This window comes from Mustelus asterias, chromosome 4 (assembly GCF_964213995.1).
Source record: "Mustelus asterias chromosome 4, sMusAst1.hap1.1, whole genome shotgun sequence".
NCBI lineage: Eukaryota > Metazoa > Chordata > Chondrichthyes > Carcharhiniformes > Triakidae > Mustelus > Mustelus asterias.
In genome coordinates, this window is record NC_135804.1 from 85,322,223 (window position 1) to 85,394,311 (window position 72,089).

The window sequence follows — 72,089 nt, forward strand, 5'->3', positions numbered from 1 at the left end:
GTGAAGAAGGCCTATAGTGTGTTAGCGTTTATTAACAGGGGGTTGGAGTTTAAGAGCCGTGGGGTTATGCTGCAACTGTACAGGACCTTGGTGAGACCACATTTGGAATATTGTGTGCAGTTCTGGTCACCTCACTATAGGAAGGATGTGGAAGCGCTGGAAAGAGTGCAGCGGAGATTTACCAGGATGCTGCCTGGTTTGGAGGGTAGGTCTTATGAGGAAAGGTTGAGGGAGCTGGGGCTGTTCTCTCTGGAGCGGAGGAGGCTGAGGGGAGACTTAATAGAGGTTTATAAAATGATGAAGGGGATAGATAGAGTGAACGTTCAAAGACTATTTCCTCGGATGGATGGAGCTATTACAAGGGGGCATAACTATAGGGTTCGTGGTGGGAGATATAGGAAGGATATCAGAGGTAGGTTTTTTATGCAGAGAGTGGTTGGGGTGTGGAATGGACTGCCTGCAGTGATCGTGGAGTCAGACACTTTAGGAACATTTAAGCGGTTATTGGATAGGCACATGGAGCACACCAGGATGATAGGGAGTGGGATAGCTTGATCTTGGTTTCAGATAAAGCTCGGCACAACATCGTGGGCCGAAGGGCCTGTTCTGTGCTGTACTGTTCTATGTTCTATGTTCAAACAGGGCACAGAGACACAAAATCAAGTTACAGAATGCTGATTAGAATGTGAATCCCTACAGCCAACAAGATCTTAAAGATATAGACAATGTGGGTGGAGGGAGCATTAAGCACAGGTTAGAGAAATGTATATTGTCTCCAGACAGGCTAGCCCACAAGTCCAGGAGGCAAGCTGTGGGGGTTACTGACAGCTGGCATGTGTCAGCCCTGTCCCCCTCTGTGACAGGATGAATGATGCCCCTTTGATTTTTTTTGGCAGAGTGTCGTAAGACCTGGAGTGACCTGCACCAGTTTTCTCACCAGGAGCAATGCTGCCGTTTATAAGATTTCACCCAGGGAGTTGGTCATCGTGTTCATACAGATCCCAGATGTCCCAGAAAAAGGAGCTGAGATTTTCAGATATCTAGCTGACAAAAACCTGCCGTGTACAAGTCCATAGAACATGTGTGAGCGAGTGGCACACACGATATATGCTGCCGTTCAGTCATGGTTGATCTCAAAATCTGTCACAGCATGTTAAAATCTAAGTTTTCCCAAATTCAGAAGCACCCCAGGACAATCCCAAAGATAGTGATGTTCTGATTAAATCAAACTAAAAACTGCAACACAACCGTAGATAGTCTTGGTTGAAATGATTCAATTAAAGAACGGTTTGCATTTATATAGCACCTTTCATAGGATGTCCCATAGCACTTTGAAGACAATGATTTGTATTTGAAATGCAGTCACTGTTGTAATGTAGGAAATATGGGAACCAATCTTCACCAAGCAAGATTGCAGAAGCTAACAAAGAGATGAATGACTAGATAATCTGTTTTAATGATTTTGGCTGAGGGATAAGCATTGTTCCAGACACAACTCTTTTTTGAATAAGGCCGTGGGATCATTCACCTCAGCAAGCAGACTCAGTTTAATGATTCATGGAAGTGTCAGCCTAAGTTATCTGCTCCAATTCTCCAGGGTGAGGTTGAATCTACAACTTTCAAAATACAAGGACCTGAATTGTATAGCTGCCACTTTGCCTTTTCCAGGGCAGTAAGTGACCCATCGATCTTGCCAATGTTGTACCTGTTAATTGTCAGACACTTTCGACCAGTTTGCTTACAACAAGGTTTTACCCCGGTGCCCTTATTTGCAAGATGGACAAAGGACAAACACAAATAAAGGTTCAACAAGTTTATTAATAATAGCACTATTAACCCTTAAATTACCCACATAAAACAAGAGGATACCCCAGATTCAAGGATACTACCCGCAAGATGGTTTGGTTAAACTGCAGACTCGATTCTCTGAGTCCCTCTGGTCTGTCGTCACTAAGGTGAGTCTCGATGGCAGCTTCTTCCTTCCTTCCTTCTCTGGTCAGTCTTCCGGATGGTCCAGGTCGTCTCCCTCGTCGAGTCTTCGCTGCTGGTGTGTCTGAAATGTGTTCCTTTATCCCCCTGCCTGCTTGCCTTTCCAGAAACTTCTCTGGCTTCCGGCCAATGAGGTCCCAGGAGGGGGTTCCAATACCCAGTGGGTTTCTTGATGTCTGCCTGACAGGACACCAGGGTCCGCCCCCCAGTGTCCATCTCCATGCTGTTGCTTACACGTAACTGCAGGAACTTTCTGTGACAGAAAGTCTGGCCTGATCTGGGCTTCTAACAATAGGCCGGTACATTTCAATGGGGTGCAATGATCTCCTGCTAAGTATCAGTAGAGTGCAACGACCTTTGATGGGTCAGGCCCAGACATATTTGTGTATTTGTACAATTGGCCTGCCCGAGGTTTGACTGTGTTTGATTTTAATATGCCCAATTCTTTAATTTAGGATATCCAATTTTATCAGCCTTAAAACTAGGCCCTGTTTATATCACCACACCAACTTTCTTCAATGGGCTGTGGGTATGGCTGGCAAGGCCAGCATTTGTCACCTATCCCTAATTGGCCCTTGAACTAAATGACTTGCTGGGCCATTTCAGAGCACATTAAGAATCAACCACATTGCTCTGGGGCTGGAGTCACATGTAGGCCAGACCAGCCAAGAATAGCAGATTTCCTACCCTCAAAAGGACATGAGTAAACAGATAGGATTGTCATGGCGTCAGTTGATGACACTTTCATGGTTACCATTATTGGAACTAGTTTTTAAATTCCAGATTTATTAATTGAATTTAAATTCCACCAGCTGCCATGGTGGGATTTGAACCCATATCCCCAGAAGCTCCAGGTTATTAGTCCAGTGACATTACCACAACACCATCATTTACCAGCAGCTAGAAGGGACAGCAGTTTTACTACTGTTGCAAACACTAACCTCATTAATATTAATCACTGAGCTGGTTACATGTCCAGGCAGTAACTCATTCAGCTTTAAGTCTCTTCACTTCGATCTTTGTCCGGAATAAAGGATGGATCATAAAATTATCCAAGCAAATATACATGATTTAATAATCTCTGACCACTGATGGAGAACCAGAAGAAAAAGAAAATTCAGACCGGTATTCTTATTTCCCTGTTTCATTGGCCGGAATTCTTTGATCTCGTTCGTTCCACCACCACTGCCAGTGAGAATGGAGAATTTGGCACTCAGCCAAAACTCCATTCACTGCAGCGGAACCAGAGAATCCCAGCTGCGGGTGGGGTCGGTGAATTCTGTTTTTTCCCTTCTGGGAAGGAATTAGTCATTCCTCGCTGGCATCATTAGGCAACCTCTTTCATGGCGACATGGTGGCACAGTGGTTAGCACTACTGCCTCACAGTGCCAGGGACCCAGGTTTGATTCCAGCCTCGGGTCATTGTCTGTGTGAAGTTTGCACATTCTCCCCGTGTCCACATGGGTTTCCTCCAGGTGCTCCGGTTTCTTCCCACAGTCCGAAAAATGTGCTGGTTAGGTGCATTGGCCATGCTAAATTCTTCCTCAGTGTACCCAAACAGGTGCCAGAGTGTGGCGACTAGGGGATTTTTGAAGTAACTTCATTGCAGTGTTAATATAAGCATACTTGTGACAATAATAAATAAACTGTAACTATTAAACTGACAGGGCAGATGGACAATATTGATAGGGAATAATAATATCAGTTATGGAATCATACAGTGCAGAAGGAGGCCATTCGGCCGATCGAGTCTGCACCCCGGAGTGAAGAGGGAGCAATTGAGGTCCCCCAGGGTGTTGGGTGCCTGGAAGGGGTGCACCCTGGGTATTGTCACCTTGTGGAGATGCCGGCGTTGGACTGGGGCAAACACAGTAAGAAGTTCAACAACACCAGGTTAAAGTCCAACAGGTTTATTTGGTAGCAAATACCATAAGCTTTTGGAGCGCTGCCCCTTCGTCAGGTGGAGTGAAGAAATGCTCACAAACAGGTTGCCTTGGCAGTGCCAGCCTGGGCCCCCTGGCACTGCCCAAGAGGTAAAGTGTCAATACCCACGGGGCATCTTGGCACTGCCTATTGAGCATGGGGCTGTGCTAAGGGAGTGAGGCCTAATGGGGGCAGGGACTGATGGGGCAGGACCTCCAGGGGGGTGGGCATCCCGCTGCTAGTTTGCACTTTGGGTTGAATGACAGAGGGAGGGATATCGGGGCTACAGGGTGGGAGGGGTGGGGGGAGATGGGCGCGGGTCGAGGCTGGCCCGGGCATGTTTGGGTGGCCAACGATCGGGCCATGGGGTGGGGGGGGGTCGCACGGCTGGCGATGTGGGTGTTGCGGGTCTGGCCAGTGATCGGGCTGGCCAGCATTTGGGAGGCCGGCAGAAAGGGACCACTGAGCATGCACCGATCTTGATGCTGACAGATCGGCGCATGCACAGTGGTCCGCTCAGCGCTATGCTGCCAGCCTCTCCAGCAGTTATAGGCCCCACCCATAGATTTTTGAACTGATTCACGCTAGTGCACTCAGCACTGAGTCTGGAACACCCGCTGAAAAAAACAGCGGGATTAACTCCAGTTTTTATGTGAATTCAACACTTAGAATTTTTGGGGGAGAATCGGTGTTTTTGGTACATATTTCAAATCTAGTGTTAAGCTTTGTGAGACATGTTGAAAGCATCACAATAAATAAACCATCGGCCAAAAAAGTTTCAGTCCCAATTAGATTTTATTACTTGCTCGTATTATGTACAACATGGATCATTATTGCAAGCAATTTTTGCACGCACAAATTGTACCAGAAATGTTTAATTTTATTAACTGTTTGGATTATGCAGTTGTAAAGATCTACAGAGCATATTTTCAAGAATCAATAAATTCTCAATGTTAATATCAAAAGTCAGAAATCCTGTTTTTCAGCGGATTATCCCTTGTCTCTCAATTAGTCAACTTTAAGGAAACTGTCTTTCGCTGCAAGCCTAACCAAGAATTTAGTCCATCATTATGGAGCTAATTCTATCCATTACAGACTTGCGACATAAATAAAGGCTTTTGTCACACATACACCCCAACTGGTTTGCCACTTTGTAATATGTCCTTGATTGGAATTGCCACAGCCAACACTTACACTGTAGAGGAAGATAAGTAGGTGTGGCTATGAGGACAAAGGAAGAGATCAAGAGGATCGTGGGGAAAGTTGGTGTGAGGCCAGGATGATAGGAACAGCGTGAGGAAGAATGGGTCCGAGGAGTTGCATTCTTGGGAGGAAGGGTAATACATGAGAAGATGTCAATTCACAGCACTATGACATGAGTTGACTCCACATCTGGAGAGTGTTTATATGAATATCATCACTCTTTCTGAGCCAGTGAAAGCTAAATCTGCCTTGAATTTTTTGTTGGCTCCAGCCCTTTCCAAGCTGCTGGCTGAGATTAGGTTGCCATTGATCAAAGCATAGTGTTGAATTGTATAAAGGTGATTGAAGCTTTCACGGTGCATTCTTCATGCTTCATTTATTTTCTTTTTCCAAAACAGTGAATCAACAATTGTCAAAGCAATAGACGCTCATTGCAAAATCATTTCCACAAATCCAGGGTAGCTCAATGCTGTACACAGAAAGATCCTGACACTATCTGGAAAGCCAGTGATCTGTAACTACTGAGAAGGTTTCTACTGCCTCAATGCGTAGGAAATCTGCGATGCACATAATAATCTGATACTGATCATTGCCAAATCCCTTCAATTGAAAACAGTTTTCCATTCTAAATAGAGACTGTGCTTCTATTTTATTTGAGCATGATGGCCACTCTGAAGGCTTCTTACATGAACAAGAGCAAGCTTTGAAACCTTGGATTTGTTACATTACCACAAAAAGCACAAGGTGTCAAAGACACAAAATAAAAGATATTTCCTCATCGCCCCTGTAATCCGACCTCTAAAAATCCTGGCATGTTAAATCATCTCATCAATTGTTGAATGTGCACTGAGAATACTGAAAGAGACATATAGATTTAAAATAATTGATAGGATTAGTGGGGGAGAGAGGCAACATTTTCTCATCTAGAGGTGTACCTGTATCTCACTGCCTAAAAGGATGGGAGAGGTAGAAATTCTCAGCAGATTTAAAAAGTAGGAACAGAGGAAATGGAAGCAATTAAAGGCCATTTGGCCCATAGCGCCTACTCCTCTATTCAAAACATGACTGATCATCGATATCTTGCACCATTTTTCCACTATCCCCAAATCCCTTGAAGTACTTGGATGTCTCCCTGAAGAGCAGAAAGCTGAAGGTCTAACAACCTAATGCAGGAAGGTGGGATTAGCCCAGGCAACTCTATGCCGACCAGCATGAATACCATGGGCCGAATTGTCTTCTTCTGTGTCATAGATTTTCTATAATTCTATGATTTCTGTGAAGAAAAGATGGAGATGCCTATGTTCATTGTCTGAGTCTCAGTGCAAGACACAGTAAATGTGTTAAATAGTGTAGCAATTCAATAATGAATGCAATTTTTATTGGTGAAGAATGCATGTGAGTGAAGGGAGTAAGGACGTGGATCTTCGATAGTCTGTGCCAGTGATTCCTTCTGCTGTTCTTTGAAGGGCTGTAAGTGATAAGGAACTGCTTTACACAAAGAATTACTAAATCTGGTGAGCACATGTTCTCCCAGGTCAACAATTGGCCTCCTTTTTATTATTCGTTCATGGTATGTGGGTATTGCTGGCTGGACCAGCATTTATTGCCCATCACTAATTGCCCTTGAACTGAGTGTATTTCAGAGGGCCTTTCAGAGTCAATCACATTGCCATAGATCTGCAGTCACATGGAGTCACAGGCCAGGTAAGGTTGACAGGTTTCCTTCTTCCATTCGCTTCTCACTTGCCTTCACCTGGTGGGAAAGCAATGTGGCCTTCCCCATTTGGAAAGGGGTTAAAATTGCAATTGGGACCCGATGGCCTAATCAGATCTAGATCTACATATTTAAAGAAGGTCTGCTCTCGGGGGGGTTACCCATTCCAAAAAGCTGATAAAGATAGAAGGTGGCAGGATTCACACGGCACATCATTGCAATCCCTTTCTCAGTGCTCCCTTGTAGCTCAATTTCATGTGTTGTACAGCAGACACTATAACATTGAACGTTTCTTCACATCAAACCGCATTCTAGTCATTCTGAAGTTTAACAGACCAGTCAGATCAAAGAAGGATCAATGCTTTCCAATCTTTGATCCATAGACTTGTCTAAATGTTCCAGTTAATGTCCTCTTCATACACAACACGCCTACTTTGAATACTTATTAATGTCTTCATTTTCCTGCTGAGGCTCCCGCAGTCTCTGATACGTGGAAATTGCAGTTCATCTACTCAATTCACCTTTCATAACTGTAATGCTGAATCCTTTGTACCAGTTAATCAGCTGCTTCAGAAGATCCAACCAATGTTTCTGCTCGAGGATGATTGTATCTAGGCTGATGTCTGAAATTTGACATTTTTATGTTGCAAACCTTGCTGCAGGGAGACAGAATGATTGCCTCTGGTTAACGCTAAAAGGTCTATCTGCGGAAAAAGGAAAAGAATGATGTTAATAGACTTTCACAGCTTTCACAAATCTTTACACTGAGACACCACAATCAGCACGAGATAATGGCCGGAATTCTCTGATGTCATATGCCCCGCCGCCGCTGCCAGCGAAAACGGGGAACTTGGAACACAGCCGAATCTCCGTTCACAGTAGCGGGATCGGAGAATCCCAGTCGCGGGCAAAGTCGGAAAATTTAGGCCAATGTTCCATGGTGGTTGGTAAACTGAACTCCCACCCACCTGACGAAGGCACAGCCAGTTCCGAAAGCTAGTGGCGTTTGCTACAAATAAACCTGTTGGACTTTAACCTGGTGTTGTGAAACTTCTTATGGTTGGTAAACTGGCATGGTCTTTGCTGTATTGGATAAAATGAAGCTTTACCATTCGCTAAGTCATATCCAAATGTAGTGACACTTACCAGTTAATGAGGTCATTTCCACTTCAAAGCCAGCATGGACAAATCTGAATGTTTCTTCTTCCACAATGGTCAAGGCCTTTAGGACCAGTTATCCTTTCGTGATTCAATTTCTGGTCCTTTCTGGTTAGCACACATGCCGAAATGACCTGCAATAACCTTCCATACCTTTCCACAATCCATTATCCTGTGGTCCCAGAAATTGCTAAACATCTGGCTGACTCAAAACCTTCATTTCAAGTTTAAGGTTTATTTATTATTGTCACAGGTAGGCTTACATTAACACTGCAATTAAGTTACTGTGAAAATCCCTGAGTTGCCACACTCTGGCGCCTGTTTGGGTACACTGAGGGAGAATTTAACATGGCCAATGCACCTAACCAGCACATCTTTCAGACTGTGAGGAAACCCACGCAGACACGGGAGAATGTGTAGACTCCGCACGGACAATCCCCCAAGCCGAGAATCGAATTCAGGTCCCTGGCGCTGTGAGGCATCTATTGTGTGTTTTGGAGAACCTTCACGCACTATTTGAACAGGAATTGGTGGAAGGTGCCTTGTAGACTGGAAACTATGTTATTGTGAACTCTATACATGCCCCTCCCTGTTATTTTGATAGAGGTGTCACCCATGTAAAATAAAGAAGTTCACCTCTGCATGAAAGTGTGAGAAAAGGGAAGTTGAACATGGTCATGTTAAGTGTTTGAGTGATGGCACTATCCAATGTAACTCATCCAAGTTCTATAAGGGCCAAGGATGCAACTTACAGCTTAACCTTCAATTTGGTGCCATTGCATGTTTTAATGTTGGATTTGTTCTCTATTGTCTGAGTTTACACTGTGTCGTGGTGCAGTTTTCCTCTCCTGAAAGATCTGCCTTTTCCACTCAATATCAGGTATATATAGCCCTTGTGAATTTTGTTTTGTATAAATGTCTCACAAGCTACATTTAAGCATTTTCCAAGCACTGTTTATTGCAATAATATTTGCATCGCTCCCAAAAGTGGTACAAAATGTAGGTTTCTCAGCAATTCTGCATTGCATGCAAGTGAACAAGCATTAAACATCTGCGCAATGAAGATAATCTTTGATAAAACACGATTACAACATGCTGGAAAGAGCTGAAAAAGTGAAGAGTGGATTTAAACAAAACAACAATTTCATACCAGCTAGCTTTTAGAACTATAAGAATCATGTTAAATAATTATCTGCTTTTGAAACATTATCAAATTATCTTCAGAATATGCTATATTAACAGTCACAGATCTAAATACATGGGCTTATTTTAACTTTAGCAAAGAGACTGAGAATAAATATCTGGTCAAAAACACATCAAAGTCAGCTGCCATTTACTGTGAAGCTTTTATTCCACATCAACCAATCACTGAATCATAGCAACAGAAAAAGTTGAGATAGTATTTGATGCCATGAATGAAAATCAATAAGGAAAATATATTGTGTACAGATATAACAGCGGGGATATCCAAAATAGCATTTTCTTTTTGTAGAATGTCATGGAATAAAAGCACCATTGAAACCATAATTTCAGCTTTTGTCTTTTTTTAGAACATCTAATACAAAAAAAACACATCCTCAAAGGCTGAGAAATACTTTTCAAAAATACTAATGGGTGAAGAATCGATGAATTTGACTGACATTTCTCTGTCAGTTATTTTTTGGGGTTAATGCCTGAGTTAAAACAATGGAACAAGAAATGTCAGATGAATGTGGTGAAGCATTTGCTAAAATGACCAACTGTATCCCATAGACTTAAAGATCCTCTCGAGTCCAGCCAATGTCATCAAAGTGAATTCCTGTGTTTTCAAATGTGATGCACCACCAAACCAAAAGAAAATATTCTCTGAAAATAGAGCTGGGGCTCGCTTCATATCTTTCCATGAATCTCAAAAGCAAATGGACCTCACGGTGCTTTCAAATATGTTGGGGCTTTGATGGCTTTTTTTGATCTCCCACTGCACGTAACCAAACTAGCACCACACAAGAGTTGTCACTCCAGACACCAACAGCTACCTCTTATTTCTGGTGGGCTTCGATGGTATGGCCAATTAGGTAGAATAGCAATCCAGACAGGAGAGCCAATGGGACCCCAGCGGCTGCAAACATGAAGGACCATCCGTACTGCACATGGACTAGAATATCCATGCAACCCTTTCTTCTCTCCAGCAGTATGTAACTTTCCAAATCCACCACAAATTCCTTCCACATCACAAACAGAAATATCAGGATGGAAAGTAATATCCCTGCAAAGAGAGAAACTCCAGTGAGATATGGCAGCTCATATTTTGACACAACTGTTTATCGCTGCACAAATTGCAAATTGTACATTTACCAGGAGCTGAAATGAACACTGCCAGGATTTATAGGTAGGCGACTACATAGTGTCACTGGTGAAGGAAAGCTCCCAGTGGATACCCTGAGGAGTTTCAGATGGGAGAATATCTGCAGTACTAATTTTTTAAAAGCAGTTATTATACCCTAAAAACCAAAATAGAAACTGAGTAGAGTTGCCAACTCTGACCAGAGACATTCCTGAAGATTTCATCACCTGACATGTGGGCCACATTTTTTACTCATTCCCAGGATGTGACTTTTTATTATCCATCCCTAATTGCCCTTGGGAAGGTAATGGTGAGCCACCGTTTGAACTGTTATTGTCTATGTGGTGGCACATTGCTGAGTACATCCAGCAGATAGGTAGACATTGCTGCCGAGGCGCATTGGTTGTGGAGGGGGTGAATATTTAAGGTGGTGGATGGGCTGCCAATCTAGCTTGCTGCTTTGTCCTTGATGGTGTTGAGCTTCCTGTGTGTAGTTGGAGCTGCACTCATTTGGGCATGTAGAGAGCATCACATCGCTTTCCTGACTTGTGCCTTTAAATGATGGATAGGCTTTGGAGAGTCATCACAAATAAGGAAGACATAGATCAACGTCACTCCAGATACATCAAGAGTTCATCCACCAGTATCTTCGATAGCCACCTATTGCCTCCACCTATCGCTGGCCCTCTATCCAGCCCCCACAGCACCTCACCATCCCCCCCTCCCCCCCCCCCAACAACAGTATAAATCTAATCTTATTTCCAATTGTCTTCAGTTCTGACGAAGAGTCATCCAGACTCATAATTGTAGCTCTGTTCTTTTTCCACAGATGCTGTCTGATCTGTTGAGATTTTGCAGATTTTCTGTTTTTGCCCCAATAGCCATGTCTGTTTGGAAGATTTCCGGACATGCACCTGTTGATACCACTTTACCTGAAGGAAGAATAGTGCTACTCTTTATTTCTAATCGGATTGAGCGAGTGCTCTCAGTGTGTTATTGAGGCTATTATATCGTGCAATGCATACTTAGCTCACAGCAAGAAGTTTACGCGTGCTTGTCTGCAGTTTACAGCCAGCTGTCAAATCAATTCCTCTGCCCACAGAAAATGCATGTGTCAGTTTGGTAACTTGATAATAATTGCTGCTCTATGACCTGGACCAGAGTAGCGTGAACATAGAGACCACATGAGTCATTGAGCAGCTGACTCGGAGCTATAGGCACATCTCAGCATCCATGACATTTTTAGATGATGATTCTGATCAGAAGAGGGACAATTTTTTTTTTGCAGGTCGCTCAAGGGACATTTCTACGACTGATTCTGATCTGTTTGAATTGAATATAATGAGATTTTAAATGGTCCTTTCACTTTCACGGGATACCGGTGTAGAAGTTCACTACGTCAGCTGATACTATTTTTGGCACACTTGTCAGCTGATACTATTTTTATTGGTCCTTTACAATGCAAGGTGCTTCCTAGCCAAGGAAGTGGGGGATGGGGTCAGAGATGTAGAGGACTAACCAATAATCTTTACTGCTCAGGTGTAAACGCTCTGATCACAGCTCATTAATGTTCTGTGTTACCTCAACCCTAATGTTAGCTTTCAGATTAACTCCAGTTGTAGCTTTAAATTTGCCAGCAGTTAGAGCAGTTTTAATCTAATATTTGTACAATTCTGAAATTCTTAACAGTGCTTTTGATTTCTTCACAATATTCAAATTAGTGAAATTATACATTTAAAACCAGACAAAATAGCCAGTTTAAAGTGAGTTTTTTAAAATCACTTTTGCTAAGATACAGCAAAGGAGAACACTTATAAAGTGAGATATGAGACTCTACAATGACGAAAGCCCTTAATTAAAGCAAATAAAGTACTTTTGAAATGTTGTAATGTAGAAAACATGGTAATGTTTACATGGCTTACACACAGCAAATCTCCACTAACAACAATGTGAAAATGACCAGATAGTCTGTTCTTGTGATGTTGATTGAGGGATTGGCCAGGACACTGCAGTTAACTCCCCTGCTCTTCTTCAAAGTAGCACTATAAAATCTTTTACATCCACCTGAGGGTGAGACAGGACCCCAGCTAACATCTCATCCAAAAGTTGGCACCTTCCACAGCGAAGCACTCCTTCAGTATCATACCGAGTGCCAGGCTAGACTTGTGCTCAAGTTTCAGAAGTAAGATTTGAAGCCCCAAACATCTGCCTCAGAGGCAAGAGTGGAACCAGCAGCTGACATCATAATAAACAATGTCTTTAGCAGTTGCAAACTGAAAAGACTGAATACTAAGACCCCACTAAGTCAAAACATTTCCTCACCAACTCAAACAGTTATGAAGGCAAGCTTAATCCAGACCATGAGATCATTAAGGACTTTTAACATGTAATTCCATGCATTACTAATAATTTGTATAATGCAACTGAAGTGCATCAGAGTTAGGGTAACACCGTCCCAGTTATAACATTCACAACATCCAGTGCTCATGATGCACTAGTGATATGGTTGGGAAGACTTTCTGCTCGGCCTATTTTCCCTAATGCATTGTCTAACTATTTCAAGTGCTGCAGAGTGTGTTGTTGATCAACCACAGGAGCAGCACATTCAGAAGAAAAATTTGTCCAACTACCTTAAGAACTGATTACTGATTATCCTACTCTACTCAACACCATTCCACTCCCATGTCAGACTCAACCAGAGAATGTACTCTGTGATCACTAACAAACACTGAGGGTGCATTCGATTCTTCCTCATGACCCTCTTCTTCTTTTCCCCCCCAAGTGTCTGTTACAGAAAATATTGTGGACTCATTAACTGCTCTGTTAGGCAGGGTTGTAGCATTGCATAAGAATGCACACACTTAAATGTTCAAGGCAATGACCAGATGCAGCTGGCGTTAAGATTGTTGTCATAACTAATTAAGTTTCTGAGGAAACTCTTATATTGCATCTTAATAAGCCCCTAACTAGTAATAGCATGCTTGCTAATTATTCCAATTATTTCAACACACCTTTCATTACACCTGAAGAAAAGTAATATGCCATGGATTTTCTTTTTCAGTTTTCTACTCAAAGGCAGATCCTTGGTGATTAATCACCAAACAAACCATGTCAAAAGTGCTAAGTTTTTTACTAAGGGTAAGGTGAGGAAGCAAGATTCTATCACAGCTGGAACAGGGATCAAACTCAATGTAATTGGCATTTCTCTGATCCACACGCTAGCTGTCCAGCCATCTGAGCTAGTTGGTTCCCCACCACGCAGTTTAGCACTGTCATAAAACTACTAATTTTTTTGTGCATCGAACACTGGGGAAATCAAAGGCAGTGTTACTAATTCCAGAGCTGTGCAACCACTGGGTCGAAACTGAACACAATGCTGGCAATACCTGTCGCTGTCCAAGGTAAACAGTTTCAAAGTTGCACCTGTAGTTAAATTCAGCTTTGACCCGAATCCAAAACTTTGGAGAAAAAGCACAAGAGGTTAGATCAATTGGATAACTCTGTCAAAGAACTGGCACAAACACGATGGCTACATAGTCTCCTTCTGTGCAGCCAGATTCTACATTCCTAGATATGAATTTTATTAATTCATGTGCCTCTACTCTGCTGCCACTGTTTAGATCAGGATTATTTATCACACAGTAAACAGCGGGATTAGCAAGCCTTTCCATTGTCCCACCATTTAATCATCTCATTAAATGTTTTACAAGTGTTAAGTTGCTTTTGATTGCAGGTCTGGTGTGATTGGCCAGCTTCCCACCATTCCCAGGTTATCAATTTGCTACATACGAGTTCGCCCACACAAAAACATCAAGCAATTCCAAGTTGTGATTTGCCTGCTCAAAATTGCAAATGTATCATTTTTTTAAAATAGAGCAGGTCAGAGTCTGGGAGTGTCAAGTTGCCCACTCACGTGGAAAATTCACATCAGGTTTCCAAACTGGGCTGGTAATCAGGGAGCCCTGCTTCATATTTTGCCATAGTACTTTGCCCACGAGAGGCATTCACCTCAAGGGAATATACAACTCCTGTCAAACTCCTATTGTGTAGGGAGTTTCAGGTTTTTTGATCCAACAACACTGAAGTATGAATTGCGATACCTTTTTACCATAATCTGCTCCATTTTGGAATTTCAAAGCGCCAAATTACTGTCATTCATTTCAGCAGAAGGATTGAAGTTTCATGCCACAATCGAGCTTGGACAATTCACACAAAAATCATAATTAGGAGTAACAAAAAAGAAGTAAAAAGATTTTCCCTTCATTTGGAATACAGTCAGTTGGTGCCACACAATTCTACATCAGATAACAAGGGTGCAGTTTAAAACCCTCTGCCCCCAGTCAAGAACATGGGTGTCAATTACAAGGAAATATTGTTGTGTATTGAGTCCCAGCCTTGGAGAAGATGCTAAATCAAGGCCATGAAAAGGTCATGATTTTTCAGCATTCTTATTTTCCTTCTGTTACGTGAAGTAGAGTTTTGTTTGATCAGCCTGGGGAATGAGAAAGGAACCAAGGCCTGACTGTGGAAGTGTAATGATCTCGTACCTTGACAACTCTGAACAAAATGTGGAACTCCGCTAGAGAGTTCCCTTCAAACAAGATCAATCCAAACAGTACCAGCAAAGTGCTATTTGCATTTGAAATGTTCACCCCCAGTGGTCTGTTCCTCTAACTCACCATTCTGTTCATATTCTGTTCTGTCAGCAGTGTAGACCGAGTGGTCACATGAGAATGTGATGACGTGGCTACTTAAGAGGTGGCGAGGCGGGAGATATCCCTGGGAGTGTGGGCAGCACGCGAGTGTTGAAGTAGCTGCAGGGCTAGTTGAAAATCCTTGTTGTCGGTAATTCAGGGAACCCACAACATTTACAAGTATGAACATGCACCTTTGTGACTCTTGCTGAGCACTTGAGCATGGCTTATAAACTGTCTCTCATTATTTATACATTTTTAAATTCATTCTTGGGGTGTGGGCATTGCTGCCATTTATTTCCCATCCCCCAAGAAGGTGCTGGTGGAACACTTTATTTTTGTACCAACGCAGTCTAAGTCGTGCTGTTGTGTAGGAAGTTCCAGGTTTTTGGTACAACACTGAAGTCAGAATTATGATACCATTTACCATATCCTGCTCCATTTCAGGATTTCCAAACACTGAAGTTTTGTCATTCATTTCAGCAGCAGTTCTGAAACTTCCAGCCATGATGGAGCTCATACAATTTAATAGATTTGTGGCTTTATTTTTGTAAATTGGAAACACAGAGCAACCAACCTTAGATCACCAAGCAAACAAACTCTGTACCAATCATAGGCCGGAATTTTCCACCCTCGCCTGTAACTGGGATTCTCCAGTCCCACTGCAATGAATAGAGTTTTGGTGAGCAAACAAGATCAGAGAATCCCAGCCATAGTCCAGTATGATTCAACTCTTCCTCTACCCCATGAGCCAAGAGTACTATTGATGTATGAATAGGCATTGGGGAATTCCTTCATAGTCATGTTAGTCCTGATCTTTCTTGCACTATTTTCATTTTACTTCGTCCGTGAAACAGTTAAATAGTTGGTAGCCCAGGACTTACCATATTTTACACATATGATTTGAAAATGTTGGGGTATTTTTATGAAACTGAACAGAAATGTTCAGCCTGCAGAAAGAGAAATTCTATTAACTTGATTCTCAAATAAGACGATTTGCATATGCAAATTGAATTAGGAAACAGACTTTCTGCAGTAACTCAACATTCAGAAGCCCTTACTTTATAAAGCATGATAACATAATTAGGTTGTTAAGGATAAAGTGCCCATAAATTATCAGATTAATGTATTTGCATATTTATTATGTTAATTAGGATAATTTAAACACACAAATTAAGCTAATATAAAGATTGTCCCTTTCTTTAGCCATGATTACCTTTATCCTCCAATCTACCATTAAAAGCATGTGGGAACACTGATTTCAGGCGATGCTACCAGAGTTGCTAATTAAACTGTATGTTAACAGTGACTGGAGGAAGAGGAGAACTGGCACCTAGAACTCGTCCATTGCACGAGTAAACATTTCTCTCTCACGATGTCCGACAATGTGGTGGATTGGTTGATTGGTACAAGTCAGGGCATTGTGCCCTTAAACAATCTAGAAGCCCTTTATTGGGCTAAAGATAACCATGAACCATCATGCTGATTCAGGCGCAATTCCAAATGTCTTTGCACCCGACCTTGCATCAAATGCACTCAGAATAAACACGAGAGCCAATTTCATTTTGTGATTTCTTTTAAAGTGGATCATATTGCCACAGTTCTCAACTTGAACAGTAAATGATGAGATAGACACAAGTGAGTCTCTTGAGTGCTGCAGGTTTATCTCAAGGCATCAGCCTCAATGAGGAAAGTGAAGGAAGTCCAACAGCAGATAACATATTACAAGGACACCTTCTCCCTCCGCTGTGACCTCTATTATGCAGAAAACAAAGAGTGGCACTTTTAGGAGAACAACATCATCTTCTGTGTTGCCTCCAAGTCAGTCCACCCCCATCCCAACTGGGGAGGATCAAAATTCACAAAGATAAAAGCAAATTACTGCGGATGCTGGAATCTGAAACCAAAAGAGAAAATGCTGGAAAATCTCAGCAGGTCTGGCAGCATCTGTAAGGAGAGAAAAGAGCTGACGTTTTCAAAACATTAGCTCTTTTCTCTCTTACAGATACTGCGAGACCTGCTGAGATTTTCCAGCATTTTCTCTTTTGGTTTCAAAATGCACAAAGGATTGGGAGAGACAGATATCTCCAGAGTGAAAAATAGGAACATAGTAATATAGTGAATAGGAGTAGCAGTAGGCCATTAGGCCCCTTGAGCCTGCTTCACCATTCAATTAGATCATGTCTGATCTTCGACCTCACTCTCCTCCTATTCCTTGATATCTTTAAAATCTTGAAATCCATCAATCTCTTGTCTTGAACATAACGACTGAGCCACCACAGCCCTCTGAGGTAGAGAATTTCAAAGATACATCCTTCTCTGAGTGAAGACATTATTCCTCATCTCAGTCCAAAATGGCTCACCCTTTATTCTGAGACTGCATCCCCTGGTTCCGGACCCCACTAAAGAGAGGAAATATCCTTCTTGCATCTATCCTGTTGAGCTCTGTGAGAATTTTGTATGTTTCAATGTGATCACCTTTCATTCTTCTAACAACTAGAAAATACATGCCTATTCTCCTCAATTTCTCCACATAGGACAATCCTGTGATTGTAAATTATTCGGTAGTAGGTGGGTCAGATTAAGAGGTTTGTAAATGTACAAAGAAGCATGGTCAAGTAATGTTGGTGAGTTGCAGTTGCAGATAGTCAGATGGAAATATAATCTTATAGTGATATCAGAGACCTGGCTCAAAAAAAGGGCAGGAATGGCTGCGTATATACATTCCCCTGGATACATGGTGTTCAGGAAAGATAGGGAAGGAAAGAGAGGTGGGAGGGTAACTGTATTGATTATGCAGAATACACTAGAGGGTTCAAATATAAATCTATTCAGTTAGTGTAAAGAAACTATCATAACACTGCTAAATATAGAAGTAGAAAATGCTGGAAATGTTCAGCAGGTTAGGCAGCATCTGTGGAGAGAAACAGAATGAATGTTGCAGTTTGATGACCCTTCCAAACACTGTGAGCGGTGGGTCTGTGTGTTGGGGGACGGGTGGGTGTGTGGGCGTCAGGGCCCAGTGTTTTAGTTTCCGGTTGTCCATGCTGAGCAGCCATAGCTGCAGACCCAGAAGACTGGATTTATAAAGAAGTATCTATTCGGCTGAGAGTTCCGATGTTTTTAAGCTGGTCTGTCAGCGTCATGCTGTTGATTTTGACCTTTGGGTAACATTGCAATTCCATTTTTTAAAGAGTTGGCCAGGAAAATACAAAGCTGTCCGATGGTGCGAAGCAGCAGCAGCAACTGGCTAAAAAATAGTCAGTCACATCCCTCTCATTTTACAACCAATTGGATGTTGGGTTGGAATGTTGATAAGGGGTTGGGGGAAAGTTGGTGGAGTGGTGGGGTAAGGTTGGAGGGGCGGTGGGGTAAGATTGGAGGGACGGTAGGGTAAGGTTGGAGGGACGGTAGGGTAAGGTTGGAGGGACAGTAGGGTAAGGTTGGAGGGGCGGTGGGGTAAGGTTGGAGGGACGGTGGGGTAAGGTTGGAGGGACGGTGGGGTAAGGTTGGAGGGATGGTGGGGTAAGGTTGGAGGGGCGGTGGGGTAAGGTTGGAGGGACGGTAGGGTAAGGTTGGAGGGACGGTGGGGTAAGGTTGGAGGGACGGTGGGGTAAGGTTGGAGGGGCGGTGGGGTAAGGTTGGAGGGACGGTAGGGTAAGGTTGGAGGGGCGGTAGGGTAAGGTTGGAGGGACGGTAGGGTAAGGTTGGAGGGGCAGTGGGGTAAGGTTGGAGGGACAGTAGGGTAAGGTTGGAGGGACGGTAGGGTAAGGTTGGAGGGGCAGTGGGGTAAGGTTGGAGGGATGGTAGGGTAAGGTTGGAGGGACGGTAGGGTAAGGTTGGAGGGGCGGTGGGGTAAGGTTGGAGGGACGGTAGGGTAAGGTTGGAGGGACGGTGGGGTAAGGTTGGAGGGGCGGTGGGGTAAGGTTGGAGGGGCGGTGGGGTAAGGTTGGAGGGGCGGTGGGGTAAGGTTGGAGGGGCGGTGGGGTAAGGTTGGAGGGACGGTGGGGTAAGGTTGGAGGGGCGGTGGGGTAAGGTTGGAGGGGCGGTAGGGTAAGGTTGGAGGGGCGGTGGGGTAAGGTTGGAGGGGCGGTGGGGTAAGGTTGGAGGGGCGGTGGGGTAAGGTTGGAGGGAAGGTGGGGTAAGGTTGGAGGGGCGGTGGGGTAAGGTTGGAGGGGTGGTGGGGTAAGGTTGGAGGGGCGGTAGGGTAAGGTTGGAGGGACGGTGGGGTAAGGTTGGAGGGGCGGTGGGGTAAGGTTGGAGGGGCGGTAGGGTAAGGTTGGAGGGACGGTTAAAAGAGAGGTTTGGGGAAATTGAGGAAAGATTAGGTGGGGAAGTTAGGGGGGGGGCGTTAGTGGGAGATTAGCTACAGAGTTGAATAATATTGCAAACATTGTGATTTGTTTGTAGCCATTTTCCTAACATCAGTTAAATGCTTTGTGATTGATTATCCTTAGGGAATCAGCATTGATCCTCCAATTTCACCATTGTTACAATCAAGCTGCCTGACGTAATGAAATAAAGACAAAACCTACATTTACTCAGCCCCGTTCACAACATCTCGAATCACTTAACAGCCAGGTAAGCACTTTCGGGTTGTAGTCACTGCTCTGACATAAGTAATGTGATCAAATGGCAGAGCAGGCTTGAGACTCCTGCCCCTAATACATATGTTTAAATGTCATTCTGGAGAGATGAGATACGCTGGGCTGGATGGCTTTTGTCACCCATAATTATTTTGTGAACAGAGGTTGGAATCATGGCTGGAATTTTGCTTATTTTGTTGTTAATGGAAGTTTACAGTGAGTGGGCTTTGTGGGGTGAAACTGTCAGGACAGGGGGTGTAATGAGCTCACAGGAAATCTATCATCTGTTTTACACTGCACTCTTGAGAATCTTTTCCATTGACTTTATTCTTGTCCTTTTGTCCACCTACCTATTCTCCCACCCTATTTTGTGCTTTATTAAGTTATAAAGTTGTGATAAAGTTGTGTAGCACAGTGGATAATGTTGTGCAAAGCAGCAAACGGCAGTGTTTTCAGACTTGCTGTCCACAAAACAGATACAATTATGAACTATTCAATCTTTGTTACCTGTGGCTTCTTCAAAATTCTGCTGCACAGAGACACCAAAGGGCCCAGAAACAGGAGAAACACCGGGGCCCATGATTCCCTGGCCCTGCATGGATGTCCAGGATGTTTAGACCATCCCTCCACTGGAGCAAGCTGAGAGGGAGTGATTGGAGGCAGCAGTGCTGGTGAGAGATTAATTGAATTGTTTATTTATTTAATTAGTCAGCTAGTGTGTGTTTTTTTTAGCCTTTACTTTTGCAGTAGTATTTTAAGTTTAAAGTGAAAACTGGAAGTGGGCTGCTAAGGAGTCTGGGAAGGGTTTTTTAAGCGCGCGAAGTATAAAAGGTAGGCTGCAGTATACAGCGGGCAGCATCGGGAGCGGGCAGTGGAGTGAGTGGGAAGCAGAGTGTGAGCTATAAGGCTTTGGCTCACAGGGCTTGTGTGGGAAGCAGAGTGTGAGCTATAAGGCTTTGGCTCACAGGGCTTGTGTGGGAAGCAGAGTGTGAGCTATAAGGCTTTGGCTCACAGGGCTTGTGTGGGAAGCAGAGTGTGAGCTATAAGGCTTTGGCTCACAGGGCTTGTGTGGGAAGCAGAGTGTGAGCTATAAGGCTTTGGCTCACAGGGCTTGTGTGGGAAGCAGAGTGTGAGCTATAAGGCTTTGGCTCACAGGGCTTGTGTGGGAAGCAGAGTGTGAGCTATAAGGCTTTGGCTCACAGGGCTTGTGTGGGAAGCAGAGTGTGAGCTATAAGGCTTTGGCTCACAGGGCTTAGGCAGAAAGGGCGAGCAGGGGTGAGTTTAATTCATTTTTGCTGTTTCTACCTGGTACTGGCAAGGTATCTAGAGGGGATGGGTGTGCAGGCAGTGCTATGTTCCTCTTGCACTATGTTTGAGGTGAGGAACGATGACAGTGTCCCTGCTGATTACACCTGTGGGAAGTGCACCCATCTGCAGCTCCTCCAAAACCGTGTTAGGGAACTGGAGCTGGAGTTGGATGAACGTAGGATCATTAGGGACACAGAGGTGGCCATAGACAGAAGCTTTAGGAATACAGTTACTCCGAGGAATGAAAACAGATGGGTGACGGTGAGAGGAGCTGGGAGGAAGCAGTCCGTGCAGGGATCCCCGGTGGTCGTTCCCCTTAGCAACAAGTATTCCGCTTTGGATACGGTTGAGGGGGATGACATACCAGTGGTGAAGCCGCAGTGAGAGGATCTCCAGCACTGTGTCCGTCTCTGTGGCTCGGGAGCGTAAGGGGCAGAGCGGGAGGGCAATAGTTATTGGGGACTCATTAGTTAGAGGGATAGATAGGAGGTTCTGTGGCAGCAAAAGAGACTCACGGATGGTATGTTGCCTACCGGATGCCAAGGTCCGTGACGTCTCAGACTGTGTTTTCCGGATTCTGAAGGGGGAGGGGAAACAGTCACAAGTCGTGGTACACATTGGTACCAATGACATAGGTAAGAGAAGGGATGGGGATTTAAAGCAGGAATTTCTGGAGCTGGGCTGGAAGCTGAGAGCTTCTCTGGTACGTTGCCGGTGCCACGTGATAGCGAGTTGAGGAACAGGGAGAGAGTGCAGTTAAACATGTGGTTGCAGGGATGGTGTAGGAGGGAGGGTTGCAGATACGTGGATAATTGGAACACATTCTGGGGAAGGTGGGACCTGTACAACAGGACGGGTGCACCTGAACCAGAGGGGCACCAATATCCTGGGAGGGAAATTTGTTACGGCTCTTCAGGGGGGTTTAAACTAATTTGTCAGGGGAGTGGGAAAAGGAGTTGTAGTCCAGAAGTCAGTGAGGGTGGTGAGGTATTGGGGAAGGTATCAGGGTCAAGGGTGGGTACCGGTAGACAGGAAGGTGGGTTGAAGTGTGTCTACTTCAATGCAAGGAGCATCTGGAACAAGGTAGATGAACTTGGGGCGTGGATTGGTACTTGGGACTACGATGTTGTGTCCATTACGGAGACGTGGGTAGAACAAGGACAGGAATGGTTGTTGGACGTTCCGGGGTATAGATGTTTCACTAAGTGTAGGGAAGCTGGTAAAAGAGGTGGAGGAGTGGCATTGTTAATCAAGGATAGTTTAACGGCTGCGGAAAGGCACTTCGAGGGGGATCTGCACACTGAGGTAATATGGGCTGAGGTTAGAAATAGGAAAGGTGCGGTCACGTTGTTAGGAGTTTACTATAGGCCCCCAAATAGTAATAGAGATGTGGAGGAAGAAATTGCTAAGCAGATTATGGATATGTGTGGGGGTCACAGGGTAGTTGTCATGGGGGACGTTAACTTTCCAAATATTGATTGGAACCTTTGTAGGTCAAATAGTTCAGATGGGGCAGTTTTTGTGCAGTGTGTGCAGGAGGGTTTCCTGACACAATATGTGGATAGGCCGACAAGAGGTGAGGCCACATTGGATTTGGTACTGGGAAATGAACCGGGCCAAGTGTTAGATTTGGTTGTGGGAGAGCACTTTGGAGATAGTGACCACAATTCGGTGTCTTTTGTTATTGCAATGGAGAGGGATAGGGCCGTACGGCAGGGCAAGGTTTACAATTGGGGGAGAGGTAATTATGATGCGATTAGGCAAGAATTAGGGGGCATAAGTTGGGAACAGAAACTGTCAGAGAAAGGAACTAATGAAAAGTGGAACTTTTTCAAGGAACAAATACTGGATGTCCTTGATAAGTATGTCCCTGTCAGGCAGGGAGGAAATGGCCGAGTGAGGGAACCATGGTTCACGAAAGAGGTGGAATGTCTTGTGAAAAGGAAGAGGGAAGCTTATGTAGGGATGAGGAAACAAGGTTCAGATGGCTCAATTGAGGGTTACAAGTTAGCAAGGAATGAGCTGAAAAAGGGGCTTAGGAGAGCGAGGAGGGGACACGAGAAGTCCTTGGCGGGTCGGATCAAGGAAAACCCCAAGGCTTTTTACTCTTATGTGAGGAATAAAAGAATGACCAGGGTGAGGTTAGGGCCGGTCAAGGACAGTAGTGGGAACTTGTGTATGGAGTCAGTAGAGATAAGCGAGGTGATGAATGAATACTTTTCTTCAATGTTCACCAAGGAGAGGGGCCATGTTTTTGAGGAAGAGAAGGTGTTACAGGCTAATAGGCTGGAGGAAATAGATGTTCGGAGGGAGGATGTCCTGGCAGTTTTGAATAAACTGAAGGTCGATAAGTCCCCTGGGCCTGAGGAAATGTATCCTTGGATTCTTTGGGAGGCAAGGGATGAGATTGCAGAGCCTTTGGCTTTGATCTTTGGGTCCTCGCTGTCCACGGGGATGGTGCCAGAGGACTGGAGAATGGCGAATGTTGTTCCTCTGTTTAAGAAAGGGAATAGAAATGACCCTGGTAATTATAGACCGGTTAGTCTTACTTCGGTGGTTGGTAAATTAGAAACCCTAGTCATAGAAACCCTACAGTGCAGAAGGAGGCCATTCGGCCCATCGAGTCTGCACCGACCACAATCCCACCCAGGCCCTACCCCCACATATTTACTCACTAATCCCTCTAACCTACACATCCCAGGACTCTAAGGGGCAATTTTTAACCTGGCCAATCAACCTAACCCGCACATCTTTGGACTGTGGGAGGAAACCGGAGCACCCGGAGGAAACCCACGCAGACACGAGGAGAATGTGCAAACTCCACACAGACAGTGACCCAAGCCGGGAATCGAACCCGGGACCCTGGAGCTGTGAAGCAGCAGTGCTAACCACTGTGCTACCGTGCCGCCCAAATTGATGGAAAAGGTCCTTAGAGATGGGATTTACGACCATTTAGAAAGATGCGGATTAATCCGGGATAGTCAGCACGGATTCGTGAAGGGCAAGTCGTGCCTCACAAATTTGATTGAATTTTCTGAGGAGGTAACTAAGTGTGTTGATGAAGGTAGGGCAGTTGATGTCATATACATGGATTTTAGTAAGGCGTTTGATAAGGTCCCCCATGGTCAGCGTGTGATGAAAGTGAGGAGGTGTGGGATAGAGGGAAAGTTGGCCGATTGGATAGGTAACTGGCTGTCTGATCGAAGACAGAGGGTGGTGGTCGATGGAAAATTTTCGGATTGGAGGCAGGTTGCTAGCGGAGTGCCGCAGGGATCAGTGCTTGGTCCTCTGCTCTTTGTGGTTTTTATTAATGACTTAGAGGAGGGGGCTGAAGGGTGGATCAGTAAATTTGCTGATGACACCAAGATTGGTGGAGTAGTGGATGAGGTGGAGGGCTGTTGTAGGCTGCAAAGAGACATAGATAGGATGCAAAGCTGGGCTGAAAAATGGCAAATGGAGTTTAACCCTGATAAATGTGAGGTGATTCATTTTGGTAGGACTAATTTAAATGTGGATTACAGGGTCAAAGGTAGGGTTCTGAAGACTGTGGAGGAACAGAGAGATCTTGGGGTTCATATCCACAGATCTCTAAAGGTTGCCACTCAAGTGGATAGAGCTGTGAAGAAGGCCTATAGTGTGTTAGCTTTTATGTTGGAGTTTAAGAGCCGTGGGGTTATGCTGCAACTGTACAGGACCTTGGTGAGACCACATTTGGAATATTGTGTGCAGTTCTGGTCACCTCACTATAAGAAGGATGTGGAAGTGCTGGAAAGAGTGCAGAGGAGATTTACCAGGATGCTGCCTGGTTTGGAGGGTAGGTCTTATGAGGAAAGGTTGAGGGAGCTCGGGCTGTTCTCTCTGGAGCGGAGGAGGCTGAGGGGAGACTTAATAGAGGTTTATAAAATGATGAAGGGGATAGATAGAGTGAACGTTCAAAGACTATTTCCTCAGGTGGATGGAGCTATTACAAGGGGGCATAACTATAGGGTTCGTGGTGGGAGATACAGGAAGGATATCAGAGGTAGGTTCTTTACGCAGAGAGTGGTTGGGGTGTGGAATGGACTGCCTGCAGTGATAGTGGAGTCAGACACTTTCGGAACATTTAAGCGGTTATTGGATAGGCACATGGAGCACACCAGGATGATAGGGAATGGGATGCCTTGATCTTGGTTTCAGATAAAGCTCGGCACAACATCGTGGGCCGAAGGGCCTGTTCTGTGCTGTACTGTTCTATGTTCTATGTGTCCATCGGGATGTTCCTGTCCTTCGCCTCTTCTGCTTCCTGTTCTCTGTTTCCCACATACTCTGAACACCCTTCCCCCATCCAACTGGGCCCGTCCTCTCTCTGGCTTCCTACCAAACATATAAATACCTAGACTGATATGTGTAACTCAACATTTGTTGCTCTAAAAATATTATTAATGAAACACTCCATATATGCAGGAATTTCATGTCTTGCGCAATATGTGGTATTACCATCTAGATAGAGGGGAGGGCAGGTCAGTGATTATTAATCCATTTGAAATGGAGTCATTCATAGAATCATAGAATCCCTACAGTGCAGAAGGAGGCCATTCAGCCCATCGAATCTGCACCGACCACAATCCCACCCAGGCCTTATTCCCGTAACCCCACATATTTACTCTGCTAATCCCCTGACACGAGGGTTAATTTAGCATGGCCAATCAAACTGACCCGCACATATTTGGATAGTGGGAGGAAACTGAAGCACCTGTAGGAAACTCATGCAGACACAGGGAGAATGTGCAAACTCCACACAGACACTGACCCAACGACGGAATTGAACCCGGGTCCCTGGCGCTGTGAGGGAGTTGTGGTAACCACTGTGCCACTGCGCCGCCCAAATAAAAGGTTTGTGACGCATTGAATAGTCTACACAAAATCCAGATGTGAGGTGACAACAAGTCTAATAGTGGAGAGATATGGGAAAACCACTTTTTTCCTCCCATGTATGCTACATTTATCACAACCTCAAATTACTCATTTACTGACTCCCAAAAGGTAAATTTTCTGAAGGTAAACTATCTATTCTACAATTGAATACAAAACCATCTACCTACGCAGCCCTTCCTATAGATCGATCACTCACCACTGTTTCAGCAGCTACTGCTTCCATCGATATGTTTAGCCCCCCTGCCGCAAGTTGAAACAAAAAAGCTTGTCATAGAATCCAAAAAAAAACAACCATCTCATCTCTCAACACTCCTCTCTTCCAGTGAGAACATTCCCAATTTACAAAAAAACACCAATCAAGATGCAGGAAAATATGGTAAAAACAAAGGATTAATAATATTGGTCCGAACTGGTCTTGTATATCTTAAAATGGAACACCAGTAAAAACTGGGAAGTAAGAATACTGGTTCAAACTGTTTTTTTTCCCTATTTTGAAGAATCCAGTTATTAGGAGAATGTTCTTTTAGAACCTTGTTTTGTCCACTGTTTGTCCAACTCCTAAAGTCACAGCACTGCTCTGTAAAACTCTACACTGGAGCACAGGCCTATTTAAAGACTACCTCTTATCTTCAAACCAGCTAAGGTTTCCAATTCCTGCTGAGTACTGCCTGGCACACAGTAAATTAAAAGTTGGCATTGACAGGGGCATCCAGTGACGATACACCCAGGGTTAGAACATTAGAACATTGCATCCTAACCAAATAAGACAGCAACTTGAAAGTTTGTTTGGGTGATTATTGATAATATAAACTCCAAAACAAACTGAGTATTTTCAATTCTTGTGCAGACACCATAAAGCATTCTTAATTTCTAATTCATAATATCCTTTTTTTTCATCAACCCATTGGAATTTAACTAACTTTTTCATGTGCTGTGTTGTAATCAGTAAGGTTAGCATTTAAAATCCTTAATACAAGCAGAAAACATGATGCTTAATTGTTGCAATTATACATTTGTTTTATGCTTCTGACTGGCTTTCCAGCCTTCAGCTTTGATAGCCTTCAACTGTGTGGCTCAGATTTAGTGGTCAGTTGTGAAGCAAAGACCCTCACCACTCACCTCAAAGAAAACTGTACTGAGAAATCTTGCAAGGACTATGAACTGAACTTTAACTCTCTCAATGTGTAATTGATTGTCAGGTAGTTCGATGAAGATTTCCAGCATTGAGTTGCAGCATTGTCATCAGGCCATTCAGGCAGCCAATCTCAATAAGGAATTCTCAGAGACAGCCAACCAAGAAATGAAAAAGCACAAATAATCTTATCATTTCCTAAAAATTTTACAGGGAGCGAGGTTGAGACATACGCATGGAACGAAGGTAGAAGATGTGATGCGCGATATAACACACGAGAGGCGTGATGTACTCGGGAAATAAAGGCTTCTATTGCCAACAATAACGGAGCTACTATATACAATACACGATCCCAGGCTAAAGGGTCACCAGGCAGAGCAGTGACCTTTATACCTCTCCCAGGAGGCGGAGCCGACTGGGGTGTACCATAACAACTATATTAACAGGTAGAACAGCCCAACCCTAACCCCAACAGTAACATATATACAGACTCATAGTACTGGCCAGACCATGGCTCAGCACTACCTAGTGGGAACCAACAATGGTTCACCACAAGATGAAAACCATGAAAAGCTTTTTTTTGCTTAAAAAAAATCCAGTAATGAATTGTAATAAAGACATTTGCCAATACTCTGTAAATTTTCAGGACAGATCTGTTGCTGAGCTGCAGTTATTACTCACATCACCTTTAGAAACCTAATTACACCTGATTAAATAAGGCTTAACTTTTTATGGGGTTTTGAACAGTGATACAATGTTAAAATCACATTGCCATGTTCATTAGTAGCGGGAAAATGCAATACAATCTAATGAAAGGAGTGTTAAAACACAGTGTAATATTATATAGTGACTGCAGTCTTTTACCACCTAACGCACATTGCCTTTTATGTAAGGGTGTTATATGAAGTGATTTCCTGTGATCTATATAAAAGGCAGGAATATCAAGATCTTCACTCAACTTATTTGTCATTCTGACCCATGCTTATTGCTACCTCATACTATTTGAACACAATCTGAGTCAACTCATACCCTGAGTTTCCAACTTTTCCCTTACCAAGTCCAACCTTCTCAATGCAGTATACACACTTCCCACTTTTACATCAGGAACACAACACTTTTCATCTGTCTTATCTGAACTTCATTTACCACGAATCAGCCCAGGATATCAGAGTAATATATCTACATGTGCAAAATATTTCTTGAAGCAGGATTTGATTGAACAAATAATTAATCTGTACAAAGAACTTGTTTCAGATCGTCTAATTCATTGAGTAACTAAGAGCGCGACCCAATTTTAAGACATGAATAAATTTGACAATAGCATTAAAGTCAAAGAAAAATTAAATTACAGATCAGTGGCAAGAAATTGGGAGCAAATATTTGAAGACATTGAGATGTAAAACTGTGGAGAATTTCCACTGAAACATGCAAGGATCAGAAACAAAATATTTGCTGGTATTACGTTATATTATTGATGGATAGCAACCTTAGATTTGAATGCCAGTTTCAAACTGATTACAAGTGTCCACCGAGTTGTTTAAAGAATAGATGAAAACTAGAATAGTGAAGGCTGAGAAGCTTGACTATTATGTGTTTGTGAGCTTTTAGTCAAAGGAAATAATGGATTAACAGATGCTAAGGAAGCAAGGAAAATTTTCCTCCAATCCTTTGACATTTTCTTCAACTTCATTTCGTTGGAACCATAGAATCCTTACAGTGTAGAAAGATGCCATTCGGCCCATTGAGTCTCCAAAAGAGCATCTCATCCAGGCCCTCCCCTCCATTCTATCCCTGTAACTCTGCACATTTACTACGGCCAATCCACTTAACTGACACAACTTTGGACACTAAGGGGCAATTTAACATGGTCAATTTTCCGAACCCGCACATCTTTGGACTGAGGGAGGAAACCAGAGCATCTGGAGGAAATCCATGCAGACATGTGGAGAACATGCAAACTCCACAGACATTCACCCTTCTTTCTGAAAGGAGCTAAGACAGAATGGGTTATAATTTGATATCTTCTAGTGTCAATATTCTGGTACACCACCCAATTAGCCAAGCGACATTGGAGAGTGTGAACAACATTTGTAAGTTATCTGAGCATGAGGGATTTTACATTGATCCTGTGATTACTTGGTGTGTCCATTAGAAGATATTAATGTAAGTTCAGCACTCCCATGCTTCCAGCAGGAAACTCTTTTTGAAAGGAGGGTGGACAAGCTTCAATGTTATAGCCCAGATCTGACAGTACCTTAGAGTGGGATTCCTTGTCTCGAGCATGGGGATGCTGAATTAGCCCTAATGAACTGAAATTCCTTCAATGTTGCTGGGTCAAAATCCTGGAACTCCCTTCTGAACAGCACTTTAGGGGTTCTACAACATAAAATACAGTGATACAAGAAGGCAGCCTTCTCAAGGATGATTAGGAATGGGCAATAAATGTTGGCCTAGCTGGTGATGTCAATATCTGGTGAATGAATAAAAAAAAACTAGGAGCATGAAATGTCACCAACATTTCCCTAAACCTAATCTTGTTGCATTGAGATCAATTGTAATCCTGTTCTGCCACCTTAGTTGAGATTAGCTGACTTCAAGCAGACCAGTGACTGAACCTGTTCAATTGTTCAGTTGTTTTGTGTTTGATTATGCCAGTCTGTTTACTATTGATTCTCACTGTGCTTGATTGGATAAGTCTGGCTTTGGACTCAGAACAAAGTGAACAAACTGGAGATTGATGGAGGAGCAGACATTTTATATCACTGTGAATAAACTTCTATTACACAGAGACAAATTGATTTCACCAGCACACTTCAGGAATTCCGGGACCAGTGGGGACCACAGGGAATCACATTTTACTTTAACTAGATACATTTGCTTTTGACATTTTATTTTTGTTACAGTGCCCCAGCCAGGAACCATCACCCCTGTCATTTTTGATTAATTTAGTGATTATTGTTTGTTATTAAAAGAATGTGAACTGATGTGTCAACTCTGCATAGCTCTGAGATACGAAATGTACAACACCAGGACCTACCTGATGTTCATGGCTCAACATCAAATTGAATGAGCCACCAAGAATGTTGGGGAATAATCTTTGAAAAAAATGCCGAATACGTTATGAAATACCAACACTGCAAAATTATTCATTTTGCTTTTTTGAACATGAAAAGCAACTTACCAGAGGTCAAAAGGAATCCACCTCCTGATTTGTATAGTTTTGCACTTACAAATGGCACTGCACAAACTACTAGAAATCCTCCCACAAGACCAGCAGCCACACCTAGTATGATGAATGCTGTCCAGAAGCCTCGATACACTGTGTAATGGAAAGAATATTAAAGTTAATTAATCCAGCTGATTATTTAACTACATTCATTTCAGTTTCTGAATACAAGCTGATCTGCCTCTGAATTGTCCATGAACAAAAGTATGAGGAAAAATTTGTGTTTCATTTTCTTCTGTAATGTGCTTTGCATTCGCTATTTCTTTCCATTGCACCATCTCTGCCATTTTGTTCCTCTTTCTTTGCCTCGATGTTTCTCTCTGGTTTTCAAACATATTCTCTCACTGGGTGGAATCCTATGGAGATGATGGGAGTCTTTTTGGATGACTGGAGAGCCAGCGTCACTTCTTTTCGAAGAGGCCCACTGCATCTTGAGGCACTGAACAGACCAATGGGAGGCCTTCTCCAAAGACCCTAGTGGAGTATTCCTCACCGTCAAGAGTTGCTGGCCAATTAGAGGCTGGCAGTGCCTCTGTACTCAGCAGTGTCAGTGGCCAGGTTGTGACTGCTGCTGGTACTACATCCACCCGGAGGGCATGAGTGATGATGAGTAGGGGCTCATGGAAAGGGGAGGGGTCATGGGGGAGGAAGGTGGACTGGGGAGGTCGGTGGCAACGGCAGGGAGTTGACTTTTTGCACCCCCACCACCTCCTTCCTGATCCTAAGTCCCTCAATTAAGCACAAAGAACTTTTGAGTGAGGCATTCTCCAGCAACCTGCAAACAAACATGCCAGTGTTTGTGTGTTGTGCTTCCTGTATTTGACAAGCCCCCCACCTGTCCACTGCTGAGTTAATACCAGCAGTAGCAGCATGAGACCCTTAACTGAGCATTAATTACCCACTTAAGCGACACATTTGGCAGTGGGAGCGAAAGGCCATCAGTGGACCTTGCTGCCAAGGGCTTAATTGGGTTGAAGGTGGCAGGGAGATGTGGTAAGATCTGGAGGGAAGTCCAATGTTTCTCCAATGCCAGGGGATATTTCCAGTAATTTCTCAGTTGGAGATGACCAATTAACAGACCTACTGATGGCCATTTTATTACCATTCACTATGTATTACCACAGCAGAGGGTAGGGGACTCAATATGCAGGAAACACGACGAGTAAACCTTGGTGTGTTTGCTTGTAGGCTCTCAGGGGATGCCTCATTCAAAGGCTCTCAATGCCAGATTGAGGGTCTTGGCATCAGGAAGGACAGCTGTGGGCTGAAAGTCAAACCCCTGCCCTTGTTGCCAACCCCCTCTAACTCCCTCCCCTGTAACCCCCCTCTCTGTGATACCCTCTCTGTGAGCCCTTTCCCGCCATCACTCGCGAGGCTTGGGGCCCTCCTCCATCCAAAGCCTCTGGTGGATGTAATACCCGCAGCAACCAGTCTCCTTGCTGGCACTGCTGAGTACAGAAAGGCTGCCAGCCTCTGATTGGGTGGAAGCTCTTAATTGGCATTACATATGCTACCGGGGTCCTTGATCCGGGGGAAGGGCCGTTGCCGGTCTGCTTAATGCCTGAGTGGAGATGATACAGTGAGCCTTCTTGAAAAGAGGCATTGGGTTGGCGGGGGGGGGGTGCTCGCCAGCCCTCCAGTCATTGGATATCACCCCACAAACTCCACGATGCTGGGTTTGACTGCTGTCAGGTCAGGCCCAGCCATGTGGAGACATCCACGTGGCCTCCTCATGGCTTCCTGTGGTTGGCATCTTTCTTCACAGAGGCCAGCATTTTTAGGTTGACAGTGTTTCCTGCCCCAACATCTGAAGAGTCAATGGGGAATACATCTCCACTGGTACCAGCTTCCCCACAGCTATTGAATGCCCTGAGAAGAATTGATTGCATGGTGATGGGACCTCCATCCCTAATTCAGGAGGAAGTCCTAGCTCAGAGCGCTGCTGGTTAATCTGTTTGGTTGGTGGCTCTCTAGCAGGGTCAGAAGCTCTAGTGGACAGGCACGAGACTCCCAGATTCTGTGTCCCAGGAATCCAGAACTAAAAAATATGGGGATCTCATGGCTGGGAGGGGAAGTGAGGCCTTGGAGGTGGGCAGGGGGCAGGGAGGGGGGGAGGGGGCGATTGGTAGAGATCTAGAGGGTAGGAGGATGGAGACACTGCAGGAGCCAGACCCTGTTGGGTGGGGGGCACCCAAGATTAAAAGGAGACTTTTGATGGAGGCACCTCACACCCCCACCTCGGCCCCCACTCTTCCTGTCCGAGCTCTGAACAGGGTCCACACTGCCCCTAATCCATCAGTCTGATGATTGAGCAGGACACAGCTCTTAATTGTCATAAATGGGGCCACTGAAGGGCCTCAAAAGGGACAGGGACCAGCCAGCCAGCCAGCTCAGGCCTCATCCTGGACAGATCTGGTGGCTGGGAAGCTGGTGGGGGTGGTGGGGGGGGGTGAGGGGGGAAGGGGGGGGGGGGAACGCAAGAAGTTTATGGGAAATAAGTGATGGAGGTCCATAGACTTCATATCCAATAGAGGCTTACCCACCAGCAATGGCTGTTCGTACAACTCCAAGTCTGCTGCTGGGCGATGCACCCTTTCAGTCACCACAGCTTGCCTGCCTCACCCCAGAATGTCAAAACATTTCTTACACATTCTTCAAGGTGCTTCAAAATGGAGCTGCCTGCTCCTCGTCTTTCCAGACTCAACAATGGCCACCTCCACCGGTGGCACTGCCTCTTAATTGACCACTGCTGGTAAAATTACCACTCTGCTGCCCATATGCCAGAGCTTGGGACCCACATTGTGCCAGTAAAATTACAGCCTTTATCTTTCCCTTCTTTCAACATATCACTCACTTTCTGTTCTTCCTTTCAGTTCTCAAGGAGATCAGCAAGGTGGAGTTAAGATTACAATCAGATGAGCCATGGTCTTATTGAATGGCGGAGCAGGCTCGAAGGGCTGAATGGCTGGCCCTTGTTCCCATGTCCCTATTCAACTGTGATGCCTGGAGACAAAATAAAATCTCTAGAAATGTAGCTTCAATCCTGAAATTTTTGTTCTGGGAAAATTGAAAAGGTATGAGACTCTGGGAAGATATTTTCGAAGGCGGGTAGAATAGCAAGAGAGCTCAAACTTTGGCCGAAGAAATTCTACCTTTTTATGATGACATAAGAAGGAATAGAAACTGAATTAACAATTAAACATTTCAATGGGTGCAAGATAAGTGAAGAACAGAAGCAGAAAGTGGTGGCCATCAGAATACTGTAAGCAAATGCTTGGATGAATGGATCACAAAATATCCACTTAACCAACGGTAAGAAAGTTGAAATCTGTGAACAAATTCCCATTGGCCAATCAGTTGCTAGGAGAATAATGGAGACAGGGTCAAGTGGTCACCACAAACGAATCAGAGTGGCTGAAAGTGACATGGAGTTAGTGGGTCAATCAATTAGCAAAGACCATATACACAATATAGAAAAGATATATATCATAATATGCACTTGTTAAGGAGAATCATGTACTCTTATTTAAAGCTAATTATGTATCATAATTATGTTTCAAAACATACCAGCAGTGCTGTCATGTGAATATACAGGTCCCATTGCGATTGGAAAAGGAAAGAGATAGCCATGGACACAGTACTTGGACGGAGGCTGGTTTGCTGTATAATACAAAATATGAAGACATTAATCAAATTCTCCAAAACAATGTTGTTGATTTGTTACTATCGGATAGATATTACTAAATGTTTTATTCCTTTTTTTCTCAGCTTTGTTTGTCCAGATTGGTTTGGTTGGATCTTTGTTGTTAGGGTTCTTGCACTGGAATATTGTCTTACACATTTTTACAAAAGTCACTTCATTAGATTTAATTTGGGGTCACTCGCCATTTTAATGATTCCACTCTTGCAGCTTAACAATGGGAAGAGGGAAACTGTGAGCAGAGAAAACAAAGGATTCCCAAGGTCTGAAAGGAAGAGGATCAACTTTAAAAATCTGTTCTTGAAATCCTGGAAGAGATTATTTTGCAGAATATTTTCTTTAAATAATGCTTTTGGTTGCTGCGCAAACATAAACAAAACATGAAATATATGGATGTCTGCAAGGACCAAATCCAGTTTCACAAATTGATTTACTTGCTTGTTTCAGGCAATGGTTTACATTCCTTGAAAAGTAAAATACTATTTTGCAGTGGTGAAAGTCACTGTGAGCGAATAAGTCGCTTCAACTCTGGAAGACATATCAGACATTTTAGACTGAAAATAATAAACTGGTGTTTTTGATTGGGTGGCTGATGGTGTAATCAAAAAGGTGGGCATTTTGAGGAGAATTTGGAAAGTAGGCAAGGATGTCACAAAATGGAACCATCTTGGGAGCGGGTTCCAGAAATCTGGACCAAAATGGCTGAAGGCTCTGGAATAGGTAGTCAAGGCACGGAATAGTTAATGGAAACTCCAGAAGAGGGGAGGGTGAGAACTGAAATAAAGGGCTGGGAGAGGTTGCACAGGAAAGATATTGTGAGCCCACTTGGGGGAATTTAAACAAGGTCAACGTTTATAACTTAATTGGATAGAGGAAACGGGAACAGTCCAGATAGGCAAAGGCTGGGAGTTAGCTGAGCAGTAGTTTATCTTATCTGGATGATGTTGAGTTTTATATGGTGGTATCTGGGAAGGAAGTAAGGACAGCTTTGGAGACCGGAAGCCTGGATGAGCACTTAAGGGAAGGTAGGGTAAGTGAGAGATGAAGGCAGATGATGTTACAGAGGTAGAAATAAACCGTTTTGGCTTCATTTCATTTCCTTGGAAGCTCCTGTTTCTTTCCAGCTACAACCATGTTGATTGATCGTAGCCCACTGTGCAATCTGCTGCGAGATAAGGGAGCAGGGAGCAAGTCAAATCAATTATATCTATGCCATGAGCTTGATTGCTTTCCTTAAGGGGATAATATGAAATTCAAAGCCCATATTTTTGACACATCCCAGGTAAATATATTTGTGAAGCATTAAGTAGGAACATATTAGTCCATAAATCCCTCGACCCATTTCTTTTGAGTATTAGAGGTGGCTCCGTCAATAGTACTCCTGCCCGCTAATTCAGAAGGTCATGAGTTCAAGTCCCACTCCAGAAACATGAGCATAAATCCCGGCTGACGCTCCGATGTAGTACTGAGCGAGTGCTGTGCTAACACCGGCACAGTTTCAACTCGCGAAGGTAATTAACACCTCCTGAGATTGGTTACCTTACCCTGGTAATGTTTGGCAGCTTGAGAGGTCTCCGAGGGAAGAATGCCAGTCTGAGCTTGCATGGGATCCATTGTATGTAAAGGGAGCAACAGCTGGAACAGCCCTTATTATAGAGTGGATAGAGCTGTGAAGAAGGCCTATAGTGTGTTAGCTTTTATTAACAGGGGGTTGGAGTTTAAGAACCGTGGGGTTATGCTGCAACTGTACAGGATCTTGGTGAGACCACATTTGGAATATTGTGTGCAGTTCTGGTCACCTCACTATAAGAAGGATGTGGAAGCGCTGGAAAGAGTGCAGAGGAGATTTACCAGGATGCTGCCTGGTTTGGAGGGTAGGTCTTATGAGGAAAGGTTGAGGGAGCTAGGGCTGTTCTCTCTGGAGCGGAGGAAGTTGAGGGGAGATTTAATAGAGGTTTATAAAATGATGAAGAGGATAGATAGAGTGAACGTTCAAAGACTATTTCCTCGGGTGGATGAAGCTATTACAAGGGGGCATAACTATAGGGTTCAAGGTGGGAGATATAGGAAGGATGTCCGTGGTAGGTTCTTTACTCAGAGAGTGGTTGGGGTGTGGAATGGACTGCATGCAGTGATAATGGAGTCAGATACTTTAGGAACATTTAAGCGGTTATTGGATAGGCACATGGAGCACGCCAGGATGATAGGGAGTGGGATAGCTTGATCTTGGTTTCAGATAAAGCTCGGCACAACATCGTGGGTCGAAGGGCCTGTTCTGTGCTGTACTGTTCTATGTTCTATGTTCTATTATTGTGAGACAGTTGACAAAACATCTGCCCATGACCTCCCTAGCTGGAATTTAAAGGAACTGTCCAATTGGGTGGAATCCCAATGAAGTCTGGATATGGTTCATTTTCTGGCTCCCTGGACATAAGTGCAGCCTCCGGCCTCTCCAGCCCCTGGAATTTTGGGACCCAAATGTTTCCTCTGTCTCACACACTTTAAATGATGTCCAAATATTTTTCCTTTCAGTCTGCTTTGCTGGGAGAAACTCAATTATCCTCCAGGTTTCAGCCACACATTCACCTCTGGTCACAATATTGTTCAAGTCCAATAGCAGAGCATATGATTCAGTACTGAGGGGCTGCTGCACTGTCAGAGGGGCTGCTGCACTGTCAGAGGTGCTGTGTTTTGAGTGGAGCATTAAGCTGGAACCTCTCCTCCCCTCTTACAGCACTACTGGAGGAAATGAGGGATGTTCTCCCAGTATTCTGGCCAGCATTCATCCCTCAACCGCTGAAAGGTTACTGGCCTGAAAGATTAACTGTTTTTCTCCCCGTGGATGCTGCCTGACCTACTGAATACTTCCAGCATTCTCTGTTTTTATTTCAGATTCCCAGTATCACTAAGAGCAGATTATCTTGCCACTTAAGTCATTATCGCTTGTGGGAGCTTGCTGCAAATTGACTTCGACATTTCCATGCATTATCACAGTGACCACACTTCCAAACTTCGCAACTCTGAAGTGCTTTGGGGAATCCTGAAGAAAGGTCATGAATCACACGATATAAATCGGGCAGGATTTTCCCCTGTGGCGTGTTTATTGGTGGCAAAAGTAGATCTTCCAGTCCCGCCGGAGTGCCTTTCTGAACTGCTGCACTCTAAAGTTTTAAGTTTATTTATTGGTGTCACAAGTAGGCTTACATTAACCCTGCAATGAAGTTACTGTGAAAATCCCCTAATCTGTGTGGGTTTCCACCGGATGCTCTGGTTTTCTCCCACAGTCTGAAAGGCGTGCTGGTTAGGTGCATTGGCCATGCTAAATTCTCCCTCAGTGTACCCGAATAGGCACTGGAATGTAGTGACTAGGGGATTTTCACAGTACCTTTATTTTGCATAGCTCGCCTTTCCCACCACTGGAGAACCCCCATGGTGGGGGTCTCCTTCAATAGGATTGGAAGATGCCACCAGCGGGAAAGGTCGGAAAATCCCACCTGCAAGCTTCTTCTTCTTTTTGAGATTGTGATTAACTGTTTCTAGAAAATGGTTGAACAGGGACATCTACAGAGTGGTCCCTGCATTTCAGTTGAAAGCACATTTTGGGTGTGATACAGATATATTAGGTGCACATCAATGATTGAAGTTGACAGCGATATATTGGTGCTACTCACTGAACCAGAAATTCCAGATACTATCATGGGAAATGTCTTCAGTGAACCAACAGCGCCAAATGAAACCCTCATGGTGAAAGGTGATGGCTGATTCATCATGTTCTTCTGGTGCTTGCCTGCTCTGCATAACAACATAATACATTACAGATTACAAGTCGATAGTGGTTAGGTAAGAGATCCAGCTCATAGCAAAGATGCACGAGAAACTTGTGTTCTTGGCAGATTAGAATTAAACAATTTAATGTTTGTTTCTGTTCTGGATTTATCTAAACTAGGTGAGCTGGGGGAGTGGGGGGTTCACCTATTACAAGGAAGGAGAATTGTCCTTCTTCCCAGATGTCACGCTTTGCTCACAGCTTGTTGGTAAGGGATTGACGTTCCAAGCGATTGTGAGGCATTCCAGATAAAATGTTAAATATGAAACTATAAAACATTAAACATTCATTCCCTCCACCACCGATACAGCAGCATGTACCATCTCTAAGATGCACTGCAGGAACTCACCAAGTCTCTTCGACAGCACATTCCACACCTGCGACTTCTACAACCTGGAAAGATAAGGACGGCAGACACATGGAAACACCACCACCCGCTAGTTCCCACCAAATTACACACCTGACTTGGAAATACAGTGGAGCCCCGTTGTAACTCGATAGTTGGGGTCCATAAAATGTTATCGCGAATGTTATCGGGGTCACGCTAAATCGGGGTCGCGCTAAATCACTAAACCGGAAATAGTAAAAAAAAGGGTCCAATGAATCATCGCGTCATATCCGATTTTGTGCTAAATTTCGCGTTACAACGGGGCTCCACTGTATATCGCTGTTCCTTCACTGTCGCTGGGTCAAAATCCTGGAACTCCCTCCCTAACAGCACTGTGGATGTACTGCAGGGTGGCACGGTGGTTAGCACTGCTGCCTCACTGCGCCAGGGACCCAGGTTCGATTCCCGGCTTGGGTGGCTGTCTGTGCGGAATCTACATGTTCTCCCTGTGTCTGCATAGGTTTCCTCCGGGTGCTCCGGCTTCCTCCCACAGTCCAAATGATGTGCTGGTTAGGTGCATTGGCCATGCTGAATTCTCCCTCAGTGTACCCGAACAGGCGCTGGAGTGTGGTGACTAGGGGATTTTCACAGTAACTTCATTACAGTGTTAATGCAAGCCTTCTTGTGACAATAATAAATAAACTTAAAACTTTAGAGTGCAGCAGTTCAGAAAGGCAGCTCAGCACACCTTCTCAAGGGCAATTAGAGATGGAGAATAAATGCTGACCTAGCGAGTGACACCTGCATCCCTGCAAAGAATTTTAAAAAGACAATTAAAAATGTACAATATAATTGAAGATGTTAGGTCATATTTGTCAGCGGGGTGTTTAACTTCAATTTGGATCATGAGGCTAAAAGATATGGATCAAGATTCAGCTAATGTTTGCTCAGAGATATGTTTGATAGTAGAGCCATTGGCCGGGGTTTTACCGGTTTGCCTTGGTGGCGGAACAAGCCGATAAAATCGCGCGAGAGCCGAGAAATCAGGATGGCACCCAGTTTCTCGGCTCTCGCAATTTTACGCGAGCCAGATTTCCAGCGCGGTCAGCCTCTGGTCGAAAATGGGTGGGGCTACATGTTCACCGGAGTCCATTGAGGCCCCTCCCGGGGAGGCTGAAGGCAAGGTGGGTGCCGCTTCGGCAGTGCCAAACAGGCAGTGTCAGCCTGCCACCTTGGCACTGCAGGCCTGGCACCTCGATAATGCTCACTGGGTAGCTTTGCACTGCCCACCAGGCAGTGCTGGGGAGGGGCTTATGGGGCACTGGGCTTATAAAGAACAAAAAGAACAAAGAACAATACAGCACAGGAACAGGCCCTTCGGCCCTCCAAGCCCGTGCCGCTCCCTGGTCCAAACTAGACTATTCTTTTGTATCCCTCCATTCCCACTCCGTTCATATGGCTATCTAGATAAGTCTTAAACGTTCCCAGTGTGTCCGCCTCCACCACCTTGCCTGGCAGTGCATTCCAGGCCCCCACCACCCTCTGTGTAAAATATGTCCTTCTGATATCTGTGCTAAACCTCCCCCCCCTTCACCTTGAACCTATGACCCCTCATGAACGTCACCACCGACCTGGGGAAAAGCTTCCCACCGTTCACCCTATCTATGCCTTTCATAATAGGAGCTTATAGGAGCAGGGCTTATAGAGGGCAGGGTTTATATGTGTGGGGCCTGAAGGGGTGGTCCGATCGAGGGGGTGAGGGCTGCTCCGCACTCTGCCTGTGATCAAATTGGGGGGAGGGGAGCCATTGCCACTCTGCAGGCGATCGGTGGAGGAGAAAGGTAGAGGGCCCCACTGCCACCCTGCAGGTGATAAATGGGGGGGGGGGCGCTGACGCTCTGCCGGCAATCAGATCAGATCGGGGGGCGGCGGGGGTGGGGGGGGGCGGTGGCGGGACCCGCTCTGCATCAAGATCATTGCAGGGGCTGCATTTCGTGTTGTTGGTGAATCCTGTCCCTCAGAAACTCCTCCAGTAACTTACCCATCACTGATGTCAAGCTCACTGGCCTGTAATTGCCCGGCTTGTCTTTGCTACCCTTCTTAAACAATGGAACAACATGAGCCACCCTCCAGTCTCCCGGAATTTCGCCAGTGGAAAGGGATGAAGAAAATATCTCTCAAGGGCCTCTGTCAATTCTTCCCTAGCCACCCACAAGATCCGAGAATGCACTTGATCAGGCAAAATGGATTTATCCATCTTAATGCGCTTTAAGGCTGCAGATGCCTCCTCCCTATTAATATGCATGTGCCCCAAGACATCACCTCTTGTTTCCCTTATTTCTTTAGCACCCATGATGTTCTCTACAGTAGTCCATTAGAGCCAGTCAGTCAGTGCTATGTGCCGATATCCTTTCTGAAGAAATGGGAGGATTGATTGGCAGGAAATGGGATTAAAAATTCTATGAATGAGTTTTATATGGTGATTATTTGGTTCATGGTACACCCTGTGTCTTCTTACTAGCTATGATAAGGAATATCTCAAGGAAGTTCATTGTATTTTCTTTTGAGATATTTATGTACACATTCCCTTCTAAATGCCCAGCGAACACCTCCAGCAACACAGCTGGACACATAGTGGGTGGGATTTTACAGCCTTGCTTGGGCGCAACCGGAAATTCCCAGCTGAGGTCAATGGAGATTTCCATTGTTGGACCCTCGCCCGCTCCGATTCTGGGCGGGTGAGGTGGTAAAGTTCCGGCCAGTATTCCTGCTGCCAGCTGCTCACTTTGCTCAGGTGGGATGGTGAAAGGGGTGGGTGGGGTGTCATTCCAGGCTTCTCGGCTAGTCTTTATTACCAAAGGCTTACCCTGAGCATTGAAGGATTCCATTGAAAATTTGCATGTGTTGTCGGCCAGTTTCATGATGAAGGCATCATAACTGCTTCCTGTGAGAACCTTTGACCGTGTCCAGAGTTCATGAACAGCGGATAAATACTCCCTCAGGTGCAGCAAGTGGCAAATGGTAGGTCAATCATAACAACATATGAAACAGGAGATGAATGGGTCCTGCAGCATCTCAAGCCTGTTGTGCATTCAATGAGATCACGGTTGAACTTGAACTTATACAATAAGTTAACTTACTCAACCTATTCTGATCCCTTAATCCCCTTAGGATCTAACATCTACCAATCCCAGTCTTGAATATGCTTAATGATTGAGAGTCCATAGCTCTCAGGGGTAGAGAATTCCAAAGATTCAGAGCACTTCGAGTGAGGACATTTCTCCTGATCCCAGCCCTCTTTCAGAATCCTATGACTCCGAGATCTAAACCCTCCAGTCGAGAGAAACAGCTTCTTACCCCAAGTGGTCTCAGAATTTTATACAGTTTAATTGGATCACCTCTCATTCTTTGAAATGCCAGAGAATATAAGCCCATCCTACTTAATCTGTCTGCATAGGACAGCCTTTCATGCCTGGAATCAATCTAATGAACCTTAGTTATGACCCTAGGGCAAGTATATCTTTCTTTAGGTAAGGAGATCAAAACTGTATATCATACTCCAGGAGTGGTCTCACAAAGGCCCTATATAATTGTATTAAGTCTCCCTTACTCTTAAACTGTTTTTGCAATAAAGGCTAGCATATTTCTTTTGTGCTCACTTCAAGTTAGCAACTGTCGGGGCCATGGGAGCAAAGGAATTTAGCTGTTAACCCAGAACACTTAAGGGTCTGTGTCATTCCAGCAGTGAATGGCAGCTCAGCTCCTTCATGTTGCAAAATGAACAAACTTCCAGCTGTGATGCATTTCAATCCTGCACATGCTTTTGTTACCAAGCTGCGCTTTCAAACCCCAGAGGTTCGTTCACACGAACCTGGCACCTCACCATCTCCATGTGCTGTTTTCAAATAAAAATGTTCCATGAGAGACACAGCACTGATGTTTTTTTTGCCCTAAAGCTGTCTGATGTGTAAATGAAGAATGGAGCTTGAGACTTCCAACATTCAGAGTTTGGGCTGGCCGCTTTCAAGAGTAGAAGTTACCTTGTAAGGCAGTGTTGCTGTATACGTCTCACACTGTTACTACCACCTCATGGGCAGTAAGGTTTCAGCATATGGATTGAACATTTCAAATTTGCAATTGTAAATGTACAAAAAAGATTGGTTAAGATAACATGAGGAAAGCAAGAGAAACTGGCACGTTTTTCACCAGGACAGAAAGGGGAAATTGGAGACTTGATATAGGTGCTGAAAACAAATGATGGGAGCTATTTAGTTAAAGCAGGTGCCAAAATGGGTGCTGTGCTAATAAAAAGCACCCACTTGGAAGTCTGGATTTAGCATGCAATTTTCCAGTTAACTGATAATCATCATGAGTTGAACCTGCCTACAGGCCCTGAAGCTGTCAATTAACTGCAGGCTGAGTGCTCAAGCACTGATTAGACACAATTTTCCTGGAGATGTAGCTGTTGCCTGCACTCACTCACTTCCTTCTGCTCTTTCACACATCCTTCAGATGGACCCGCTCTGCATCATGATCGTTGCAGGGGCTGCATTTTGTGTTGTTGGTGAATGGCTGTGCCATTTGAAGGATGTGTGAAAGGGCAAAAGAGAGCGGGACCATGAGTTCTGATATGGCACCAGATGTCCTCATGGAGGAGGTGGGAAGGACCCCACAGAGTCAATTAGTGTACTGCATGTGGGAGATGGTGATGATAGCCAGGAGTGCCACCCCCAGGAAATGGCTCCAGTGCCACAAGGACTTTAACGACTTGACAAAGGCGTTCAAGGAAAGTTCCTACCTCACAAACAAACTTCTCAACAACTACACAGCACCACCATCGTCTCAACACATTTTACCCATTATCAAGCTATACACTGGCTTTCAAACACCCCACACTATTGCATATTCCACAGGCTGTACTCACACTATGTTAGGTCTCATACACGTAGGCGCACACAAACGCTGCTGTCAATACATTCATTCCTAATCACCATTCTTTGACTTCCAGGAAATTCCATAGAATCCCTAAAGTGCAAAAGGAGGCCATTCGGTCCATCGACTCTGCAATGACTCTCTGAAAGAGCATTTTACCCAGGCCCACCCCCTAAACCTATCCCTGTAAATCCGCGCATTTACCATGCTTAGTCCACCTAACCTAAAATAGGACTTACTAAGCCGCAACAGGACCTGAGTAAAAAAGGTCCATATGAGTTTTGTGTAGATAAATTGGGAACAAGTATTTTTAGTGGTTGGTGAGTTGATATTGAGAAAGTGTAATGACTTCAATCAAGCCATTGACGTTGGCCTTTTGGAGTATGAACTCCCTGATTAAGGATCCCCTTTTTGCAACCTTGTGGAGTCCATGGACCATGTCTATGTAATGTGTTGTAGGCTACACAACCTTTCCTAAAAAACCTTTTATTGATGTTTTGTTTGCACTTCAGTCCCACGCTCTTGATCTACGGGCACCCAGTGCGGAGTGGGGCGGGGAAGGAGGAGGACCTCCTCGTGAACCAGCTCCTGGGCCTGGCAAGGCATTCCATCTATAGGTCCAGGCAGCGGGTGATCGAGGGGGTCATCCAACCCAACTGTCTGCCCCTCTACTGTGGCTATATTTGCGGCTAGGTTTCCCTGGAGAGGGAGCATGCGGTGTCCGAGGGCACAGTTTGTTTATTTGGTTGAACACAAAAACACCCTGATTAAGGATCCAATTGATAGGCCAATCAGGGAGTCTTTGCCTTGTACTTAACTGGGAGTGTCAGTTCCTCTGACACCCCCAGAGGTAGACTGCTAACTGCTAGCACTCTGTGTACTGCTGTTAGAGTTTGTAAATAAGGGGATTTTGGTGAAGGGACTTCTACCTCCAAAGACTTATTACAGGAAGCATACATTTATGACCACCAGGAAACGATTGGTGGGAGAATTTGGAGGACTATACTTTATTCATTGGTTTTTATATTGGAATATTGTAGAGCAAGCACAATTAATTATTGTTTTTGAAAAATAATTGGAGAAACATTTGAAAAAAATACTGAGCATGAAGGAAAGTCAAGGGAATGGAATTAAGTGGATAATTCTTCCAGAGAGTGAACATTACTTTGATTAACAAAATGGCCTCCTATGTTATGACTGATTTTTCCTAAAATTTAAGTCCCAACTCTGTACTGTAATGGATGAACAGATTTAAATAAAATTAATTATTATTGTCTCAAAGTTATTACAGAATTTTAGTTAGTGATATTTTTATAAAACTATTTAGCCCTCAATGTTTTTCTGCATGGGGAATGCTGAGTTTTCTGATTATCTTTTGATTCCTAGATGTTGTTAATAATCACACCTGAAGCTCTGCTGAAGGATCCTCTACATTCAAAACGTTGGCTCTATTCTCTCTCCACAGATGCTGTCAGACCTGCTGCCATTTTCCAGCATTTTCAGCTAGCATCTGCAATATTTTGCCTTTATTATAAAGCTGGGGAAGATTGGAAACTGTTTAATTTTGCCATGCAGTCTTGTACAAGGAGGACAGGCTGAAACTGGTTCTGTTATGCTTCACATCAGTTGCTAGCACAGCTGTGAGATGTGGCCTCTGGAACACTTACACATAACACATTAGTTCCCAGCTACTTTCAGGTATTTACAGATAAAACAACAGTATATAACAGGGAGCGAACGTAATGTTTATGTCAAGGAGAAATTGCTGATGGGGACAGGGGGAGGAAGTGTATTGGTATGGACAGAGAGTGGCAGAAAAGGAGGTTAGAGCCTGGGGAAGTGGGAGGTGAAGGGAGGGGAGCAGGGCATGGCTGCATGACTGTAAAGCAGCATAGCAGTTCCCACAAATATCATAAGAACATAAGAACTAGGAGCAGGATTAGGCCATCTGGCCCCTCGAGCTGCTCCGACATTCAATAAGATCATGGCTGATCTTTTTGTGGACTCAGCTCCACTTACCCGCCCGCTCACCATAATCCTTAATTCCTTTACTGTTCAAAAATGTTTCTATCCTTGCCTTAAAAACATTAAATGAGGTAGCCTCAACTGCTTCACTGGGCAGGGAATTCCATAGATTCACAACCCTTTGTATGAAGAAGTTCCTCCTCAACTCAGTCCTAAATCTGCTTCCCCTTAATTTGAGGCTATGCCCTCTAGTTCTAGTCATGCACAGTTGGCTCCTTTAACTTACTGCATGAGAGTAAGCACATTTTAAAAAAGGCTGTGAACTTCAATAAATCAGCCACACACTACAAAAGAATAGAAGGCATTCTGATGTGGAAGCCAAGATTCTCGGGGGGGCGGGGGGCAGGGAGCAGGGGGTCACAGTTGAATCAGTTTGGGGGCAGTAGGTTGGGGAAAACACAGGTTCCAGTTCCTTCCCATGGTGGTGGACAATGTTATGAATGGCAATGTTACTTCATTTGGGTAAAGAAACTCCATAGTCTGTGAATATGGATAAAACAAACTTTTTTATTGAATAAATGTATAAATCTTGACAATAGTGCACTTCTGAAGAGTGGGGAATCCAAACAAAGATGGAAGTATGGCTAGAAAGCATTTGTGGAGATGCCAGCGTTGGACTGGGGTAAACACAGTAAGAGTTTTAACAACATTTAACAGCATTTACCAGGACTGACCATTCATCTTCTGGGCATGAACTAATTAGAAATAAGTGAGATGGGGAACAGGGTGGTAATTCAGAGTGGAAGTGGAAACAATAAAAAATTGTCCATGAAAATTGTGATGATTTGGACTATGAAATGAGTCATTAACTACCAAAATTTGCTGCGGGAGTTATAGCTAATATTGAGGAAGAATGCAACCTGACACAAGAAGACATTAGAAAATTGGCAGACAGGACAGTTAAATGGCAAATGAACTTTATGGTGGACAATTGTGAGATGACACATTTTGGTATGAAAAGCAGAAGCATCATCTACAACTTAGAAAACAAGAAACTGAATGGGGTGGATGAACAAGGAGATCCAAGATACAGGTGACCAAATCTGTAAAAGCACAGGTTGGCAAAGCAATTCAAAATGTTAAAATGATCGATCTATTTCTCGGGGTATAGAATTCAAACTTAGTGCAGGTATACTTAAACATGGATAGGACCCTGATCAGGCCTACACTTACACTACTGTGCTATTAGTCTGCAAACTGTACATTAGAAAATGTGCAAAAGAGATTTATAAGGGCGGTGCCAGAATTGAGAGTTTAGAGCAATTGGGCATGATTGAATAGGTTGTGGCTTTTTTCTTTACAAAAAGAGAAAGGTGACCTTATAGAGTTCTTTAAAATCATGACTGAGTTGGACAGGGTAGCTGTGGAGTGAATGTTCCCACTTTTAGGGAGTTGAAAACTCGAACCATTAATACAAGATAATTTCTGTTATGAAGAGGTATTGTACTGTATAGAATGTAAATTTGTAATGTCTTCTGATGGATATATATATATATATGTATATGATATACATACTCCTAAAAGGAACATTTTATGATAAACAAAGGATGCTAGTCTACAGCAGCTATGTTGCATATGTGAAGGCCACAGGTCACTTTATGGAGACAGCAGGCAGAATTTTCCTGTCCCACTCATCATGGGAATTGTAACGGGCGGGACAGGACCATGCAAAGCTCCATTGACATCGGGTGGGATTTTCTGGTCTTGGGGCAAGCGCTGCCGGAAAATCCCGCCCAGAGTCTACGGAGCTTTCAGAGACAAGGGCCATGATTTAATGGCCATGCTAGTTGCTGGCGCAAATCCCATAATGGTTGCTAAATCTCGCGAGAGGCCAGAAACCGGATTTACGCCACTGAGATTTCAGTTTGGGATCTTCCCCGCTCCCCTCACCCCGCCAGATGACATGATCAGCTTCATACCCAAGAAGACGGTGGGCCTGATTAGCATTTATTAGCATGTATTACAATATCATTAGCAGGCTAGATGCCACTACTTCCGCCCGCAGCATATCTTCCCACCCAACCGGCCGTGAATCACTACTGCTCTTCAAAAACAAAACGACTACATCGGGGGTACACAGGTAAGTATAGGTGGTGAGGCATGTGGCCTGGCAGTGCCAAGGGTTGGTCTTCTGGGGAGCCCCATGAGGGGGTTCCCCTTTTGTGCGCTGGGGGGGTGGGGGATCATGTCCCGATGCCTGTGAGGAGCGCTGGGGGTGCAGCTGACGCTTATGTGGAGGATTAAGGTTAGGGTTTATCCTAACCCGATGCTTGTGTGGTGGTGGGGGGGTTACAGCGGTGGGGGGGGGGGGGGGGTCCTCCATTTCCATGGAGGTGGAGGTTTAATTTCAGTGCAGACTGGGGCGCCCTATAAAGGTGGCACCCTAATCTTTCTGGATCGACTTTGTCAGCTCTATGAGGACACGCCCCATCAGAATGATGGCATAAATGATGGCGGCACGGTAGCACAGTGGTTAGCACTGCTGCTTCACAGCTCCAGGGACCTGGGTTCGATTCCCGGCTTGGGTCACTGTCTGTGTGGAGGTTGCACGTTCTCCTCATGTCTGCGTGGGTTTCCTCCGGGTGCTCCGGTTTCCTCCCACAGTCCAAAGATGTGCGGGTTAGGTTGATTGGCCATGCTAAAATTGCCCTTAGTGTCCTGAGATGCGTAGGTTAGAGGGATTAGTGGGTAAATAGGTGGGGATTTGGGGGTAGGGCCTGGGTGGGATTGTGGTCATGGCAGACTCGATGGGCCGAATGGCCTCTTTCTGTGCTGATTCTATGAAATCACACCTCCAGATTCTCTGTGCACTGTGTGCCAGAAAATCTGGAATAGAACACGGCTGTGCATTCAGTAAGATACACACTGGTTTACAGTCTGAAACTTACACTCTCACAAATTTGGGACAATTCCGCCCAACAACTAAGGTAAGTCACAGATTGAAACCAATGAGAGGTCATGTGACCCAGCTGTTGTGCGAAAAAAACCAAGAGTTGACCAAGCAGACAGAGACTGAGATAGAGCCAACAGAGGCAACATCCCAAAACCTCTCTGAACAAAGCTAAGCTCTATTTATGGTTTGAAAACCCATCAGAAGATCACATTGCTACAAACCATGAGTTCTTAAAGGAGGATTCCAAATCAATACCACTTGATCTTTAAAAGAAAAGAGGGTTAACTAACCATGACTACAGAGTGAATGCTTCAGTGAGAAGCCAAAGTTACAACGGCCACTGTCGAAAGGGACGGTGAACAAGCATTCGGACAATTCGTGAATAATTATTTTGATTTCTTACCTTTTACCTTAACTTGGCAAGTTTGAACATCTGATAATCTTGTAAACTTCCATTTCTTTTGGTGCATAACTGAGGAAGTTGTGTGTGAACGTTCTTTTTCAGTAATAGAAAGTTGGACATATTCATACGATTTCAGTCTCTTTGTTATTCATTTCTGTATGAACTGAGTGAGGTTTAGTAATAAAACTAACTCCTTACTTGTCAGCACAAGGAATTGGGCTGGCTTAGTTCTTGCACAGTTAAGTGCACATTGAGTTGGCAATGCCACATTTTTAACAACTTCATATTTTGTTACTCCAGCCCAGCAGTGGGTGGAGTCAGCTTACCCTTCCTAACCTGGTCCTAACGGTTACTAATAAATCCAAGAGGAAATGAAAATCCTCTTAAAGAGAGGATAGAATGTAAATCTTGCTATCACAGGAAGTGGTATGTTTAGATGCTGTTAAAAGGAAATAAGATGGGTACGATATAGAAGGGAATAGAAAAAGATATTGAAAAGCTGACATGAGGTCGATGGAATGTGAGGAAACTTATGGGGAGTATAAACACCAGTACAGATTTGCTGATCTAAAGGGCCTGTTTCTGTATTGTATATTCTATGTAATTTTATTCGATGTTGAGTTGGGCTGTACATATTTCAGGAAAGAGTTCCAGATGTAACAGTACAGCTCACACTTGGCACTCATCTCAAACCCATTCTGTTCCACTGCATCTGCATCCACTGCTTCACAGCCCTAATTTCCAACCTTCCTTTCCATTAATGGTTTCCAGTTTCTCAAAAAACAAGTGAAGCCCCATTTTTTTAAAAAAACCTTGTCCAGATTAGGAAATGCATCCAATTACCCAAAGATTAGCTGGGGTTTGTATCTACTAAAATATGTTTTAACCTATGCGCCAGCTGCTCTCAGTAGCTCTACATCTGGTCAAGTTCTTTCTTAAGAACGGGTTGTGTGGTTCCTGTGTTTGTTGCCAATTCTTATTTATAGCTCTATATTGGCCAGGATTCTCGTACGCCCCGCCACCGCTGCCAGCGAGAATTTGGCGCTCAGCCAGAACTCCATTCACTGCAGCAGGACTGGAGAATCCCAGCCGCAGGCGAGGTTGAAGAATCCTGGCCATAACCTTCTAGAATATCAACCAATTGTAGGGAATAAATCTGGAGAATTAACTATGACTTGGTCAAAATTAAGTTATGTTTATATTTTTTTGCTGCATTCAGAGTTACATTGAACTCTCACCCCTAAAACTATACAGTATACATGTCCATCTTTTTATACCTCATGTGGAGTTCTGCTGCATTACATTTTTCCTGATGCAATAATTCAATTATAAAATTGTTAGCCAGGAGCCAGAATGGAAGAGGAACCTCCCCAACACAGCCAGAAGCATACATGCTCAAGTGAACTTTCTCTAATTCCCTTGCCAAGAGAATGCTCACCAGTTTAAAGACATTCCCCGTCCCCCAACGCACAAGGCTTACTCATTGCATTTTCAAATTGCTAAATGCTTGATTGGTTTTCCAATTTGGATTTATAACATGTGTTCACGAAATATATATATTATATATATATTACTTTTAAATCCCAGGAATTCAAACAGTTCCCATTTTTGGGAGGAGCTGGTGGTAGAGCTCAGTCCAATTTCCTGACTCGATACTCAACAAGTTACATTTGTTCCAGATCAAAAACATTTTGTGTGAAGTAGAGATCAAATCTACAGCCCATCAATTTAAGACATAACATATTAATACTCAAAATGGAAAGCTCTTATTGTCCGGGAATGGGAAGAACAAGGTTGAATTTATTAAATTTTATTCTTTTATGGGTTGTGAGTGTCTCTGGCAAAGGCAGCATTTGTATCTCATCCTTAATTATCCTGGAATTGGGTGGCATGCAGCAGTTAAGAGTCAGCCACATTGTTGGGGGTCTGGAGTCACATGTCGGCCAGACCAGGTAAGGATGGCAGATTTCCTTCCCTAAAGGGGAATTAGTGAATCTGGTGGGTTTTACAACAATCAGTGCAAGTTTAATGGGACTAGCTTTACGTTGCAGATATATTAATTGAATTTAAACTCCACCAGTTGCCATTGTGGGATTTGAACCCATGTCCACAGAGCATTAGTCTGGGCCTCTGGATTACTAGCAACATTACCACTATACCATCACCTCCCCATAACATAGAAACATAGAAAATAGGAGCAGGAGTAGGTCATTTGGAACTTGGAGCCTGCTCTACCATTCATTATGATCATGGCTGATAATCCAACTAAATAAACTGATCCCGCCTTCATTCCATATCCTTTGATTCCTTTCACACCAAGAGCTATATCTAACTCCTTCTTGAAAACAAATGTTTCAGCCTCAACTGCTTTCTGTGGAAGTGAATTCCACAGGCTTGCAACTCTCTGAGTCAAGAAATTTCTTATCTCAGTCTGAAATAGAACATAGAACATAGAACATTACAATGCAGTACAGGCCCTTTGGCCCTCGATGTTGCGCCGACCAGTGGTACCAATCTAAAGCCCCTCTAATCTACACTATTCCAATATCATCCATATGTTTATCCAATAACCACTTGAACGCTCTCAACGTTGACGAGACCACCACTGCTGCAGGCAGGGCATTCCACGCCCTTACTACTCTCTGAGTAAAGAACCTGCCTCTAACATCTGTCCTATATCTCTCACCCCTCAATTTAAACTATGTCCCCTCATGCTAGCCAACACCATCCGAGGAAAAAGGCTCTCACTATCCACCCTATCTAATCCTCTGATCATCTTGTATGCCTCTATTAAGTCACCTCTTAACCTTCTTCTCTCTAACGAAAACAACCTCAAGCCCCTCAGCCTTTCCTCATACGATTTTCCCACCATACCAGGCAACATCCTGGTAAATCTCCTCTGCACCCTTTCCAACACTTCCACATCTTTCCTATAATACGGCGACCAGAACTGTACGCAATACTCCAAATGCGGCCGCACCAGAGTTTTGTACAGTTGCAGCATGACCTCCTGGCTCCGAAACTCAATCCCTCTACCAATAAAAGCTAACACACCGTACGCCTTCTTAACAACCCTATCAACCTGGGTGCCAACTTTCAGGGATCTATGCACATGGACACCCAGATCCCTCTGTTCATCCACACTACCAAGTATCTTACCATTAGCCCAGTACTCTGTATTCCTGTTACTCCTTCCAAAGTGATTCACCTCACACTTTTCCGCATTAAACTCCATTTGCCACCTCTCAGCCCAGCTCTGCAGCTTACCTATGTCCCTCTGTAACCTGCCACTTCCCTCCGCACTGTCTACAACTCCACCGACTTTAGTGTCATCCGCAAATTTACTAATCCATCCTTCCACGCCCTCATCCAAGTCATTAATAAAAATGACAAACAGCAGTGGCCCCAAAACAGATCCTTGCGGTACACCACTAGTAACTGAACTCCAGGATGAATATTTCCCATCAACCACCACGCTTTGTTTTCTTACAGCGAGCCAATTCCTGATCCAAACCACTAAATCACCCTCAATCCCATGTGTCCGTACTTTCTGCAAAAGCTTACCATGGGGAACCTTATCAAACGCTTTGCTGAAATCCATATACACCACATCAACCACTTTACCCTCATCCACCTCTTTGGTCACCTTCTCAAAGAACTCAATAAGGTTTGTGAGGCACGACCTACCCTTCACAAAACTGTGCTGACTATCCCTAATCAAATTATTCCTTTCTAGGTGATTAATGGTCCATCCCATATCCACAGACTGTGACCCCTGGTTCCGGACTCCCCTACCATTGTGACCATCCTTCTTGCATCTATCTTGCCTAGTCCTGTTAGAACATTATGGCTGGAATTTTACTGTCCCATCCACGATGGGAATCGGAACGGGCGAGGGGTGGACCATGGAAAGGTCTGTTGACCTCAGGCAGAATTTTACAGTTTTGGACCATAAGCAAGACCATAAAATCCACCCTATCGATTTCTACGAGAAGGGCCCCCATTCTTCTGCAAATATAACCCAAACCAATCCAATCTTTCCTCTTATATCAGTCCTGCCATTCCAGATATCAGTTAGGTAAACCTTCTCTGTATTCCCTCTATATTAAGACCACCCTTTCTCAGGTAAGGAGACCAAAATTGCACACAATATTCCAGGTGTGATCTCACCAAGGCTCTGTATAATTGCAGCAAGACATCCTTGCTCCTGTACTCAAATCCTCTCACAATGAAGGCCAACATATCATTTGGCTTCTTTACCACCTGCTGCACCTGCATGCTTATCTTCAGTGACTGGTGTACAAAGGCACCCAGGTCTCATTGCACATTCCCCTCTCAATCTATAGCCATTCCGAGAATAATTTGCCTTCCTGTTTTTGCTACCAAAGTGGATAACCTCACATTTATCCACGTTATACTGTATCTGCCATGCATTTACCCACTCAGCTTATCCCAAACACACTGAAGCATCTCTGTCTCCTCCTCACAGCTCACTCTCCCACCCAACTTTGTGTCATTTGCAAATTTGGAGATATTACATTTGTTCCTCATTTAAATCATTAAAATATATCATGAATATTTGGAGTCCCTGCATTGATCTCTGCAGTACCCCACTAATCACTGCCTGCCATTTGAAAAAAAACCCGTTCATTCCAACTCTTTGTTTCCTGTCTGCCAACCAGTTTACTATCCATCTCACATGCAATCACATGCACTTTAATTTTACACGCTAATCTTTTATGTAGAATTTTGTCGAAAGCCTTCCAAAATTCCAAATAAAACACACCCACTGGCTCCCCCTCATCAACTCTACTTGTTACATCCTTGAAGAATTCCAGTAGATTTGTCAAGAATGATTTCTCTTTTGGAAATCCATGCTGACTCTGTCCAATCCTGTCACTGTTTTCCAAGTGCTCTGCTATAAAATCTTTTATAATGGACTCTAGCATTTTCGCCACTACCGACGTCAGACTAACTGGTCTATAATTCCCTGTTTTCTCTCTACCTCCCTTTTTAAATTGTGGGCTTACATTAGCTATGCTCCAATCTGTAGGAACCGGTCCCGAGTCTATAGAATTTTGGAAGGTAAGCACCAAAGGATCTACTATTTCTCATTCACTTCATTAACTATTCTGGAATGTAGATTATCAGACCCTGGGGATATATTGACCTTAAATCCCATCAATTTCCCAAAACCATTTCTCCACTAAAACTGATTTCCTACAGTTCCTCCCCCTCACTAAACCCTGTGTTCCCCAACATTTCTTGTATGTTGTTTGTGTCCTCCTTTGTGAAGACAGATAAATTGTAGCTCTAACTCTTTCAGTGTAATGTGGACAGTTGTAGTTGTGTGTGCTGCCTGACCATTGTGCTTGGTATCTTTAAATACAACATGAAAACCAGAGACCTCCAAACTCACCGGTGTGGCAGCTTTAGGCCTGGATGTTACATTCTCAGCACGGTGTTCATACACTTCACAGTTCTCTGTTGCTAGGAGCCAGTAATCTGTCCCAAATGCCACCAAAAAGAGAAGCAGCCCAATAGCTCCAATGAGCCCCGCTACGAAGGCAATAACACTGACTTTCATGGTCAAGTTAAAGTTTGTGAGTGGGATAACGCTTTTAACTGGAAGCTATGTCTGCTTCTATGTGTGTGAGAATGAGATGGCTATTTTAAGAGATAGATCAACTTCATTTGGTAACTGGTGTAAGTTTCACAGGGGCGTGATCCAACACATTAAAATAGATGACCTTGCCAAATAAACATTTGACGATAAAAAGGTGTAATTGCTGTTACTAAAGGGATTACTTGGTGTAATACATATAATGTAGTTAAAATGCTTCTTTCGCTTCCAGAAGTAGCTTGGAATCTAAAGGCACCAGCAGTAAGGAAAGTTGGCCTAATTTCCATAGAATGGCATATTTCTTAAATACCAGTGCTTCAAGCCAGCTATCTGGTTCCCATGTGTGGTAGATCATAGGGAAAAAATCCAGCCAAGCAAATGCCGCAGATAACTGTGTCCCTCCCTCAAGATTTAACACAAGAGTGTAAGCTATATGGGGGGTAATGGGAATATGAAGGCAGCCCAAGCTACAGACTGGGAGTGATTATGAGTTGTGTTACTACAACAAACTTCAAACAGACCCATTTCAAATTCCTTTCCCCATTGTTTTAATGGCGGTTATAGCCAACATATTTTAAATGATGTTAAAATAGTATTGAGAGAAATGTGGTATAAATGTGTGAAAACATTCCTACAATAACATTGTTCATAATGTTTTGCAAGCTTAAATCACCAATAAGTAAATGCCACCCGACATCAAATCAAGCAGAAAAGAAAACTTGTTAACTTGTTTTCCTGTTCTCCCGGAATCCATACAAAAATGGTACTCCTGCACACAGCACGCATCAACTGCTGCTTGATTATCTATTGTGTTCAGGGCAAGCACACAGAGGAAGATAACTGTGTTTGCGAAGAATCAGGAAAATAGGACAAGCAGCTGAGAATCTGACTCAAAAGAATCTGCCCGTGCCTGAATAAGGCTGAAGATCTCTTCTTGGCCTATTGGCTAAGATCTAGTGCCAGATAAAGCCCAAGATGGGTGCAAAGCCTTATCTTGTCAGCTTGGGTCTTGTTTGTCTCTCTTGTGGGGACTATGAATTAGATTCAATCTGAATTTGGTTTTTGGAGTAAGTAAGGAGATGGATTTGTGGCTTTGTAACTTTTACAATGGAGTAAAAAATTTAAAACAAAATAGGTCTGGGGAGGATGTGATTCTAGGAGGTTTTGTGCTCCTAAAGGATTTTTTTTTTTTTACCTTTGCTACTGTTAACTACTCTTTAATATTTTACACCGGCTGTTAGGAGTATAGCACACAAGTTAATGAAATACAATTTCAGAATTGCCCATGTGAATGTGATGTGTGTACAGCATTAGTTAGTCTGACAGAAAAGTAATCCATCCCTTTATGGCTAATTAAAAAGGTGCAATACTGTATCATTATTCCCAGTTGCACTGTTACAGCCGCCTCTTTCCAATCAATACGGGAGAGCAATTGGGCAGAATAATGTCTATTCTATAGGTGCTGCACAGATTCCTGATTCCCAAAAATGGCATCCCAGGTGTGTGTGTGCACCTCCAACAGGATGTCCGCCAGACTCCATCTTGGTAAAGGGGTGCATGTACTTAACTGTAGGTGAAATTGTAAGTGATTTTGAAATATATTATTTTCCCAAAATTTCAATGGTCTGTCAGGAATGGCCTGACTGGTGCTGAAACACCTTTTATTCATTTAAGAATTACATCCAGCCATGGGTGGCCTGGTAATGTTTCCTCTTGGAATTAAGCAGTGCCTAGGAGAATGCAAAGCTGTCACACAAAGTAGGTTAAGCTGCTAGCTGAGGGAGATGGGGGAGGGGTGTTGAAGGTTCGTAGATCCATTGGGTTTCTTTAGGGATTAATTCTCTTACTCAGCAGAAACTGATGATTGTGCTGTCTTCACTTCATTAAAAAGGTTGTGACTGACGTCTTTAACTGCAACCTTAAGGGCAAGAATTGCATTACATGTGATCACTGGAATATCACTGACATCTCCAAAAACACAAAATCAGCTTCATATTATTGCGTATTGTTGAGTAAAGCCAGATGAGCAGACAGTCGACCCCATAAAACTGGAAGACACTCCATCAGGTAAATTCAAACTTTAGGCTTGAGTTTTTGCACAGGTGGAGAGGCTTTCCATTCCAGTGAAAATGGCGCTAGAGGCCCAATTTTAGACGTTCGGCCCCTAAACACAGCTCCCACAATTATCATAGGGCAGGGACACAGGAACGCATTGTACTTCACATATCTGTGGTTCAGAGAGGCAGCTGCATGTGTTAAAGTGCAGCTACCTTCAGTCAGGCCCCATTTTGGTTACTGAGCTGCCTGAAACATGACATGTGCATTTTATCTCTATCAGGAGAAAGTCTAAAGCTAGTAGAATTATAGAGTTATACAGCCCATAAACAGACCCTTCGGCCCACCATGTCTCTGCCAACCATCAAATACCAATCTATACTAATCTTTAGGATTTATTTGGGCAGCTCTTTGGGATTGGTAAAATTAGATATGAATGTGCATAAAAAGTGGATAAACTGAGTGGAACTGTCAATCTCTTTGGTTATGTTAAGGGAGCTGTCAAACTCATTAGAACTCCCACTAGAACTGTCACGCGAATTGTTGAGGGAACTGTCAACTATCAATGGAAATGTCAAAGTATCTGTCATGCTGTGAAGAGAACTGTCAAAGCACAATAGAGCTGTCAAGCTGTCAAGGGAATTAAGTATCCTGGCCTTTAAATAAAGAAAAGTCTGCTGGTTAAAAGAAAAATCAGTACTTGCTATTTCATTTTGTTTGTGGATAGAAGACTGAGGGTTGTCATTATAGGAGTTGTGCAGCATGATGGAATTCACAGCTTATCATCATCACAGTGGGGTGCCTCTCACTCCACAATTTAATGGGCAGCTCCAAGTCTTTGATGTGGGGCCGTGATTACAAATGCTTGCTGTTATAAGGGACTAAGTCATTGAAGGAACTGATTCCTCATCAGTCTGTCATGTGACTTCCTGTGGACATCTTGATCAGCACAGCTATACTCAGCAGCATTTGAATGCAGAGTGGATGTGATCTAGAAAATGGAGAGGCGAGTGTTGGAAATACTGCCCCTCCAGCACCCAGCCCCTTGTGACATCACACTACCCTATAAACCCTTTAGTAATCTTAAAAAGCTTTCAGTGTGCATAAAAAGTGGAGAGGCAGAGAGATTTAGAAAGTGAATTCCATGGGTAGGGTCCCCCATTCTCCATGCCTGCCCCACTGCAAGTGAGGGTGGAGAATTTGACATTCCAACCAAAACTCATTCACTTTCAGCAGCACTGAAGAATCCCAGCCATGAACGAGGACAGAAATTTTCAGTGCATAACTTAGTATTTGGCCGTTGAATGTTAAGTGTGTATCTTTTTTTATTTAAAGGAACTGTTCCTGAATTGGGGTAACTTTCAAAGATTTTAATTACATTAACTACGATGGCCTTGTCTACTGCCCTTTGGACATCCCATAAGAAGTCCATTCTCATAGAAATCATAGAAACCCTACAGCGCAGAAAGAGGCCATCTGGCCCATCAAGTCTGCACCGACCACAATCCCACCCAGGCCCTACCCCCTTATCCCTCCACATTTACCCGCTAATCCCTCTAACCTTCGCATCTCAGGACACTAAGGGCAATTTTTAGCATGACCAATCAACCTAACCCGCACATCTTTGGACTGTGGGAGGAAACCGGAGCACCCGGAGGAAACCCACGCAGACACAAGGAGAACGTGCAAACTCCACACAGACTGTGACCCAAGCCGGGAATCGAACCCAGATCCCTGGAGCTGTGAAGCAGCAGTGCCGCCCCATTCTGAAAGGAAGCCCACCACCTTGCTGGTGTTAATTAAACGCTCAGGCAATTAAACTCCATTCTGAAACTGTTATCACCCCATCAATAGCAAGGGAAACCAGTCAAGGGGTGGAATTTTCCCGTTCCGCCTGCCACGGAAATTACAGCAGTCGGGACACGGACCATGCAAAGATCCATTAACCTTGAGTGGGACTTTCCAGTCTTGGGGCGAGCGCAGCCAGAAAATCCCACCCAGGACCTTTGATTGAAATGAGATGTTAAGTTGGGTGTGAAATGATACACAGGAAAACGGGGAGCAATCTGAAATAAAGCTCGATAATCGATGAAGGGGAAAGCCAATCAGTCCATCATCCAACCAGAAAGATACAACATTAACCACTTTTTCCCCACTGCAGGATGCAGATTTTTATTTCTTCAACGATTCCAGGCATATAAGCTTCAAACTCATTGTGTGAAGAAGACTTTTCCTATGTAAGTCCTGAATGTGCCTTTTACCAGTTTGCCTCTGGTCTCCTTTGTCATGCGATTCCTGCCTTGCCATTTTGGACACATTTCTGGATTATCTGATCGCCATCACTTGAATTGTAGGGTGAGGATCTCCTTCACCAGACCGCACTTTACTGCTAATGGTAACCCATCAAAGGTGAAGGGTTAATCAGTGGATACTGTGTGCATCGCATGCTCCTGAATGTAGATTCTGATCAGATTTTAATGCACAATAACAGCTGTTCATATAGAATAACGTTGTCACTATTTGAATTGATCCTGTGGAGATTAGGCTCCACGTTGTTTGAATGATGACACCCAAGGGGTTTGATTCATGTGATGATTTATACTTGCGTAGATTGCAACCTCCCAACTATCATCAAATCTTGATACATTCTACAGCATAAATTGCCCACAGTTTCAGCTGGAATATAAATGCAGCCGTATTTGTAATTGAAGTCTCAACACGCGGGCAAAAGACGTGTTTAGATACACTGGAATAAAGCACGATTGTTACCAAATTTGCAATGTTGTTTTTCACCCCATTCTCCAGCGCACATTGTAAATTTCCAGCAGTGCATACTTGCCATTATCCGCCCTCCACTCTTTCTGTACAGGTGATTGGTTTGGCTGCATGTGTACCTGCTTGTCCTGAACTCAGCAGGTTTGGCACCAGTTGCCTCCAGACAAACCAATTTGGTGAAGGCTGAACCAAACAAGCATTAGACTGTGTGCTTGCACGCATCCCTCTGTAGGTCGATGTCTCTTTTGGCAGGCAGCACATATTGGGCTCAGATTGCATGTGCACCACTATACTTTATGCCTTAATGCCCATTTAAAGCCACTGGTCAAATTTTGAGGTGCTCATAATTTCATGGTTTCCCTGCTGGCAGGTTGACAGGCAGAGGAGTTTGCATAAAATTCTGCAGGTGTCCTTCTCTCTGCAGACCTGCCTGTCCCCAATCTGGCTGTGATTACACAGGATGGCGGACAAGGCCCCAGTTGACGCCTTAATGGCTCCTTAAGAACCACTTCCTGCCTGGCCCCACTTTTCATGCTGGTAGAGGATGTCAGGGGTGGGAGTGGGTGTAGGGTATGGGAGGGGAGGGTGTGCAAGTCTGGCATATTAACATGCTCAGGTCTGAAGTGGGTAAAGGGAAGAAAGAGGGCATCCCTCATGGCCACCCACTGCCCCCCCCCCCCGCCCCCCCACTTTCTTAACCTAGAGTTCCCCACCCCCTCATGACCTGTCTATCTGTCTCCTCCAGATGCCTCCTCCACATCTGGATTTTGGGACAAACCTCCAACCCCAACCCACGGGCCTCCTGCCCGAGCCCCTCCAAGAAATCCTGAGTCACCCTTCACCCAAATCCTGGCTGAATCCTGTAGTCCCAGCACTGGCCAACACTGCCAGTGGTGCTGCTGTAATTAAAGAGTTGCCAGCCAATCAGATTTACTGACAGCTCTCTGATGCAGGAATTACTCCCATGAGAGGTGCTGAAGGTCTGGCTTCCAGCCAATTAGTCCACCTCAGAGGGTTAAGTGGCTGAGGAGTGGCCGTCAGAAGGTGAGGAGATGTGTTTCCCTCCCATTATCTCCGTATAGCTGCATGAGAAATGCCATCATCTGAAAATGTCTGCCTAATGTTTCTGTTTGAAACTTATTGTGACATTTCTGTTTGAAAAAGTCAACGTTTTGAAGCAATTTCATTTGGTCCAAAATCAACCAACAGCCCCCAAATCCCACTCACCAGGAAAATAAATCCTGGTGGTAGAGGATGTCAGGGGTGGGAGTGGGTGTAGGGTATGGGAGGGGAGGGTGGGTGGGAAGAAAGAGGGCATCCCTCATGGCCACCCACCGCCCTTTATCAGCCTTTACTGATATTGAAGACAGGCACCAATGTTTTTGTTAGAAATTTCTCTATTGCAACTATGCAACTGCCACCCAATTCATGTTTAAGCTAATGGATGGAACCATATGCCAACTGTCATTTCTGCTTCGTAATATTTTGCTTAATGAATCGCCATCTGTTTCATGGTTAATTCAGCAGGAGAATCACACTCAGACCTGGATGCCGTCCTGCTGAGGAAAAGCAACAAGACAGAACCTAATTATAGATTTCTGTCGTGCAAGTGGAATTTAGCGTCAAGTAGGTTTCAGTTAGTGAAGAGCTTCATTAGGCAGAGAGTTGTCCAAAAGAGTAAACGCCATCCTGTTTCATTCCAAACAGCACCCAAAAACGGTTGGACTGAAACCTCAGCTAATATTAAAACAAGAAACCTTATTTATCAGTCACAGTATCTTTCGTCTTTTTCCCTTTGCTCCAGTTGTCTCAAACTAGCCAGTATGGTCCCTTCTATCAAATGGTATTGCCTATGAGTTCGAGCAATGATAGGCAACCGAAGCTAGTTAGTGGCCCTCCTTCATCTCTGGGCCACAAGATTGAAATTGGATTTGCTCACTAATCTTGACCCTATCTATACAATTGAATACATTTAATACATGCTGAATAATGTTCACTAATGTCCTTTAGGGAAGGAAATCTGCCATCCTTACCTGGTCTGGCCTACAACAGTGTGCTTGACTCTCAAATGATCTCTGAAATAAATGCTGGCCTAGCCAGCAACACCCACATCCCGTAAATGAATTTAAAAATTAACTCATAAGAGTTATGGAAAATGCTTAATCATTCATACATTAATAGAACTATCATCAACTTCAAACGGTAAAAGCAAAAGAAACATTTACACTTTGGACACAAAGGGAAAGCACAGTTCTCACAGTCAGTGTTCTGTGCAGTCAGCATGCACCTCACTTCACATTGCCCTTGCTTTACATGCGTATCACTGCAGCCATACCGGTAGGAGAAAAGCTAGGTGGAGGGAACTCAGCGGAATGTGGCAAACCTGCATGTGGGCAACAGTCAAAATGTTTTGTGGGCCGCACTCAGAACCCAGATGGGCTGCATGTAGGTTGCCTACCACCAAGTTGGAGAGACTGAAAGCTAAGCATAAAAAGAATACTCCTTGTGGTGAACCATCGTTGGTTACCACTGGGGGTTGTTCTTATGTTACTGTTGGGTTAGGGTGTTGCCACTGTGGGGGTTGTATAATGTTGTTGGGTTAGGGTGTTTACCTGTGGTAAATGTTGTTATGGCACATCCCGGTCGGGCCCCGCCTCCTGGGGAGAGGTATAAGACCCTCTGCTCCGGCAGGACCCCTCCAGTCTGAACTGGTATACTCGTGTTAGTTAGTTCCATTGTTTGCTAATAAAAGCCTACAATAGCTGAAGCCTTGTTCCACGTGCTTGATTGTCGCGCATCAATTTTATTAGCAAACATAAAACTCTCAACAGTAAAAAGGGAGTATGGAACAAATATTAAAACCAGAACGTCTGGCGCTGGTCCCACGTGCGGTCGGTGCCGCTAACACCTTCGACCACTGGTGGAAGTGTTTCGAAGACTACCTGGCAGCCTCTGTAGCTGTTACTACAGACAACGACAAACTCCAGGTCCTCCACGCAAGGGTAAGCGACATGATTTATCTTGCGATTCGTGCGGCCACCACTTACCCGAGGGCCATCGAGCTCTTGAAGAAACGATACACGAGACCACCCAACGAGATACACGCTCGTTACCTCCTCGCTACACGACGTCGGCAGTCGGGCGAAACCATGGAGGACTACGCCAATGAGCTCCTGCAGCTTGCCAGGGGTTGCAATTGTAAAGACGTATCAGCCGAACAGTATATGTACGACCTCGCCCGAGATGCGTTCGTAGCAGGGGTAGGGTCCTCGTACATCCGGCTTAAGTTACTGGAGAAAGGGAACCTCAACCTGACTCAAGCGATGGAGATGGCTGAGATGCTGGAAGCAGCGTCGAAAAGCTTGGCTCTGTACCCCGAGACAACGTGGCAAGAGCAAGCTCAAATCCCTCCTCGCCCCACGGGCTCGCGCTCCCATATCGATCCGACGACGGCGGCAGCTCCAGGCGGCCAGCGATGCTATTTTTGCGGCGGGGCCAAGCATTCACGGCAACAGTGTCCTGCAAAAACGGCAATCTGCAGCCAGTGTGGTAAAAAGGGCCACTATGCTAAAGTTTGCAGGTCGAAGCCCAAAAACGGCAGTGCAGCTTGTGACCCTCCAGAGCGGAGACAATCTCCTTCGGCGTCGCAGTACCCACGAGGTCCGACCACGTGCGAATCCAGGACGGCGCCATCATGGCTGACGGAGGAGGAGGAAGACCACCAGGAGTCGCTACGTTTGGCGCCCTCACCCACGTGCAATTCATGGGGGCGGCCATCATGGTCAACGACGACTAGGAGCGACCAGCAGGGGTCCTCAGCTTCAACCTCGGCTGCATGCATCTGATTTCGCCCTAGCCGCCACACTAAACCAGGCAGGCAGGCCCGTCGCGTTCTTTTCCCGCACCCTTCAAGGCCCCGAAATTCGGCACTCAGCGGTGGAGAAGGAGGCTCAGGCCATTGTGGAGGCAGTCAGACACTGGCGCCATTACCTGGCGGGGAAGCGGTTCACTCTGATCACGGATCAACGATCCGTGGCGTTTATGTTCAGTAACACGCAGAGGGGCAAGATCAAGAACGATAAGATCTTGCGGTGAAGAATTGAGCTCTCCACCTATAATTACGAGATTATGTATCGTCCAGGGAAGCTCAATGAGCCCTCGGATGCCCTCTCGCGCGGAACATGCGCCATCATGCAGGAGGACCGCTTGAAGGCCCTCCACAATGACCTGTGTCATCCTGGAGTCACCCCACTCTACCACTTCGTAAAAGCCCGCAACCTGCCCTACTCGGTGGAGGATGTCAGGTCAGTGACGAGAAGCTGTCGGATTTGCGCGGAATGCAAACCGCACTTTTATCGACCGGACCGGGCACAATTGGTCAAGGCCACTCGCCCTTTCGAGAGGCTGAGTGTGGATTTTAAGGGCCCCCTTCCCTCAACGGACCGGAATGTCTATTTCCTCAATATAATAGATGAGTACTCCCGGTTCCCGTTTGTTGTCCCCTGTGCGGACACGTCGACTGCCACCGTGATTAAGGCATTGAGTGAGCTATTTACCCTGTTCGGGTACCCCTGCTACATACATAGCGACAGGGGCTCGTCGTTCATGAGCAACGACTTGAGGCAATTCCTGCTCTCATACGGGATTGCCTCTAGTAGAACCACGAGCTACAACCCTAGGGGTAACGGACAGGTGGAAAGGGAGAATGCTACAGTCTGGAAGGCTGTCCTACTGGCGCTGAAATCCAGGGGCCTTCCAGTCTCCCGTTGGCAGGAGGTCCTTCCAAATGCGCTCCATTCTATCCGCTCCCTCCTGTGTACAGCAACCAATGCTACTCCCCACGAGAGGATGTTCTCATTCCCTCGGAAGTCGTCCTCGGGGATCTCATTACCAGCCTGGTTGACGTACCCAGGACCCGTCCTTCTGCGGCGACATGTGAGGGCCCGCAGGTCCGACCCCTTGGTCGAACCGGTCCAACTCCTCCACGCCAACCCTCAGTATGCCTATGTGGCATATCCTGACGGGCGAGAAGACACAGTCTCCATTCGAGACCTGGCGCCTGCAGGGGACGTAGCAACTCCTGTCGCTCCCATACCCCCTGTCACGAATCCCCTATTACTTATTTCTTCCCCAGACGTGGCGCGGTCAGCACCGGGACCAGTGCATAACAGTTATACTCCCATGTACAGCTTGCCTGAGACTCGGAGATCGGCGCCACCACAGAAGGTTCCAGGATCCCCTGCACCATCGCCTCACCAGGGTCAACCGGCCCGGGAGTCCTCGAGGGGACAGCCGGACGCTGTTTTGGAGAGAACGCCACCGCAAGCACCTGCTCCGGTGTCGCAACCGGTGTTGAGGAGATCACAGCGACGGTGCGGTCCTCCAGACCGTCTGGACTTGTGAATTTTGTACATATATGACCTGTTTTTTGCACCCCGCCGGCCTTTGTTTTTAAAGGAGGGGTGAATGTGGTGAACCATCGTTGGTTACCACTGGGGGTTGTTCTTATGTTACTGTTGGGTTAGGGTGTTGCCACTGTGGGGGTTGTATAATGTTGTTGGGTTAGGGTGTTTACCTGTGGTAAATGTTGTTATGGCACATCCCGGTCGGGCCCCGCCTCCGGGGGAGAGGTATAAGACCCTCTGCTCCGGCAGGACCCCTCCAGTCTGAACTGGTGTACTCGTGTTAGTTAGTTCCATTGTTTGCTAATAAAAGCCTACAATAGCTGAAGCCTTGTTCCACGTGCTTGATTGTCGCGCATCACTCCTCTAATTACAACCCTAAAGTATTCGTTGTCAATTGTCCTTCTCTGAATGAAGATTTATTTCCTATTAGGCAAACTTCTTTTAAGCATGCCTCTCTGAACTGCTACATTCAACTTACTCTTTACTCTTTCATTTGATATGACCTGAAAGATTTACTTTAGTTTGTTTCAGAGGGCAAACTACCATGGGGGAAAAAGTTGGATACGAAGGAAAGTGGACACAGGGACCACAATGTGCGATTGCCCATTCATTGTGATGCAGACAACATGTAAACTGCATGCTCCCTGTTAATTTAAACGTAAGTGTTATGTGGCCCAGCACCAAGCATGTTGCTGAACATCTGCTCATCTCAGCAGGGGTAGGCCCAATTTCATGTGAGGACAACCTGATACCTCTTAAAGGGATGGTGCAGTCTGGCTGCAACAGCTGCTGAAACTGGCTGTATAGAGTCGAAGCAGGAAGTAGGGTGGAAGTGGTGCAAATAAGACAGAGAAAGTGCTCCATGGTTCTCTAATGCAGTCCTAGAGGCCTTGGTGTGGAAGGGGGAAAGGAGAGAGGAACTTTTCCCATGGTGAGGGATGGGGAAGTGGGGGGTGGTGTGGTGGCCAGGCGGCCCTTCAGACTGACAGTGACATGGTAGAATCCCTACAGTGTAGAAGGAGGCCATTCAGCCCATCGAGACTACACCGACACTTCCGCAGAGAATACTACCCAGGCCCTATTCCCATAACCCCACCTATTTACTCCTCTAATCTCCCTAACCCACACATCCTGGGACGCCAAGGGGCAATTTAGCACGGCCAATCGCCTAACCTGCACATTTTTGGATTTTGGGAGGAAACCGGAGCACCTGGCGGAAACCCACACAGACACGGGCAGAATGTGCAAACTCCACACCGTGAGGGAGTTGGTAGCCATTGTAGTCAATGCCAACAATCTGAGGGGCTGGATGCAGTGCCACAGGAAGTTGAATGACCTTGCATGAATGGCCAAGGTCCGGGAATGTATCTTCAAATGGCAGGCTCATTTCTGAAACATTGCACCACACTCACTGACACACTTCCTTCACTCTTGCTGGACACGGTGGTGCATAACCTGAGGCAGATTCACCTAACCTGAGGCAACTTCACCTAACTGGCATGGGACAAACATGTCTGCATGTTCTCATGCTCATGGGGTAGAGGGTGTTGGCAATCGTGTGAGTGGCCATGAATGAGGCAGCTCTTGATACCCCTTGTCCTCTTCACCACAACCCTACCCTTGTGCCTTTATACCTTCAGATCATAGATTCCCTACAGTACAGAAGGAGGCCATTTGGCTCATCGGGTCTGTGCCGACCACAATCCCACCCAGGTCCTATTCCCATAGCCCCACATATTTACTCTGCTAAAGCCCCTTTCAGTAGGGTCAATTTTAGCATGGCCAATCAACCTAAGCTGCACATCTTTGGACTGTGAGAGGAAATTGGATCACCCGAAGGAAACCCATGCAGACACGGGGAGAAAGTGCAAACTCTACACAGACAGTGACCAAAGCCAGAATCGAACCTGGGTCCCAGACACTGTGAGCCAACAATGCTAACCACTGTGCCACCGTGCTGCCTCTTTTTGAAATTACTGTGAAAATCCCCGAGTCATAGAATCATAGAATCCCTATAGTACAGAAGGAGGCCATCCGATATCCAAGAACTTCCACCTGTACAAGCATGAAGCAGACGAGGAGCAGGACACAGATGAAGAAGAAATACCATCGCACAATCTAACACTCACAGCCATTGGCAAAGAACTGCTACTGAAATGTTTTAGAGGGTACTGTAGAGGTGGTATCTGCACTTCCATCACTGCATTTCCATCACACAAGTTCTGCAGGAGAGAACATAAGAAGGAGGACATAAGAGGACTTGGATCAGGATATCATTGGGCTTGCATTCAGGAAAAGGTTGATTGGCAATAACAGTGAAATGCTGGGCGTGTTTGCAGGCTGCCAGACAGCCTGATGTCAGTCATGTTGCAAGGAGAAGTCTGGCTCCAGCTTGGCACAGGGTTTAAGACCATAAGACCATAAGACATAGGAGCGGAAGTAAGGCCATTCGGCCCATCGAGTCCACTCCACCATTCAGTCATGGTTGATTTCAACTCCATTTACCCGCTCTCTCCCCATAGCCCTTAATTCCTCGAGAAATCAAGAATTTATCAATTTCTGTCTTGAAGACGCTCAACGTCTCGGCCTCCACAGCCCTCTGTGGCAATGAATTCCACAGACCTACCACTCTCTGGCTGAAGAAATTTCTCCTCATCTCTGTTCTAAAGTGACTCCCTTTTATTCTAAGGCTGTGCCCCCGCGTCCTAATCTCCCCTGTTAATGGAAACAACTTCCCTACGTCCATCCTATCTAAGCCGTTCATTATCTTGTAAGTTTCTATCAGATCTCCCCTCAACCTCCTAAACTCCAATGAATATAATCCCACGATCCTCAGACGTTCATCGTATGTCAGGCCTACCATTCCTGGGATCATCCGTGTGAATCTCCGCTGGACCCACTCCACTGCCAGTATGACCTTCCTGAGGTGTGGGGCCCAAAATTGCTCACAGTACTCCAAATGGGGCCTAACCAGTGCTTTATAAAGCCTCAGAAGTACATCCCTGCTTTTGTATTCCAAGCCCCTTGAGATAAATGACAACATTACATTTGCTTTCTTAATTACGGACTCAACCTGCAAGTTTACCTTTAGAGAATCCTGGACTAGGACTCCCAAGTCCCTTTGCACTTTAGCATTATGAATTTTGTCACCGTTTAGAAAATAGTCCATGCCTCTATTCTTTTTTCCAAAGTGTACGACCTCGCACTTGCCCACGTTGAATTTCATCAGCCACTTCTTGGACCACTCTCCTAAACTGTCTAAATCTTTCTGCAGCCTCCCCACCTCCTCAATACTACCTGCCCCTCCACCTATCTTTGTATCATCGGCAAACTTGGCCAGAATGCTCCCAGTCCCGTCATCTAGATCGTTAATATATAAAGAGAACAGCTGTGGCCCCAACACTGAACCCTGCGGGACACCACTTGTCACCGGTTGCCATTCTGAGAAAGAACCTTTTATCCCAACTCTCTGCCTTCTGTCTGACAGCCAATCGTCAATCCATGTTAGTACCTTGCCTCGAATACCATGGGTCCTTATTTTACTCAGCAGTCTCCTGTGAGGCACCTTGTCAAAGGCCTTTTGGAAGTCAAGATAGATAACATCCATTGGCTCTCCTTAGTCTAACCTATTTGTTATCTCTTCAAAGAACTCTAACAGGTTTGTCAGGCACGACCTCCCCTTACTAAATCCATGCTGACTTGTCTTAATCCGACCCTGCACTTCCAAGAATTTAGAAATCTCATCCTTAACGATGGATTCTAGAATTTTGCCAACAACTGAGGTTAGGCTAATTGGCCTATAATTTTCCATCTTTTTTCTTGTTCCCTTCTTGAACAGTGGGGTTACAACAGCGATTTTCCAATCCTCTGGGACTTTCCCTGACAGTAAGAAGTTTAACAACACCAGGTTAAAGTCCAACAGGTTTATTTGGTAGCAAAAGCCACACAAGCTTTCGAGGCTCTGAGCCCCTTCTTCAGGTGAGTGGGAATTCTGTTCACAAACAGAACTTATAAGACACAGACTCAATTTACATGAATAATGGTTGGAATGCGAATACTTACAACTAATCCAGTCTTTAAGAAACAAAACAATGGGAGTGGAGAGAGCATCAAGACAGGCTAAAAAGATGTGTATTGTCTCCAGACAAGACAGCCAGTGAAACTCTGCAGGTCCACGCAACTGTGGGAGTTACAAATAGTGTGACATAAATTCTGATTCTAGGATCGCATGATAAAGACTCAGGAGGAAAAAAGCAGAAATATTTATGTGAAATAGTGTGACATAAACCCAATATCCCGGTTGAGGCCGTCCTTGTGTGTGCGGAACCTGGCTATCAGTTTCTGCTCCGCGACTCTGCGCTGTCGTGTGTCGCGAAGGCCGCCTTGGACACACGACAGCGCAGAGTCGCGGAGCAGAAACTGATAGCCAGGTTCCGCACACACAAGGACGGCCTCAACCGGGATATTGGGTTTATGTCACACTATTTCACATAAATATTTCTGCTTTTTTCCTCCTGAGTCTTTATCATGCGATCCTAGAATCAGAATTTATGTCACACTATTTGTAACTCCCACAGTTGCGTGGACCTGCAGAGTTTCACTGGCTGTCTTGTCTGGAGACAATACACATCTTTTTAGCCTGTCTTGATGCTCTCTCCACTCCCATTGTTTTGTTTCTTAAAGACTGGATTAGTTGTAAGTATTCGCATTCCAACCATTATTCATGTAAATTGAGTCTGTGTCTTATAAGTTCTGTTTGTGAACAGAATTCCCACTCACCTGAAGAAGGGGCTCAGAGCCTCGAAAGCTTGTGTGGCTTTTGCTACCAAATAAACCTGTTGGACTTTAACCTGGTGTTGTTAAACTTCTTACTGTGTTTACCCCAGTCCAACGCCGGCATCTCCACATCATGACTTTCCCTGACTCCAGTGACGTTTGAAAGATCATAACTAACGCCTCCACTATTTCTTCAGCTATCTCCTTTAGAACTCTAGGATGTAGCCCATCTGGACCCGGAGATTTATCAATTTTCAGACCTTTTAGTTTCTCTAGCACTTTCTCCTTTGTGATGGCAACCATATTCAACTCTGCCCCCTGACTTTCCTGAATTGTTGGGATATTACTCATGTCTTCTACTGTGAAGACTGACGCAAAGTACTTATTAAGTTCCTCAGCTATTTCCTTGTCTCCCATCACTAGATTACCAGCGTCATTTTGGAGCGGCCCAATGTCTACTTTTGCCTCCCGTTTGTTTTTAATGTATTTAAAGAAACTTTTACTATCATTCCTAATGTTACTGGCTAGCCTACCTTCATATTTGATCCTCTCCTTCCTTATTTCTCTCTTTGTTATCCTCTGTTTGTTTTTATAGCCTTCCCAATCTTCTGACTTCCCACTACTCTTTGCCACATTATAGGCTCTCTCTTTTGCCTTGATGCATTCCCTGACTTCCTTTGTCAGCCATGGTTTTGTGCAGATCTTGGAGCCCATTTGTTCCATTGCAGACGTGGTGACCAATTCCAAGAGGACATTTGTGGACTCAATTCAGCATTCAGCATCTGATGCCTCAGCTTCTAGTGCAGCAAAAGCCACGCAATGTCTGAGTGCCGCAGTGGTAGCTCAGACTGAAGTTGAATCCTCGGCTTGTTACTGTGTGAACCTAGTTTGGTGTGCTGTAGGCTCAGAGGGCAGCCATCATAGCTGTGGATACTAGAGCTCCAAAGGGTCTAAGAGCAGTCCAATAATCTGTGCTCTGGTATATTACAAGGATTGCTGAAACGGCAATGTGTCACCATGGAGCACTAACTTATTGTTATTTTCTTAGATGGCCACATTCATGCTCCCACACTGCTATTTGCCAGTGCCCTTGCTTTTGCCTATCAGCCCAGCTAGTCTTCTGCCACCCATGCTGAGGTGGTGCATTCCAAAACTGAGCCATTAAGGCCTCGTGTTGCATGAGGTCATTCTATGAAAACGTCTGAATTCTCCTCCATTGAAAGTCAGCAGCCTCCTCCAGCCAAGCTAGAGCCACTGGAGGAGCCTGGTGTAGGGGCAGATAGGCAGCTGTAAGACCATCATGAAAGGAATTGTAATGATGCACTTTCTGAGACTTCATTGGTGAGTCACAAAGGATTTATTCACAAGGATCTCCAAGAGCAGCAACAGCATGTCTGCAGCGAGTTCCAGAATGCCACTGCCTGAGAGAACTCCTCCCCCTGGGCTGATTCCCCACTCTGTGTCACAATTGGACACCCAAGCCAGATTACCGTTACCTACTGTATCACCCTTAAAGGGACAATCACCACAAGAATGCACAAAGGTAATTTTTTAACTTTTATTTGGAATATTTGATGGTGTGTTGGAAAAGTGGGTTAGGAATGCTTGTTCTCTCGCGGCTGTTAATTCATCATTTTGTCCAGTTGTGATAGTCAGTAATGTAGAGTAAAAGGGTAAAAGTTATATTATTTAGATAATGATGTTAATGATGATGTAAGGATGACACCAGGCTCAGAGGACCAAGAGACTTCAAGGGAGCAGGACACAGAACAGTCAGTGCCCAGGGAATAATGCCCTCACTGTGAGGTCTTGGATGTAAATAGTTCTAAATGAAGAGTTTGAAGGGAAACTAAAGATTGACCATCTCCAGGTTACTCCTAGATTAAGTGAAACCATGGAGCCAACAGAAACCATGGAGCCAACACAAACCATGGAGCCAACACAAACCATGGAGCCAACACAAACCATGGGAGACAACACAAACCATGGGAGCCAACATAAACCATGGAGCCAACACAAACCATGGGAGCCAACACAAACCATGGGAGCCAACACAAACCATGGGAGCCAACATAAACCATGGAGCCAGCACAAACCATGGAGCCAACACAAACCACAGTGTTAATGCAAACCCATGGAGCCAACACAAACCATGGAGCCAACACAAACCATGGGAGCCAACACAAACCATGGAGCCAACACAAACCACAGTGTTAATGCAAACCCATGGAGCCAACACAAACCATGGAGCCAACACAAACCATGGGAGCCAACACAAACCATGGAGCCAACACAAACCACAGTGTTAATGCAAACCTATGGAGCCAACACAAACCATGGAGCCAACACAAACCATGGAGCCAACACAAACCATGGAGCCAACACAAACCATGGAGTCAACATAAACCATGGAGCCAACACAAACCATGGAGCCAACACAAACCATGGGAGCCAACACAAACCATGGAGCCAACACAAACCACAGTGTTAATGCAAACCTATGGAGCCAACACAAACCATGGAGCCAACACAAACCATGGAGCCAACACAAACCATGGAGCCAACACAAACCATGGAGCCAACACAAACCATGGAGCCAACACAAACCATGGAGTCAACATAAACCATGGAGCCAACACAAACCATGGAGCCAACACAAACCATGGAGCCAACACAAACCATGGAGCCAACACAAACCATGGAGCCAACACAAACCATGGAGTCAACATAAACCATGGAGCCAACACAAACCATGGAGCCAACACAAACCATGGAGCCAACACAAACCATGGAGCCAGCACAAACCATGGAGCCAACACAAACCATTGTGTCAACACAAACCATGGAGCCAACACAAGCCATGGAGCCAACACAAGCTAAGTAACAGCGGGAAGGTGGATTGTGTGATTGTTGTACAACGGGGACATGTGGTTGTGTTCAGTAGAAACACAGTAGGATTTGGCAATCACATGCTGTCTGGAAAGGAATTGTGTTGGTTGCCTCCTCCCTTCCTTCTCCTCTTCCTCCTGTTTCTACAGGTATTCCTGTTAAGGGTTGTGCCCCAGTGATGGAGGTTGTGGAGGTACCACCATGTATCAGCACACATATTCTGTCTACATATTCTGTCTAGTATTGCAGGACTCCTCCAGTGTAGTACAAACAGGAGAACAATTTCCCC

General features: G+C 44.8%; 1 protein-coding gene across 2 annotated transcripts; it reads right to left on the bottom strand.

The window, feature by feature from the left end:
- Positions 1-4,691: 4,691 nt before the first annotated feature.
- Positions 4,692-54,248, bottom strand: LOC144492824 (transmembrane protein 182-like). 2 transcript variants are annotated; one of them, XM_078211317.1, is made up of 6 exons: positions 53,697-54,248; positions 37,542-37,662; positions 33,738-33,830; positions 30,126-30,263; positions 10,003-10,232; positions 4,692-7,533 (listed from the first exon to the last, which is right to left on the bottom strand). In XM_078211317.1, the coding sequence occupies exons 1-5, from the start codon at positions 53,862-53,864 to the stop codon at positions 10,006-10,008; spliced, it is 747 nt and encodes a 248-aa protein (XP_078067443.1). In that variant the 5' UTR covers positions 53,865-54,248; the 3' UTR covers positions 4,692-7,533; positions 10,003-10,005. The 2 variants fall into 2 exon arrangements, with proteins under 2 accessions (XP_078067443.1, XP_078067442.1); XM_078211316.1 differs by lacking the exon at positions 4,692-7,533 and having other exon boundaries at positions 8,926-10,232.
- Positions 54,249-72,089: the final 17,841 nt, after the last annotated feature.

What these genes read in the sequence shown, in the direction of transcription:
- LOC144492824 (XM_078211317.1), bottom strand. Translation starts at nt 53,864, where the DNA reads ATGAAAGTCAGTGTTATTGCCTTCGTAGCGGGGCTCATTGGAGCTATT. An exon ending in GGCCTAAAGCTGCCACACCG is followed by an intron (nt 37,663 to 53,696) that starts GTGAGTTTGGAG and finishes GTTGTTATGCAG; the next exon opens with AGCAGGCAAGCACCAGAAGA. An exon ending in TATCTGGAATTTCTGGTTCA is followed by an intron (nt 33,831 to 37,541) that starts GTGAGTAGCACC and finishes TGTATTATACAG; the next exon opens with CAAACCAGCCTCCGTCCAAG.